This window comes from Acomys russatus, chromosome 5 (assembly GCF_903995435.1).
Source record: "Acomys russatus chromosome 5, mAcoRus1.1, whole genome shotgun sequence".
In the NCBI taxonomy this organism is placed as follows: domain Eukaryota; kingdom Metazoa; phylum Chordata; class Mammalia; order Rodentia; family Muridae; genus Acomys; species Acomys russatus.
In genome coordinates, this window is record NC_067141.1 from 57549944 (window position 1) to 57622032 (window position 72089).

Sequence of the window (72089 nt, forward strand, 5' to 3'; positions counted from 1 at the left end):
CTATTTAAAAGAAAAAAAAAAAAAAAAAAAAAAGGCTGCTTAAAATGACACTGGTTTGCTTGCCCGGTGTTTGCAGAAGGAGGCGGGGCCAGCTTGATTCTTTAAGGTCCCAAATGATTTGTTTACTGCAGTTAATGTGGGGTTTCCTAGGCCACGCCAGGCTGAGGGGGAAAATTGGGCTCATATTCATGGCACAGGCTGTTCCTCCTCTTTCTTCTGCTCTCCTCCACCCTTCCTGGGACCCACTTCTGCAGCTCTGAGGATAGCCGGAGAATGCTACACCCTTGCTCCCAAACTTTGTGCCCTTCTCTTTGGCTCTGGCTCCCAACTGGGGTTGATTTGCCAGTTCCATCAATGGCTGTGGGGTTTGGGCCACCAAGGTTGAGCAGCTCCTGGAGCAAAGAATCCAGTGACTCTGGTGACACCTCCACCTTGGCCCTTGATAAAGCTGTCAGTTGCCTCACATCTCTGTAACAGCCCATTACCTCCACTCTGTGGAGTTGTTCCTAGCATCCACATGCATCACAGTAGTGTCTCTAACTGGAAGAGAGCCCCTGAGGACAAGAATCTCAGAGCAGAAGCCTCTTACTCTCTTCAGCTCACACATGAGCAGCTCTCCCTGAAACCTCTTCTTTCTCAAGCTCTGGACCATGTCTGGGTCAACCCTAGGTTGACTGGTGGTTCTTTTTGGGGGTTCATTTGGTTCATTTTGGTTCTTTTGTGTGAGTAGAGTATTAACATCGTCAGCACGTGCCATCTTAATAGAAGTGCTGGCTTCCTAGAGTATCCATAGATGTCAACTGACCTCATACTTACGTGAAACTTTGCTTTCCAAGTACTGGGAATCACGTGACTTGAAGCTAAGTCTTATTTTGATGATGATGGCAGTGATGATGATGATGTGATGGGTCTGATGCTGATGATGGGTCTGATGCTGATGATGGTGAGGAGGAGGAGAAATCTTTCATATGTATCAGATTCACGCCAAGCATTTAGATATATGATCTTATTTAGTTCTCTCAGCAACTCTATGTGCTATGTACTATGATTGTCCCCATCAACAAGGAAAGAACTGTGACTTAAGAAGCTAAGTAGGTCCATGGTCACACTGCTGGCAAGGTGAAGAGCCAGCCTTGCATTCTTCTCAGTTGCTGCTCTGCAGCTCAGACTAGGCTCTCAGCCTGTTTCAACTGGCCCTTCCAGCTCCCCGGGGCCTCCTGCCTGCTCGGCTTTCATCTTTTCTAGGACCCTCTCCCAAAGGCTATCACAGTCCACAGATAGCTTGCCAGTCTTATCTGTGGGCTTCCATTCCTTACATCTGCTCTACACTAGCGGGGGAGGGGGACCTGCGGGGGGTCTGGGGGGGCAGCTTCCGAGGAGAGTAGGATGGGAGGCCTCACCAGCAGCATGCCTTCTTGTCTGACCTCAAGTCTCTCAAGACTCCCAAGCCTCTCCTCAGATTCATTTCTAGAGCGTCTTGCCAGAAAGGCTGTCAGCATCCCTGCATGGCATGGTCTAAGCTGTGCCTGATCTTGGTGGGCGTTTTAATTGAATAAGGAATTTTCGAGTCTGGGTTTTAAATGCCATAGAAAAAGAAAAAGTTACTGTCTTTTCAAAATGCCCATTGTGACTTGTCCTTAGTGTCCCCCCACGCCCCCCCCCCCCGGCGTTTCTCTGCTTGAACCGACAAACTTAGCTGAGCAGCTGCAAGTGAATGGTAGGGATATAGTTTCTCCCTCTCATCCATCATCCTCCTGGCTTTATGCGAAGACTGCTTGGCTGTCTGGAAGCCCAAAGCTAAAGGGCTTGTCAGTCTTGATAGCTGGTTGTATTTGGGAGAGAATATTCTGTTTGACCACACTGATTGTTTGAACCACATATTTCCCATTGTTTTGCCCCCATGTTGGGTAGTGGCTCTGTCAATAGGTGTCTGTGCAGTGGCTCAGTAACTGGGTTTCCCCATCAAATGCCTTTTGCTGGGATTGGATCCAAGGTCCCTGAAAATTCCGAGGTCATTGTTTTGCAGTTACACAATTTATTAGAAATCAGGGAGTTAAGAAGGCGACTATTTGAATAAAATGACTCTGCATAAAATTTTCACAGTGTAATCACATCATATGGAGAGAGAGAGATCCCATTATGAACTTGCAGAAGGATTCAATTAAAAAAAAAATTGAACCTGTGGCCAACTTTTAAGTGACACATTACTGTTTAATTGAGGCTTGCCCACAGGTCTGGGTTTCTAAGAATGGTCTCTTTTATCCCTTTCCACACAGTTCTCAGTGGAACAGTAGCGCAGTCCACTTTAAAGTCAGGACTTCTCTGAGATGGTCTTTTTGAAACATGCACCAGAAAAAATTACTGCTTAAAACTGCATATGCATCCTATGGCTGCTCAGAGCACCCTAGGCTTTGCATACCCTGTTCCCTCCTCCTTCGTTCATTGCTTCACCTGAGAACTGTGCCCTGACTGCTTTAACCCAGGCAAGTCCCTTCACTTTAGGACAACCTGAAGTTTATTAGGTGAATACATGATTACTGTAAATAGACCATGCATTATGGTATTGCTCCTTCAGCATGCTGCTTGCCCACCCTGTGCATGGTGAATGCAGGGCCTGGCTTTCAGCAGTTTCTACTTCTAGGGAGCTTTTAACCCTCTAGAATCATCATCATCATCATCAGCAGCAGCAGCAGCAGCATCCGAGACTCCCATCCCATAAGGGGGGTGGCGGTTAGAACCATCACCACCCTCCTCTCACAAAGCCAAAAGAGATAAAGGAGCATGTTTGTTTGTTTGTTTTTAAGCCAACAAACAAAGGAGTAATCGGAGTCAGCCTAAGGTCAGCTAAAAGAAGGGAGAGAGTGGCAGTTCACAGACCCCTGAGAAGGGTGGGTTTGTTTCATCATGGTGCAGGCACTTGGACGATTTGTTTTATACGTTCAGTTTCAGAAGCAAGAAGAGGAGGGCTTGTGCCTGACTTACCAAAGTGGCCGAGCCACCTTGAGGGATGCAAACGGACCTCCTCCTCTGCTGCTCTAAGGCTACCTTCACCCTCTTGGACTGGACAACCCCACACCAAGACCAAGCTCTCTTGGTTTTTGTCATTAGAGAAACTTCCTTTTCCAAGGGAGTGTCTTCTTCCCTAGGATTATGCCAATAAGAGCCTGTGGTTTTTATTGGATTCCCAGAGTCATGACAAGGCCACCTCTCCTAGCATCCCCATTCTACAGGCGGGATACTCCCCTGTATGTAAAAATCAGCTAGTTTCTGGATAAGCTGGGATCTCAAAGCCCGGGTCTCCTGCTTACTCCAGCATTTCCCCCACTTTATCACAGCCTGCTGGGGTGAGCCAGGCCTGGTCTCAAAGCCCCAGGAAGCTGGAGTTGGCTGCCTCCTGCTGGCAGGGAGCTCGGTCCAGCCTTTAGAATGAACTCTGCCAAGGAAGGGAGAGCAAGAAAGGAGGAGAATGGATTGTACACAGAGAACGCTTACAATTCTGTCACCTCCCTCATCGTGCAAGAGAGAGTGGGCCGTGCATGGTGTGTGTGTGGGGAGGGGATTATGAAAATCAATAATTCATAATAGTTGAGTGTCAGAAAAATATTCGCTCACATACATTCCTCTGAAATTGGCAGTCTCCATGTGTTCGCGGGGGTGGGGGGGTGGGGGATTTATCATTCAACGGTGGCATCAGCCAGGTGCAGTCTGCAAGGGATAGCACGGTTTTAGCTTCAGACAGAGTTTTCCCTTAACTTCCTTTTCCCAGCCAAGCCTGGCCCCCAAGCTAGTTTTTCTCATTAGGTTGTTTGCTGCACGAAGAGCAAATTCCCAGAGGTTTCCGAGATTGCCCACATCCTATGCTGTGATGACTGCCTCGCCGCCCGCCCACCCACCCACTAATAAGACATAATGCCGTCCTATTTTTGGTAACAATTAAAGGGCCTCCCGGTGAAAGCAGAAAGCTGTTTATTTTCATTTACATCACTTCGCTTGCCTTCGAAGACTGGTCTCTCTGCTCAGTGTTTTCCGTGATGTGAGTCGGCTCTCTTCCTCCAGCAGTTGGCTCGCTCTCGCTCTTCTCACAGCACCTCACAGGTCTCTTTCCCGGAGCCGTGCACTGCCTGAGCGAGGGGACAGCTCACGAAATCAGCTGGAGGTCCCTGTTTTGAAAAAGCAGAGGCAGAGAAGGGTGGACTCCTATGTGACCTGTTCTTAGAGCGAGACAATCAGCAGCTGAATTCCAGAAGCCCTGTTCATGTGTGGGGATATTTTCTCGACTACATGGAATCACACAGAAGCAGAAGGATGGGAAATGCCTGCATCCCCCTGAAAAGAATTGCCTATTTCCTATGCCTCTTTTCTGTGGTTTTGCTGACTGAGGGGAAGAAGCCAGCGAAGTCAAAATGCCCTGCTGTGTGTACTTGTACCAAAGATAATGCTTTATGTGAGAATGCAAGATCCATTCCACGCACCGTTCCTCCTGATGTTATCTCACTGTAAGGCCCGTAAGCATTTTGATGTCTAATTTACCATTTTAAAAATTCCAGCTGGTGGGTTTGGGGGGGGGGGTCTGTATGTATTCTGAGAGGGGCATGGAGCAAGAGAGAGAGACTCAGATTCCTCTCGCATGCTTGGCCATTTGACAGCACTAACGTTTTGCTGTATTTAAAAATTTGTGATTTTTGGTGAGGTGCTACTGAACATGCTTTAGTGAGCCCAAGCCTGGGTATTTCTTCTGAGGCACCTGGAGCAGGCTCATCTCTCTTGCTTCATCTGACTGGGAAGGGAGAGAATCATACTTTATAAAATAGTGTGGAAACAGCAACTGCTATGGTAAATCGGATTAACATAAGGTCTGTTCTCTCTGTGTGTGTCTCTTTGTGTGTGTGTGTGTGTGTGTCTGTTTATGTATGTGTGTTTTGTTTTCTTTCAGATCCTTTGTGAGATCTGGTTTTACTGAAATCTCCGAGGGGAGTTTTTTATTCACACCATCGCTGCAGCTCTTGTGAGAAATATTTATATCATGACTATTTTTAATATGGCATATATTTGGAAGAGCCTTCTAGTAAAATGAGCTTAATATTATCTCTGTTGCATGTGATGATGTTTCTGGAAAGGGAGAGACGGTCAGTAAAGTGGGAGGTAGATGGGGTTGTTTGTAACTTCACAGCCACAATGCGGGTTCGTTCTTGCGTGGGTAAATTCACTAACCTGTGTTGCTGTCCAGCTTAACGGCTGTTTATGAAGTTGCTGGGATGTCACAACAAGAATACTGATTTTGATAGTCTCACTTTCAATTTTAACTTGGGAACTTGGGTTATTTTGCACTGGAGTTCTTAGATTTGTCAATACAGAGCCCAGTATAACATATGTGCTCAAGATGTTGTCTCTCTGGGATCTGGAGCAGGCTGCTCCTCTGTATGATTTACCATGTGGGGAGAAAGAGAGAGAGAGAAAAAAAAAAAACACCCTTAGTTCTTTCTAGGTAATTTCTTAAAACACCAATTCTCAAGAGACTGCTTTCTAATCTCATCTAATTTATAACTAGTTTCCTCACAGTGAGGGAAAGACGATATTAATATACCACATACTCCTTGCTCTATGTTTTGAGTTGGCCACAAGGGACCCACATATTCAGCCCATGCCTGAAAATATTCAAAAATAGCACTGGACTAGGAAATCAGATCTCTTCACAGGCGTAATGAAATATAATGAAATAATTTGTTCTGATGTCTAATGCTCCACAACTGGACTCTAGTTCTTAATGGAGTATCACATAAGGGTCAAAGGGTCTCCCACGCTCCAGAATCAATCTTGAGTTGGCAGACAGACACTTCCAAGGCAGACACAGTCAACTGTCAATAGACTGGATTTGAGGCATCTTAACTGTGTGATAAAGATTCACATTTTTGTTTTTGTTTTTTAATTTATTTGCTTTCTAGATTTGTTTTTGTTTCCTTGCCTTCTTTGCTTGGCCATTTTCTTGAGACTCTTTATACACAGGCAAACAGTGTGGATTTGATATTGGAGGGGCCTGTGCTCAAATCTCACCACACCACTTGCTGGAACTTTGTCATGTGGTCTTGTGCTTCTCTCAACTTCCTTATCTACAAAATATGACATATTTTAAAGTGTTGTGGTCAGAGAGACTTTTTTTTTTTTTTTTTTTTTTTTAAAGAAAGGGTCTCCTATAGTTCATGTTGACTTTGCCGTACAGCCCAGCTGGGCTGGGCTTCTTATCTTCTCCTTTCCTCCCCACAGCCGGGATCAAAGGCGTGATCCACTGCCTGCAGCTTTAAATCAAGCTCAAGAGGTGGCATATTGGACGTGGCAAAGTCTTACGTGTTTTATAAGTGCTCCAGCTTTAAATGTTTGCATCCAGACCAAAAAGCTAAAAGTTACTTAACATATTGTGTGGTCTACAGGAAATCCCAAAACTGGTTTAACTGTTTCATTGCAAACTTGATCCGGTGTTTTGACATTATATAACAAGCTTCGCCAACATCCTTCCCCTGCCTAATGCCTTTGAGTGACCGGCAGTTAAGTATAGAATTCCTAAGGGTTTACCTGTTTGGTTAAAAGAAATGTTAACATGTCAAAGAAAAAAAAAAAACATAGAACAGGTTCTTTTTAATACCGAGAGGGACGATGTCTCTAAACCTGGGATTCTTCCATAGAATGTGCTGATCCTGAGAAAGCAATCAGTTATGCTTATGCTGTTTCTTGGCCATATAAATAAACGACTTGTTTAAAATGCCTTTTTTTTTATGTGCTAAGGTACCTTGTATAATCCAATAGATCAGTCCTTAAATTTCAAGACTTCTCAGTCACCCAGTGCTCTCTCTCAGCCTGACTCTGAGTGGGCATAAGCTGGGCGCTGAAAGGCTGGTCTGCACTCCACTTTGTTTTTGTTGGTTGACGCAGCCACGCTGAGCACGGATGCCAGGCAATGTCATAGAAATAGTTACCGGGTGCTGCGGGGTAATGTGATTTCATGTATTTAGACTCACAGAAGGAAGCCAAGGGACTGGTTTTAAATAGCCCACACTGAGTGTGTGCATGCCACTCTGTCCCATGCATGCTCTGAGTTCCTATGGAACATTCCAACCCTTATTTCTAAAAGCAGTTCAGGTTTCAGAAATAACAAAGGAGCCAGTAGTGCTGTCCTGTGTGTCCTTGGTTACCTCATATTAGCTGACCTCAAGAAGGTGGATTTGGCCACACAGAGCTCATGCAAAACCATCAGATAGCAAAGTTTGTCCATAAGTCCTAGGACCCTGTTTCTAAGGACTTTGTTTCCCATGCAACCTGCCCATTGTTCCCTGCATCTTTATATTCGCAAGAAAAAGCCAAATGAAATCCTTTTCACTGAGTAAGAAAACAAATGGCTCTGTCATGCCACAATTGTAGACAGAAAGTGTCCTGTGGACAGTGTGGCCTTGTACTCCAACAACCCTACCTGTCACCAACCTGCCTTTGGAACAGGAAGACCAAGGGGCCACCAGCATGGTGTGGGATTGGCAGTGAATTCTAGACCATAGATCCATCCTATGTCTGTGAAAAGAAGAACTTTAGGATCAGTTCTCTTTGATCTTTGTTGAAGGCAATTGGTTCCTTGGTTTAAATGGACTAAGACATGTCTGGTTCCAGCTAGGTGTGGCGTGCACCCCTGCAACCCTAGTAGTACTTGAGAGGGCTGAGACAGAAGGATCTAGAGTTTGAGGCCAGCCTGGATAGAAACAAGGAGGGGGCCTGTGATGGGCCATTATTATGATCTGATATTGTGGTCATGGTCCACAAAGCTTCTTCAGTCCTTCCATAAGAGGGATGGTGAGGGCTGCGGCTGGCTGTGTTGGAGAACAGAAAATAAAATAAAACCCACACCGTGCTAGAGAAGGGAGAAAAATTAAACGGATCCAATAAAAGTTTATCAGATCAGTTCTATAAAACATTCTTTTTAAATATCCTTCATAGAAAAAAAAAAGCAGTTCCCAAGCAAATGTCATTTTCATGTTTTTCACAGGGCCAACTTGAAACACAACCAATGAGCATGATTATGCATTCCTGTTTGCTCTCGGTGCTGGAGCGGTACTTTTAGTAAGTGCAATTTGGAGAAATGTGTTTCACACATTATGGCCCTGTTCCTTCCCAACCACAGACTGACTAAAGTCCCCAGTGGTACAGCCTTACGATAGGAGACTCAGATTGAAGAGAATAAAATGTGGCCGTGTGCCATTTTTTATGACATTTTAATGAATTAAGGCCCTTCAACTCCTAAGACACTCCTATTTGCTGGCAGTGACTCCCAGGAGTAGTTTTTAGTGTCACTCTCAAATGCAAAACAAAAGAACTGTACAAATTCAATAAGACCAGAAGAAATGTCCATTTTTTTAAAATGAGATTTAGTCTTGAGTAAAACATAGAACTTACTTTGATATGGAGAAAATAGCATCTAACAAAATTAATCTCCAGTTGACACTGGATATACTCCATAAGAAGTCAAAAACTCAAAACAAATAGAAAAGCGAAAAGCAGGAACAAGAAAGAAGCCTATTCTTACCAAGGCGCCCCATTAGGACCTTTGCTGTCCTACTTGTTCAGAGGCAGATATCCACAGCAGAGCTCACCCTTTAAAGCGACTGGGCTCTCTACAATAGGAAATAGGAGTAAAATGTGGCAAGGCTCAGTGGCTGTTCAAGGTAGACCAGTCAGCTTCAAGGGTGTGAGGACTCTTTCCTAGCTGGTCATATGTATGTGAATATGTCTTGATTTGTGCCCAGTGGATGCCACTGAGGCCCATTTGTCTACGAAGGTCTGCCCCCAAATTTCCCATTTCCCCTAAAATGTATAGGTCTGCAGGGTCTGATTTTTTTTTTCCTTTTTTGAGACAGTTCTTCAGTCTAGTGGGGATGATCTTTAACTTCTAATCCTTCTGCCTTCACTTCCCAAGTGCTGGGCTTAAAGATGTGCACCGCCACACCCAGCCACCATACCCTGCTATGTGAAGCTGGGGACCTCGCGCATGCTTTGAAAGCATTCTGCTCACTACATTGCATCCTTAGGCCAGTTAGCCGAGTCTTACATCTGTGTAAACTACTTTGGTGTGAGAAGTGCTTTCACTGAGCACCTGCTTATTCTTCCAGTTGTTCAGGCCAGAAGCCTGATGGTGACCTGCCTCTCCTCCCAGCACCCTGAGGATCTGTCTCTTCCTCTTCACCCAGACCTGCTCCTGCCTAAGGGACTTTCAGGCTTCTGAGGCCCACCCCCTGCCCCCAGCTTTCCTTCACACTCCTCTCCATTAGAGTTACCTTCTTTGAAACAATAGCTCTCTTTGTGCCACCCAAGTGCTTGGAAGGTTTTAATGGTTCCTTGGAAGGGAGAAAAGTCAGAGCACCAGAGCTGGTGTTAAAAGCACTTAGCTCTTTCCTGTATGTCCCAGACTATCAATCAGAACACCAGACCCTAGCTAGCCTCTCCCACCCCATATACATCAGGGAGATCTGTGGGAGAATGAGGGAGTCTCGGTTTTAACCTGATTTTCATATTCTATATGCCCCATAGCCACAGACTTCTAGCAAAGCCTTTTGTTTTAGTACCTTGCTCATGTTTTCAGCCTTCTAAAGTTTGATAGACCCCAATTTCACATAAATTAATAGGGTAGAGTGCTGGCAAGTGGTTGGTCACCTAAAAGTGACCTAACACTCCCTAACACTAACACACACACACACACACACACACACACACACACACACACACACACACTACAAATGCAATGCAATATGAAAAGCTCTTTGAAAGAGATTGCCAACACTTAGAAGCTGAGCAGCTAACCCAGTCTGAGACCCATTTTATCTTTAGCACCCCCTTTCCCACCCTCACTTCATGTTTAGCTTCCTGGGTTCTTAGTTTGACTGCAGGTGCCAACATGCCTCTCCTCTGTGAAGGGTAAACAGTCCATTTACCCTGTCCAGAGGGACACCCAAATGAAGCAGTCGAAAAGCATTACGATGAGAAAATCATGAACGCATAATTTCCTTGCTTATTTGTATCTGCTTCGTTAAATCAGTGTTTATTGGGGACCAAGGGAAAAAAAGCAGATAAGTATTTATTGTGGAGTTGCAAGCGGTGGCAAAACTAAAGCAAGAGGTTTTCACTGCAGAAAATGAGTTCAGAGAGTTTACTGTGCAGCAGGTACAAAGCTGGACTTTATGAGGGACACAAAGGGGATTGGTGTGCTGTGACTTTTCACCCCAATATGGCAGCTCCAGGTAGGTGGTGATTAATGGCAGGTGAATTTTGTTTGGATAGACCCTGGATCTATTGTAAGGTCACCCTGATGACCTGTGATCAGAGTGCTGTGCAGCTTGTCAGTGGTGATGTTAATGCCAGCTGGGGGTGATGCTATGGCTAACATCGGCAGCAGAGTTGTCGCAGGGGCTTTTCTGTATGAGCTGCGAAGACACCTCTGTTTCCTGGCGAGCTGCTAATGTGGCAGATGTTAATAGCTTTGTGGTCAGATGCTATTGAGTATCAGCCCCTCTCTGATGCTTACTAGTCTCATGATGTGGGGTAAATTGAGCCAAGACTTTATATCTATGTGCATAAAATGGAAAATACGCAATAGGACCTATTTGCATTGCAGTAGCAGGAATGATTAAAATGCATGAATGACATTGTTCCTTTAAATGAGTGAACACTGGATTTATAACAGTGGTTGATTTTTTTTTTTTTTTTATTGAACCTATTACAGTGTCATCCTAGTGTCTGCTTGTAACTTCTGAGCTCGTCTATAAGGTGCTGTGGTCCTACACACAGGTCTATTTCAGGCCCTGCTGAGAAATCTTGCCTTCAAGTGTTTTTTAAATAGGAGATGTGTGTCATGTACCTTTAAAACAAATTTTAGTCCTTTCACTTCTTCCTCATGAATAAATAACCACAACCATAATTTGTAAAACACATTAGATTTTGCTTAAAATAATTAATCTGGTAGGCTACAATCTAAACTAGGATTTAGATCCAAGAGTCTAAAATCCAGTTTGGCTATAAATGGACTGTTTAACATTGGGTAGGGCACAAAATATTTCTGGGCCTTAGCGTTTATAAGCACAAAACACAAAAGGAAGAATGGGTTATATCTTTAAAACTCAAGTGCTAGTGGGTGGTGAGATCAATAAAGGAAGCAGTTGGGTATGACACAACAGGAACCCAAAGAAGACACAATTTACCTGAGTGACATCCTTGTCTCCCGCTGATTATTGCTGATGGGAGTGTGGTACACGTGCATGTGGCCATTATCCTCCTGACTTCTGGGGGGAACTCAGAGATCTGGAAGCAGATTTTAAACAGGATAAAGACAGAATAAAACATGCGTTGGCATTTGGGGACCTTCACACTACTACTTGAGGCTTCCTCCAATCTTAAAATTCTACTATGGTCTATGGGGTTGGAGAGACGGCTCAGTGGTTAAGGGAACTTGCTCTTGCAGAGGACCCAGGTTCAGTTCCTGGCATCCACATGGTTGTTCAGAACCACCCCGTAGCTCCAGTCCCAGGAGATCCAACACCTCCTTCTGACCTGTGTGGACAATGCACACACGTGGTGGACCTACATCCTCATACACATTAAATAAGTACGTCTAAGAAAAATAAAGTTTCAAAAAAAAAAAAAATATATATATATATATGTATGTATGTATATCTCACATCCTAATTGTGAACACTTTATTATAAAATGGAAAATCACTTTGTCAAAGAAACAGATTAAAGGGCTGGAGAGATGGCTCAGAGATTAAGAGCACTGGCTGCTCTTCCAGAGGTCCCGAGTTCAATTCCCAGCAACGACATCAGGTGGCTCCTAACCATCTGTAATGAGATCTGGTGCTCTCTTCTGGAGTGCAAGAAGAGCACTGTAGACATAATAAATTAATAAATCTTTTTTAAAAAGGAAGAAACAGATTAAAATTTATTATATCAATTCTCACAAACCATAAAATTAGATTGGTAATTGAAAAAGCCCATGATATAGAATTGGCTTCATAGTTATTGTTAAAAATATGAATGTATTGCTTTTATGACACCCTGGCTTTGATCCTCGGCATCTCTATAAAAAACAAACCAAAACAAAAAATGAAGTTCCCAGTCCTCTAAATAGTGCAAAGGTGCCTAACTAGGCCTTCTGTTTGGTAGCTGAAAAGAAACAGTATTTTTGTATCACTCTCATAGGTGTAAGATCAAAAAGGAACTGTTAGACCCACTTACATAGCAAGATGGTGGGTGTTTGCCTATGCAAAGGGCAATTAAAAAGCAATGAACTGGGGCTGAGAAGATGGCTCAGTCTATAAATTGCTTGTCATACAAGCATGACGCCCTGAGTTCAAGCTCCAGGACTTAATAAAATTTCCAGGCATGGTGGCTCATATTTGTTCTGGAAACAAAGAGACAGGAAATTTGGAATTTGCTGACCAGCTAATCTGTGAGCCCTAGACTCAGTGAGAGTCCCTGTCTCAAAATAATAATAATAATAATAATAATAATAATAATAATAATAATAATAATAATAATAATAATAATAATAATAATAGAGGACAATAAAGACACTCATAGCCTGGTGTGGTAGTGCACGCCTGTAATCCCAGAACTTGGGCAGAGGCAGTGTGAGTTCAAGGCCAGCCTGGTCTACAAAGTGAGTCCAGGACAGTCAGGGTTACACAGAGAAACCTTGTCTTGAAAAACCAAAAAAGAAAGAAAGAAAGAAAACATTCAGTATCAACCTCTGGCCTCTACATGCATACAACACACACACACACACACACACACACACACACACACACACACACGAACGCACTTTAAAAAAAAATCAAATGAATCTCTAAAAAACTGAAGCTAAAATGTATAATTACAAATAAATCTTAGAGAATTCCTCATGAAGGGCCACAGATTCATCCCATGCTTCCATGGCTAAATATCTCTGCTCTTCTTTCAGAACCCTCGCTGAAGCCAGGCAGTGGTGGTGCAGTCATTTAATCCCAGCACTTGGGAGGCAGAGACAGGTGAATTGCTATGAGTTTGAGGCCAGCTTGGTCTACAAAGCAAGTCCAGGATAGTCAAGGCTACACAGAGAAACCCTGTCTCAAAAAAAAAAAAAAAAAAAGAAAAAGAAAAAGAAAGAAAGAAAAAAGAAAAGAAAAACAAACAAATAAACAACAACAACAACCCAGAACCCTGGCTGAAGCTTTACCAGCAACACAATAAAACCACTCAAGCTTTGCCTGGAGGCACTGGTTACTTTTATATCGTCAGATGCTGCTTACTGTGTATATATATATTTCCCTTTTTGTCTCATCATCATGACCTTCCACTGTGCATGTAATTTTCTCCAGAGGAAGGACTAAGCACAGAGGGAGTACTAAGCCCTAGGAGAGCCAGGTAGCCCCCTCAATGTCTGTTGAATGCCTATTAAGCCGCAAAAGTAGAGCTGAAACCTTTCCATTACTGTTAAGCACTTCTGTCTACTTCCTTCTGATGTGAATAATCTTGGGGAGTTTGACTTTGCGTAGCTTTTGTTCCCCAAATCAAATCCCCTCCTCAAAGGGTCAACCTTTGCCATTAACAAGGTTATGCAGGGGAAATGTGCCCTGATTCCTGGGGACAATGACTGAAAAGGAGTTTCAGACGCTCTCTGAAAAAGTGGTGGCATCGCTGGCAAGGACTTCCTAGTTTCCCTAGGTTCCAGCCTCATTTGTATGGGCAAGCTCTGCCCTACTTGCTTGAAAAGAGAGACAGACAAGTTGACAGAAAGAGAAATAAAATAGTAAAAGAAAAAGGGCCTTCTTCGGAGTTACGTCATAGAGCAGTGTTCTCTAACCCTGTGTCCAGGGGAATGACTATCCCTCAAGAATAGAGCTGTGTGCTTGAATGAGAACAGTGGCAGGCTCCATCCTCGCTTGGCTGCTCGTGGCGCACCTTGGCATGCAAGACTCTGTAACTAAAGCTGTCTTAGTCTCCTTAGCCTCCCCTAGTGTATGGGTTCTATGGAACATCTTTTGGAAGTGCCCACACACAAAACTCAGTTATTCGCTTATTTAATTATACTTTACTTTATTCTAATGCAGTGGTTCTCAACCTTCCTAATGCTGCAACCCTTTAACACAGTTCTTCGTGTTGTCTTGACCCCTCCCCCCAAGCATAAAATTATTTTCATTGCTACTTCATAGCTGTAATTTTGCTGGTTATGAATCATAATTTAAACATCTGTGTTTTCTGATGGTCTTAGGTGACTCCTGTGGAAGGGTCATTCAACCTTTCAAGGGGTTGCAACCTACAAGTTGGGAACCATTGTTCTAAAGAGACCACCTGGTGGCAAAGCATGGACAGGTTACATCTACTATTCTGAAGGAGAAATGAATCCATCTTCTCCATAAAAGGATGACTCAAAATGGTTTCGTTAGAGTCATGCCTCACCAGCAGTCTATCCACCATGTCAGGCAGCTTGGCACATGTCTGCCTTTTTCTGAGGAACCTCCAAGTAGATGCTCCCAGCACAAGAGCATCTGCTCAGTCCTCAGGCCTCCGAACATGAATGTACCCTCAATTTTTTTTTAACTAGGGCGACTTTTCTCATTATTGTTTACTTTGTGGCTGAACTGGCGCTGCCCCAGAAACATTCCATGAGATACTCTGTGTAGATAGATCTCAGTGGCTGGCAGGTGCTGCTACCAATTACATTGGGGGAACCTGCATGTTTAATTCCCCTTTTTTAAACATATTTAATTTAATTTTAATTTATGTCCGTTGGTACAGGAGCATCAGATCTTGGAGTTACAGACAGTTGTGAGCTGCCATGTGGGTGCTGGGAATTGAACCTGGGTCCTTTGGAAGAGCAGGCAGTGCTCTTAAAAACTGAGCCATCTCTCCAGCCCCTTAATTCCCCTTTGAATAGTCACTATCTAAGGGAAAAAAGGACTTGCAGAGCTGAAAAAGCCTGATTAATTTCTTCAGCCCACTCTTCCTAAACTTAGTTGCTGTTTCTTCTGTCTGTGACCCTCTCGTTCTGTGGAAGGTCTTGGGTCAGAACACCAGGGGATACCTCCCAGGGAGTGCTGGTTTGTGGGTAACTGGGCAGAGCTGGTCGGACCAAGGTGAAGAAGCTGGTGGCTGTGCTCATAGACATTAACCAGTCCCAGTGGGACAGTCATGCTGACGCCTGGAATTCCAGCTGTATCACTTACATGTCTCACATTATTTTTTACCCCTTCTCACCTTAGTCTTCTTTATGTTTTAGGTGGAGACTATAAAATGCACATTGGACCATGCCTTTGAGCGTTAAAAAGATGTCAAGCTCTGAAAATGAGGCCTGGTACAGATCAGACCTAAGATAAAATTTAAATCACCCTTGGTTTCCAGGGAGATAGAAGAGGATGCCACATAGGCATGCAGAGAGGGAGCTGGGGCTAGCTGCATCAGTTTCTAGAAAGAAAGCATATTTGATCATCCTGAGGTGATGGTATATAATAAAGGGGCAGACCTGTGCCCAGAGAACTCTCACAGATCTGAAATCTATATTCTAATTGTGGCCCATCAATGACAAAAAGAAAAAAAAAAAAGAAAGGAAGAAAAGAAAGAAAGACACATGCCAGCCTCAGTTTCCTCATCTGTCAAAAATGGAATAGATTTCAAGTCCCCAGACTCCCCCACCCCAACCCCCGCTTGGTTACATAGAACCACATTAAGGTTCTTTGTACCCAGTCCTTATTGAAAAAGTGGCAGACTAATTAAGGATCAGCTGGATTACATTGAAAATATTTTTCAAGGGAGAGAGCCAAAAATAACTGTCAGATAATATGCTCTTCAGCAATGCTTCCCGTTTTAGTGCTTCTCTGTCTTAAGAGCATATTTAAAAATATTCAAATGTAAATTATTCATGTGGCACATGCACTCAGAACATTGGAGCTTAGCTGACATGAATCACCAGCCTATCGTTAATTATTCTTCAGCCAGCCCTATTCTTTTGGATAGTGAACGTTACTAACAACCGGAGAGTCTGGATTGGTTAAGTGAGGCTCTGAGCACATTGACAAGTTCCTCCAGCTGTGCAGCCACATCTTGCAACAGCTGTAATGTGTGAGGTGTGTTCTCCTTAATGTACGTATAGTACACATACACCCAGACCCATAAGGACCTGGGTATGTGCTGCGAGTTTTCACACACTGCTCATGGATGCCTAATAGCCTGGACCATACGCATCAGTCTTAGCTTAGCTGCCTTCTCTGGACCCCAGTTTCTCCCATCTCCAGTGTATCTTTGTGTAGATAATCCCTAACAGAAGCACCCAAGACATGCTCATCTCACAGGATTCTGGAGGCTCATCCAGGGAGTTCTTTTTGTTATTATAATCCCTATTTTAACAGAGAATGAGCATATTCACCTGCTTATTATGTTAACATACAGTCATAAGCGGCGGATACAAGCTTTGAAGCCTGATTCCCATCAAAGCAGTCTCCAGGTGACAACTAGTGCCACTGCTGGCCCCTTCTTTTCTTCATTCAGAATGGTCTCTACAGGGGATGGATTGTGAGGAAGAAAGAATTTCTTCAAACGTGCCTCCTCTGTTGCCGCGAGAACCTGCTCCAGGTGAAAGGATGGAGATGGGCCTTTCATGGGCCTGTGACAATTCTGATGGCAGTCAAGATATTCAGGTGGCACAGAGGGTGTGAGTGAATGTCATTGGGGCCAGGGGTCCTGGTACGGGGCCAAGAGAGCAGCCTGACTTGGGACAAGACTTTCTCAGCAGGCATTACACTCTCCCATGTTACGCCATCTGCAGACAGACCTCCATCCCAGTTTACATGCCCACAATGCCATAAACCTAGACTCATATGTCTTTAGAGTTAAAAGTGGCCTCTGAAACTGTCTCATCCAGCCTCTTGCTTTAATAAGGTACAGAGATGTGGCATGCATTAGGACATGTGGAGGATTTATGGCCACCTGGGAATCAAGACCTAAGCTTTCTGATCCTTCTGTGGTGTTTCCTTCATTGGCTTTTGGAGGAAGAAACCAGGGCAAAACCCCACTTCTGGGTTCCACATGCCTGACCTGTCATCTCTCTGAATGGGCCTTGTCTCTGGCTTGTCAGCTGCACCTAGGTCAGCCTTAGCCTTGGCTTCCTATAGCCAGAGCTTTCCTCTTAGGCCCTCTCATTTACTTATCTACTGATGAGCCCAGGCTCTGTTTTAACAAGAGTTCCCCAGCAGCCATGTTGCCTACACTTCTCCTTTTGAAAGTTGATCTTAGCTTTAATCCAACAAGTACCTCTCCCAATCCCCACACGTCCAACAACCTTATGACCATGGAACTACAGTGTTTTATTGATGAAGAGCACTGCCTTACGCCTATAAGCAAGTACACACAGGCAAGTGGGAAAAGATAATGCAGCGTGGGTGGGCATCAGGATATAATACATCAAGTCATATCCTCTGGCCACACTGTACATTGTCAATATACTTATGAAGGATTATTTTTAAAAAGGTGCTTTGAAAAAAATTATTCTAAACTGGGCATGGTAGCGCACACCCACACATTATATTATAATTAAATATGATTATAATTATAAACACAATATTAAGGAAGCAAGGGCACATGGATTTTTGTGAGTTCTAGGATAGCCAGGGTTATATAGTGAGACCTTGTCTTGAGAGAAAGAAAAAAAGAAAGAGAGGAGGAAGGAGAAAAGAAAGGAAAGAGAAAGAAAAAATATTATTCTAAATAATGCTTAAATAAAATATGTAATTCAAAGCTTATTATAAATCAAAATTGGCTTGATATTTTACACAGCAGCGAAGCCATACTTCTAAATACTTTTTATGTTTATACAGAAAGGCTAAAAATATGATTGAGTGTTAAACTCAATAAATACCAGAAGGAACTTAAATAAGGAATAACGAAAAATAAAACTTCATTAAGAAGCAGTGGGTATAATAAATAAATAAAAAATTTCACTATTGGAAGGAAAAAAAATTAGTGAAATGGTAGCCATTTGTTAATTACTGATGAAAAATAGAATACCGTCTGGGGAAGAACCAAGGAAGTGACCTACTTCACAGTACGCATGGGACTAGGTCCCAAGTGAATCAAAGAAGTCATGATTTCATAGGAAAAAGGTGATAAATTAAATGTTAGTGAAGAGGTGATGAAATAGGACTTTCTGTACTCAGAGTTGGACATGTGATTTGCAAAGCTTGCATAAAAGGTAGGCACTTAAAAACATCCTTCATCCCTTAGAAATCTACTGTAAACCCATCCTAGAGAAATAGAGGCAGGAGAGGTATCTGTATACAAAGGTGGTTGTGGTACATAGAACCATAATTTTCATTAGACAGCTACAAATAGTATGGCACAATATAAAACTCAGTATTCCATTAAACTATTTTTCCTTATATATTTATTATTATATATACAGTGCTTTGCCTACACATACACCTGCAGGCCAGAAGAGGGCATCAGATCACATTATAGATAGCTGTGAGTCACCATGTGGTTGTTGAGAATTGAACTCAGGATCTCTGGAGGAACAGTCAGTGCCCTTAACCTCTGAGCCATCTCTCCAGCCCCTGGTTAAGCTATTATTATTAAAACATCGTCATGAGAAAGCGTCCATGATCAAATGAACAAATGGAAAATATACAAATCAAGTTGGGGTGTTGTGCATACCTGTAATCCCAGCACTTGGGAGGCTGGGATGCGAGGATCACAAGTTCAAAGCCAGTCTGGGTACAACGTAAATTCTAGACCAGAGTAAATTGCAAGGTGAGCCTTCCCAACCCACCCCCTTTTCTAAAACAGAAAAGAAAGGGGAAAACAAAGACACAGAACACTTCATAGCTTTTGTCAACTTGATAAACATACACATGTAGACATCACATATGTGATATTGTTATACGCATGCATATCAGTGTGCATATCTGGATAGCATGACAACAGTGTTCTTTACTTTGCAAGTTTCCCTATATTTTCCTAAACTGCTATGAGACATTTATATCATATGCAAACTGCATTCAAAAAAATTTAAATGTTCGACTTTTTAAAAATACAGATTGATATAACATCTTGATGTGACTTTGAAGTTACTTAGGTTGATCACTTAATCATATCTCCTAAGTCTGCGTGAGTTGAGCCATGGGATGGCTACTCACCAGAACAATGCTGTTTCATTGTTATGTCCCCTGGGTCCCATGCTAGGAGGCCTAGGGGACATGAGGAAAAGGTGTTGGACGAAGGCCTTAGGTCTTGTGATTTTTAGCAAAGCCTTGAGTGGTTCTCTGCACTTCACTTTCCTCCTGTCAAACAGAGAGCCATACTGGATCTACCACCTTCACAAACTTGTTCTAAAGCCTACAGGAGATGCTCCGGCAGGAGGCTAAGCAGTGTAGAGTCTTATGAAGGCAATAACTGCCATTTTAAAATGAGCCAGTGCCTGCCTGGGATTGAGAGTTGATCTATGCAGTCTTTCTAAATCTCCCTCCTGGTAAGAAAACATACGCTCCCTTGGTTTCAATAAATAAATAAATAAAATCCTTCCCACTCCTCCCACAGCTTGTTCCGCGACATATTAAAAAAAATGCTTATCCCTTGAGAAGAGTTAGAGAGGTCAAGGCTCATCTGATTCACAAAAACTAGTGGGAAAATACCTAGGTTTTTCCTTCCTTAGAAAGAGAGGGAGTGGCAGAGACTTCAGAGGTCTTATGGGATTGAGGCAGAGGCAAACCCTTCTTGACCTCTACAAATTGGGACATCGCCTGGTGGGTCTGTTGTCCCAGACCTCTGATATTTGCTCAGGATAACAAGGCCACTAATACTATACATTGGTCCCCCACAAATGCCTCCATGACACTGCTATTGTGACGATGTTTGTCCCATCTGGTTCATATTATTTCATACTCTCACTATGTGTATTTTGGGGGGGACAGGGAAGCCCACATTCCTTCCATGTCTCACAGCAACGGCTGCAGGCATCAGAGAATTCTTGGTCACCACAGGTACAGGGGGCAGGGGCAGATATTGTAACTGACCTGGAAGCTTCTGCTTATGTACCCTGAATGTAGGCAGCCATGCAGGCAGCTTTAAAATAGCTTGGGCCACGCTCCAAGTGTAGGATTTAGCCAGTATCCTTGAGAGTGGGAAAGAGCTGTCAGTATTTTTAGGCTCCTTGGGTGATTCCAAGTGCAGCCAAGATTGAAAAGCACTGCTGGGATCTGACACAGCTCCAAGCATCTCCCCACGCAGGCTTTGACACTCTTCCCTTTGTGAGGGCTCCTTATGTGGTCAGTTCACGTGTGGTCCTTGCACACACTTCTTAATGGTCATTGATCCAAGAGCTCTCCTTTAGCTGTGCTGCAGGCTGACTTTGTCTTTCCGTTGTCAGTTCCACAAACCAAAGAAGACTATTATTGTCTTAGCCAATACTACCATCTTGAGCCATGCCACTTGGATCATGGGCTGCTACCCAATCTAGGAATTGGCTACACTGAGGGGAAAAGCTAAGTCCTTCTTGCCCTTAAAGTCCATGGAAAGTGCTAGAGGTAACGTAAAATAAAAGAGCCATTCTGCTCTGCCCCAGGACTGAATGAGCATGCACTAGGATGGACACTATTTCCCTTACTAGAGACTGTAGGACACCTGATATAGCTGATTTAATCATGGATCATAATATTGAAATAAAATGTATTACTAATACTATAAAAATTAAAGATTTGAGTTTTATTTTCTGTATAGAATGTGATTTCTGCATGAGTCCTTTCAAGTTTATATTGAATACTAAAATGAATAACTGCTCAAGCACATTTAGAACACAGGCATCATTTTACAATCCCATGTTCACAGAAACCACTATTAAAAAGCTATGATATTCATTATTATCTCGGCCAGAGGAATTTTTTTAGCTTTTATATGAAAAAAATTTTTTTAAGATTTATTCTTTTTTAAGATGTATTATTTAGTATCTGTCTGCATGTGTGCCTGCGTGCCAGAAGAGGGCACCAGATCTCATTACAGATGGTCGTGAGCCACCATGTGGTTGCTGGGAATTGAACTCAGGACCTTTGGAAGAATGGGCCATCTTAACCTCTGAGCCATCTCTCCATCTCCCCTGCCCCCAATTTTTAAAATTAATTTATTTTATGTGCTTTGGTGTTTTGCCTGCATGGACATCTGTGTGAGGGTGTCGGAGTCCCCAGAACTGGAGTCACAGACAGTTGTGAGCTGCTATGTGAGTGCTGGGAATTGGATTGAACTGGGGTCCTCTGGAAGAACAGCCAATGCTCTTCGCCTCCGAACCATCTCTCCAGCCCTATGAGAAAAAAAAATTAATCGAAGTGTAATTATAAAAAAAGAGAAGGACGCCATCACACGCGTGCTACTTCCCAATGGTGTTTGTTTATTTACAAACGAGCATCCTTTGAGTCCAGCACCCAGGTTAAGAAACCAGCCGTTATTATTGCCCTAGACACCGTCCCTGTGCTCCCTTCAGTTAGAGCCACCCTCCGAGAAAAGCCACAGCGCTGATGGCTACCTGCACAGATGTGTTCAGCTGGTTTTTGTTCTTTCTGTGTTTACCATGTAGGATGCACTCCATCGAGTTCTGACTTCTTTCCTTAGCACGTTTGCCTTGTACTTACAGGTCTAGCCAGAGGGTTTAGTCTTTGAAATTTAGTTCAGCAGATATTTTTTTTTTTCCAAACCAGGAATTGGGATAGAGTTGGGGATACAAAAAACAAAACAAAACAAAAAACAAAACAACAACAACAAAACAAAAAACAAATAAAGGCAAGTCTTTGCTCTAAGATTACATTCAATGTCATGGTCCAGGAGTGACTAGAATGTACTGCAAAGTGATTGCCTCTTTGTTCAACAAATATTTGCTCAATATTTACAATGAAACAGTTACCATCACAAAGTCTAGGAATAAATACTGAACAGGCCAACAAAAAAAATTTCTAGAAGAAATCCTATCTTTCATCTCTGTGGTGTGCATAGGCCTGCTCAAGCCTTTGGGTGTCATCTTACCTAGAAGTAAGGCTGAGCATCATGCTGCTTTCCAAAACCATAAAATGAGAGGAGACAATTACCAGAGCCGTGATGGAAGTCATGAACCTTGGACTTCGTTTTAATAAGTACAGGCTGTAATGTGTGTTTGATTAGTTGCTCTTGGCTTCTCAGGGTCCAGTGAATTGAGTAAAAAGCCAGAACATTAGAGGAAAGAGGGGTTAGAAGTGAATCCAACACCACTCCAGGATTGATAGCTTGGAAAGACACAGACGAGGTCACTTCACTTCACTTGGCTGGCTTGTCCTCTGCCTCCATTTGTTTCTTATGGAAAAAAAAAAAAATCTCAAGTCTCTAGAAAAATAGAGCTGATCATAATAAAATGCATTCCTATGTCCCCTCCTTCAGTGTCACTTGCCAGCACAGGTCTAACCAGCTCTTGATCACTGTATCAAATAAGCTACTCCAAGATACTTCAGAAACTAAAGTCTGGCTTCATCCCCTTAATTAACAGGCTCAAAGGGAAGTTGCTTGGCTGGTTGCTAGCAATTATATTTACCCACCACCCTCCCAAAGTAAAAGTATCACAAGATTCACTAACAGGCTTATCATATCATTGTTATTAAATTGTCTGGTACACAATCATATTATTTAGCCTAAAAAGATACTCTTTTTTAAGGTTTCAGTCAGAAAACTGGCAAGTTCTCCAGAGTTCAACAGGGTGGGGTGACAGATTGGTTGATGTCCTTTTTTCCCCAGTGATTTTGAAGCCAAAGCCCTTTGATTTTGAAAATGCCAATAGATTTGTCCAACTAAAGTGTTTCTTTTAATTATTTAGTTATAAAATGGCCTCAGATGCCTAAGTGTCCTCACTTCCCATCTTCAGCCTGTCCTGTTTTCAAATTATTGAAAAAAATTTTGAACAGGCGAAAAGTTGATGTTTGCTGTTTACGACCACCATCTATACCTGCTATGAGCTATCACACAATAATGAGGCCTGGAGGTACATTTTTTTCCTATAATTCCTGATATTTGACTCGTAGTAGTAATCATGAAATAATGGCTAAAGATCATTATTTTGGCCTGTCAAAATATTCTAGAAGTTTCCAGAGCATGTTTTCACATGAAAATGATCACCAGTGTCTTTGTCATAGGACCATAAAAATGTTGACCTGGCTATATCTGCTGCCTGTGTCTCAAAATGCTTCCTGGGGCATGCAGCATCTCACCTGAAGAGAGGGCTGCAAACACCACTTCAGTGAGCATTTCAGGGGGAGTCAGCCAGGCGTGAGAAAACTGCTGGGGTTTTCTGTATAAACAACGCTACAGAAAATGCAGACTTACCTGTGTCAAGTGTCACCTGTTTCTGTGAGAGATGAAAGCGTCGGAGAGCAACAGCGGACAGTTTAACTGTTTTCATTGTGTCCTTTCTCTGGGCAGGTTATTCACATCGAACTCCTTTGATGTGATCAGCGATGATGCTTTTATTGGTCTTCCCCATCTAGAATATTTGTAAGTAAGATACCCCCCTCCCCAAAAACCCCCAATGCTGATTCAGGACAGGTTCTCTTTGGTTCCTATAGCTAGCTGACAAATAAAATAAATAAATAAATAAAAATAAATGTTGTCACCTCTCTGCAGATTCATAGAAAACAACAATATCAAGTCCATTTCAAGACATACTTTCCGGGGACTCAAGTCTTTAATTCATCTGTAAGTATAAGTGGTGTAACATTGTTTTTCAAGCTTGTTTGTTTGGCTAATTTGGGTTTATTGGTTTCTGCAATCCTGGGATCAAACCTAGAGGCCTGGCACAAGCTAGGCAAGCCCTCTGCCACTGAGCTGTAGTCCCAGCCTTGATTTTTGAGCTCACGAATTTAGGGTGGTATTTAAGGCTAAGGCACCTATTTTCTGAGCGCCCATGAAAATTTAAGAACTGGAGTTCTTTCTCTCTGTGCACACTCGCCGTCTTCCCTGTCATATATCAGCATGTACTCAGGAAATTGATCATGATTACTATTTTTAGCCCAGATGAAACATAATTAGAAAAGCAGTCTATGTAGAGAAATAGCATGACTGAAATATCCCTTATGATCTGCATCGTCACGCACTTCACGGAGAATTGTGGGTTGACTGTATCCTTTGATATTCGCTGCTCTTTTTTCCCTGCTTAAGTCCTGACTTCATATGCACTTAAACCTGATGTAGCCACAGGCAGTCTCTATGTAGTGCTTGAACAGTCGATTTTATAACTGAAATACTTAATTATTCAGCGGGTGATTAGAGATACAGCAGTCATTCTTAACAGGAGACAATTCTGTTTCCCAGGAAATGTGGAGAAATACAAGCTGTGCTTGCTTGTCACAATATGGGCGTGTAACCGGCACCCAGTGGGTGGAGGGAAGGGCGGGCTGCTCCTAGTTAGTCTGTAATGTGAAGGGCAGTCTGTGCAGCCAAGGATGACCCAGCCTGGAATGGCACAGTGAGCAAGAGAAAAAATCCCAACCGTGTGAACCACATGCATTTCTTCTTTCTTCTCCTGCATCTTTAAAACAGGGGTCAGGGAGGTATATTTAAAGAAAATACACATTAGGCATATAGCATTCACTCATGTTAAAGATTAAGAAACAGTTTGTGATACTAGAAAATGAACGTGGAGCCTGGAAACAAGTGTCTAACCACTGAATTGCATCCCTGAAGCATTTTTTATTATTATTATTATTATTATTATTATTATTATTATTATTATTATTATTATTATTATCATTATTAATTTTGACAAAGCATCTTACTAAGTTACTCAGGCTAGCCTTAGACTTGCTCTGTAGTCTAGATAGGTCTTGAACTTATGACCCTCTTGCCTCGAACACCCTAGTAGCCAGGATTACAGGCTGCACAGCCAGGCTCAGACCAGAAGCAGAATCTGGACGGGGAGACATGGTTACTGAACTGATTCCTTACAGAACTCTAAAAACATCAACTCAGTCGTTGGATTGCACTGGCCATTCCATCACTCAATGGCGATTTCTCAAATACCTAACATGAACTCCATCTACGCTGACGATGTAAGAAACCTATGTTTCATAGTCATTTTGTTAACCTTGCCCTAACCCCACAGTTCATCAGCCTTGCTCTGCTTTAAGCCTTGATGAAGCAGAGGAACACTTGCCCTCCGAGCCTACACTCTAGTGTGCCCATGGGGTTACCCGCTCTACCTACTAGGCCCCATTGTCTCTCGCAGTTTGGATTGCAACAAGAAGGAGATGATAGCCAAATGTACTTTATAAAATCTAGTACTGTCTTCCACGCCTTCTACATGGTCATTACAATACAAACACCGCCGGGAGTGGTGGAGCACGCCTTTAATCCCAGTACTCGGGAGGTAGAGGCAGGAGGGTCGTTGTGAGTTCGAGGACAGCCTGGTCTACAAAGCAAGTCCAGCATAGTTAAGGCTACACAGAGAAACCCTGTCTCAAGAAACAAAAAACAGAACAACAACCACAACAACAAAACCAAAAACAAAATTCAAACACCATTAGCAATGCCCTTCCTGTCAGGGGTATATTATGTGACAATGTCTATATAACAGGACGAATGTTCAATTTTTTTATCATGGAGTCTAGTGCCGCAGAATGTCTTCCAGACAAAATTAAATAAAAATAAACACACAAAAGGTGAGGTGGATATTCATTACCTCATGTGGTGGTCTGAAGGAGAATAATTCCCATATGTTCAAATGTTTAAATACTTGGTCCCTAGTTGGTGGAACTGTTTGGGAAGGATTAAGAGGTGTGGCCTTGTTGGAAAAGGTATATTACTGGGGACAGGCTTTGAAGTTTCAAAATGCCCACATTGTTTCCAATTAGCTCCTTCTTCCTCTGTTTGTGGGTCAAAATATAAGTTCTCAACTCCAAAGCCATGCTTGCCTGCATGCGGCCATGTTCCCTACTATTGTCACACTGTCTCAACCCACCAGATTCTGAAAAATGACACAGAGACTTACATTTGTAATCCCCAACAAGGCAAAATTCTCATCATCAAATATTTTTTCCTAAGGTATTTGAATCTGAGTCAACCAGCAAAATAGCATCCATATAATGATAAATTATAGAGTTATTTCTAACTGGTCATGGGATCTCTTTATAGCCATAGAGGAATTGCTAAAACACTTGACTCTGGGATCCCTTTGATGAATATACATAGCATCCCACAGGGCCTCTTCGCATGCTCAGCATCAGCATGCTACTCAGAGGCAGTAAGAGCCATGGTCTCCCTAGGAACCTGCAATACAAGTTGCTGTGCTCAGCTTGCTAGCGTGTGTTTCTGCTCTGATCTAAAGGCCCAGGCCTTCCTCCAGCCCTCTCACATAGAATAAGAGAGAATGTTCTCCCTATCTCCCCAGAAAAGGATTGAAGGAAAGGAGGCAAGGAAAAAAGAAAAGAATGGAGAAGTGGAAAAGGAGGAGAGACATACAAACCAGGAAGGGAGAAAGAAAACAAAAACTGCATAGCATCATGCTGAAAAATACGTACTTTGCTTGACTACTGTCCATTTTACCCACCAAACCCAGTGGGAATTTAAGTTTGAATGGAAACAAAGCCTTGCTTTAGTGGTGTGGGGACTATGAGGACAGGAGACTGCTACAATCTGGGATAACACTGTAGAACTTTTTGAGGTCAAAGGAAACCCAAAGTGAATCTTTCAAGAGAAAACCTTGTCAGTTAAAGCAGACCAGAGCGCTCCTGTCAAGCTGACTTGAGGTAGATATGCAGAAGCTGAGCCAGAAAAGGCTTTTCCATTCAATGGGCGGATTACAACATCAAAGACCAGAGGCCGTGTGGCACAGACCAAGATTGATAGCAGAAACCTTCTTCTAGCGACCCAGTCTGACCGAAGACAAACTTCTGAAAAGAAATATTGGACAACGAGAAAAAAGTCATGCTGCCCATGGCATCCAGGTCAGGATCAGCTACCACTCTGAGAACAAAGCAGATTCCAAGCAGTCTCACCTACTGTAAGAAAGCCAGTCACAGGAGTTGCCAATGGGTCAGTGAAAACGGTTCTGGGTGACCAATGGAAACAGCTCCTCCAAAAGTACAAAGAAAGAAAAAAGAAGCTTCAAAAATTAAAAGAAGAATAAGAGAAAGCTAAACACTGAGTGTTTCAAGAGGGTCTCTTTGTTCACTTTGCTCAGAATTACCTGACAAACAGCAACCAGAAGCAGCAGGAAGGAGCAGCCACCACTGCTGTCTTCTTCAGAGTGTCCTCTGCCACTCTCAGGGCTTTAGCATTTATCCTCTTGCCAGAGTCCACAGAATTAAACTACCTACAGCTGGCAAAGCTGTCCCTGCTAGTGCATGAGGCAAATCATAGTTATCATCTGTGAAGCAGCCTGATATTTCTACACTTAGAATTAAAACAAAAACATATTCATATAATACAACTGGGTTTTTAAGAAACCAAAACTCTCACTATAGATATGGCTAGACAAGAGAGGAATCTTGGGACCAGCAAGATACCTCAATAAGTAAAGGTATTTGCTGTTAAGTCTGATGACCTGAGTTGGATCCTAGTACTCACAGGTGGAAGGAGAGAACCAACCCTTTGTAAATTGTCCTCGAGCATCCACACATGTACTGTTTCTCAGTGTCTCTCTCTCTCTCTCTCTCTCTCTCTCTCTCTCTCTCTCTCACACACACACTCTCTCTCTCTCTCTCACACACACACACACACACACACACACAAACATGCGCATGCACCTCTCTGTACATACACACAAATAAATAAATGTATTAAATATTTGAAAAGAAGAAAGAATGAAAGAGATCCTGAGAAGCCCCATCCTTGTTCCTGTTCTCCAAATGCAGAGAGTCCTGGAGTCGAACGCACACTTTCAGAGCAAACTCATTCCACTCCAGTCTGATATTAGATCTGTTGCAAAGACTAAGTCCATTCCTAAAGAAACAATAAACTTTTATTACTTTTTTACATGTTTGTTTTGCTAGCCTACTTCTTAAAGGGTATTTACAGACAACCTGAAAGTCACTGCAGATAACTCAGTCAGTAAGATGCTTGCCTCATGTGCATAATATCCTGAGTCAGAGCCCCAGAAACTGTATGTGTGTGTGTGTGTGTATGTGTGTGTGTGTGTGTGTGTGTGTGTGTGTGTGTGTGTGTGTGTGTGTGTGTGTGTGTGTTAGCCAGGCATAGTGGTATACTCTTGTAATTCAGCCCCTATAAAAGTACTGAGGCCCTCTCTGAAGCACTTTATTCTGCAGGTATACTTTAATAACTCTAATTAAATACTGGAGGACTCACAGTTTTGGGAGGTTTGAGTGTAGGGCACTGGGATTGGCTCAGTTTTGGTGATTGCTTTTTTTATTGGCAGAATTCTAAGGTAGCAAATGGCATCTTGTGGAAAGGGATCTGTAGTGTGTGTTTCTGTGTACCAAGACACAGAGTTAGGGGGAAAGCACACTGTAAATTTCCATGCCAGGGACCACCACCTCCCCATCCTATGGACCTGCTTTCACACATGCCCTCATTCTCCTCCAGTTTCTCCATAGTGACAGTTCCATGGCCAAGAGGCTCTTAAACGTGTACCATCACCCTAGAGTGTACCTGTTACAACTCGGGGCTCAGAACACCTGGGATATTGCCCCCAATTGGACATCTAGTTGCCTTGAGACTGGGTCAAGCATTCTGGAAGGCAGACAGCCGTTCTTCCCATCATTCCATCCGCCTTGATGTTGAGGTGATTTGCCCGAGAAAACCTTTGATTATGGCAATGGAACCTCCTGGAAAAAAACACTACAGCAGACTAGACTGGCTCAGACAGCACTTTTGTTTCAGTACCACGGGGCTGTGCTGCTAAGAAAGCAACACTCACAGCCATCTGGGGTGCTCTCCCAACCCCCCAACAACCATCCTCAGCTTAGGCTGTGTCTCTCAGGGCCTGTAGCTTCACAGACTGATCTTCTGCTTTGCCATGAGATGCAGAGAAGAGGGCACAAGAACACCGCGTCATTTGCTGTCCTGATGCTTCTCCTTGTGCGCGCATGCTCACCAGGCTCAGTCTAAGCACTTCGCCGCAATCCACTCATTTAATCTCCAAACAAGCTTGAGAGCTAGGTGTTCCCAAGTATCTTGCTACCCTCACTGTCAGTGAAGATGAACTCACTTCTAACAATTATAATTTTCTTTGTGAGCTAAGTTAGCTGGAATTTAGTAGCCCTCATCACTGGACGTTAGTGACTGTTTTCCTCTTGGTTCCTCATACCCAGGAAGCTAATTGACACCTAGTACTTGCTGTAGTGTTGCTCACTGTCTTTTCTACCGGAACAGCTCTGGCCAAGATCAGCACCGGTACTCTGAGATCAGTTAGGTTCCAAGCCTTTATTTTTTGTTTGTCTTTCTTTCCTTTCAGGATAGGGCTTATGTACCCTGAGCTGGGCTTAAATACACTACCTAAACCAAGAATGACCTTGAATTTCCAATCTTCCTTCTTCTACTTCTCAAGTGCTGGTATTACAGGCATATATCGCTCTGCCTAGTTAATGCAGTGCTAGGGTTTGAACCCAGGGATCTATGTATGCTAGCCAAGCATTTCGCCAACTGCTGTAGGCAAGCACTACTCTTTTCAAGCTGCAACCCCAGCCCTCACCATCAGTTTAGAGATTACCAACACCAGCATTTTTACATATCAGTAATCTGGGAACAGGAGGGCTTCGAACCTACGCAGACTGGTGGCAGAAATTCCCCTTTGTCCACTATACTACATCCTCACACATGAGTCAACACTAAGGCTAAAATGAAGACTTCCTAACTGATTTGGAACACAGAGGCATCCTTGCTTGAGAGCTATTGTAGGCCTTCCTACCCCCAGAGAGGGCTCAGAACCCAGCAGCTATTCCACAACAGATAGACTACTGACACTTGCCCTCTGATTCTATGGCATACCTGGCTCCACCACCACACAGCCTTGGTGACAGTTAAGTGTTACTGAAGGGAGAAAGGATCCCTGAATATTACCAGAAATCAGTGAGTGTTTAGCAAATTGTTTATCATTGCCCATAAAAGCTGTTCTTTTATTCCAAATTACAAAAAAAAATATACTTGCTTCTTTGGAAAATTCAAATCTATATGAACTATTCAGGCCTTAAAGTTAAATATGTTGCTGTGGCTTAAGTACGGTTTGCACCTTTAAGCTCAGGAAGGAGTTCAATCCCTCAAAGTCCTTTGTGTAGAGGAATTTTAATCCAGCAATATGGCTGCCCTGGAAAGAGGTCACATCCAAAGACCTTCTAGGTCTGTGTGATCCAGCTGGAATACAGACATGCCTTTAATCCCAGGAGACAGAGACCTGTAGATCTCTGCATTCAAGGCCAGCCTGATATAGAACAAGTTTCAGGTAAAGAAAAGCTTGGGTCCAAGCATGGTGGTATATGACTTTAATCCCAGCACTTGGGAGATAGAGTGCTCCCTCCCTGCCCCTCTCCCTCCCTCCCTCCCTCTCTCCCTTCCCCTCTCCCTCCCTCCCTGCCCCTTTCCCTCAGAGATCATGCAGATCTCTGAATTCTAGTCAGTGCTGTTCAGGCGGTTTCAATTGAGTCAGTAAGTTGAGAGGCAGTGCCAGGGAGCTGAGTTTGTGACAGTTCAGTTCGTGGAATTCAGAGGCAGTTTTACCAAGAGACTTTTATAGAGACACGTCGAAAACAAGCTGAACACAGGTAAAGATGGAATGAGCCAGAGAATGAGAAGGAGCCAGAAGATCAGAACAGATTTCTAGAGTCTAGAGAAACCAGATGAAATCAGTCAGCTTGGAGAGACCTTTCAACCAGGGAAAGAACTAGAAAGGGTGAGCTTATTCAGCAGTAAGTCTCCGAGGCTGAAAACATGCTAGGCCTCAATTAGATTGTACAAAGGCTAGAAGCTTCCAGGACGAGGCCTAGGTTAACAGATGAAGGTAGTAAGCCTCTGAGACAACAATTAAATCAGGTGAATAAAAGTTGCTTTTACACCTTTGCTAATGGTATTAAAAGGGTGGGAAATTAGCTTTGGTTTGGGGTGGTATCTCTGAGAAATGGTTTATCTTAAGTAATATCTTTGAGACAAAGCCCACACCATTGAATCCTGAAGAAGTATCATCTGCTTTTTCCTATGTCTAGATAAGTGGCCTTCCTCTCTCCCTCCCTCCCTCCCCCTCCCTCCCTCCCTCTCTCCCTGCCTGCCTCTCTCCTTCCCTTCCCTGCCCCTCTCCCTCCCTCCCCGCCTCTTTTCCTCTCTCCTTGCCTGCCCCACTCCCCTCCCTCTCTGCTTTTCACATTCTTCATCCATTTGGCAGTATATACAGACTCCACTTTCTTCAAGCTCTCAAAGCAGAACCATCAGAGTGGTTAGCAGGAAGAAAACACTTTCCCCAGCCTCTCACTGCTCAGTCTTCACCCTCTATTAGCCCCACCTGATACTCCCTGTCTCTTGACTTCCTTGAAAAGCCCCTTGTCAGAGGCAATGCCTCTTAATCATGCCGCTTAGAGCGCTGCTTCCAGAATCAGCTGACAGTTGTTAAAGATGAGGCCATAAGCCTTTCACAGAGGAAAGTATGCAGATGTGATTTAAGAGCAAGATTAGAACTTGGAGATCATTCTGACCCAAGAGGAACTGACTTCATAAAAAACTGCCAAGCGTCAAGCCTGCCTCCCATTTCCTGTTCATACCATTGTGCACTGTACTCTGGAGCACTCTGATTTAAGGAGTCTTATCATGAATCTAACTGAGGCTGGCTTGGGTCAAGGCAAGAACCTACATTTCCTAGGCTCATCCCAGCTGAAACTTTGGAGACTTTGAAGCTCCAGACCCATGATGTGTGTCCAGGCAGGCATCACTTGTTCTAGATGGCTATGCTAGTGAAGGGAATAAGGCTTGACTTTAATAATTGATTTTCTCCTTTGTTGTTTTAAAAATATTTTTTGCACTTTCAAAAACATCTTAAGGCCAGGCACAGTGGCACACACCTGCAATCCCAGCACTCAGGGAGGCAGAGGCAGGCAGACCTCTGTCAGTTGAAGGCCAGCCAGGTCTACAGAGTGAGTCTAGGACAGCCAAGGCTACACAGGGAAACCTTGTCTTGAAAAACAAAAACAAAACAAAAAAACTTAATGTGATGAAATAATTAGTGTTTAGGTATACCTGTATTTGGGTATGTGTGTCAGTAAAAGCTAATGATATATCTTTAGGACTACTGAGGCATAGAGTTTTCTTCCTAAGAAAGACAGAAAAGATGGTTGTACCCTCCTAAATTGAGCATTTTAAAGTGCTTGTCCATGGGGCAGAAAAGATGGCTCAGCGGTTAAGAGCATTCGTTGCTCTATCTGGAGGACTGGAATTCAGTTCCCAGCTTACAACCATCAGTAACTCCAGGTCCAAGGGGATTTGACACATTCTTCTGACCTATAAGGGTGGGCACACACACACACACACACACACACACACACACACACACACACACACACACATGAATAAGTGCAAATAAGTAATAGTTTTATGATAAAAAGAAAAGGTTCATTTTGGGACCTTGACACTCATAAGCCTGAACATTCACTCACAGGACAGCAGTTTTTCTAGACTCCATTGCAAAGGAGTGGGAATGTAGGCCTGTGTGTGTTCATTGTCACGGTGAATGAAAGTCACATCCGTAGCTCAGTCTCGCGCCTTTGTGATAACGGACAATTAGTGAGGGTGGGTCTACAGGAGCACACTCCTGATGGTAATGAGGCTTTGGTCCTGAATTAAGTGATACATGGCTCACAGCTACAGCAGGCATTCCAACCAGAGCTTCTACCAAGGAAGAGAACAATACGAAATTGCTCCTTGGTGAAGCCGGTAGGGTGGGCAGGCTGTGGGGGAAGAGGGTGCTGAGAAAATGTGATGCAGGCTGGAAATTTTGATACCCAAGTGGAATCTGAAGGACCCCATAATCCCAACAACCCTGGTGGACATCTGATCTTAAACCAAACAGTTCTGTCTTAGTCTCTACTGCTGTCCCAGCCACTAATAGGCTCCAAGTCCCATTCTCTTCACCCTTTTGGGTAAAAAACAAATGTTGAGTAAGATGCAAAGTGCTTTTTCCCCTTGGTGACCCTGGCCTGGTGCCTTCAGTGTCTCTGTGGAGAGGCTCTCTGAAGCCCTCAGGTGCCTGTGATGGACCCTGGAGGGCCCAGCACTCTTCACTGCTGGCTGTAATGAGGGCCCATGAGTTTCAATCCACAGTTTGTATCTCTCTCCATAGACCTTTCTTTGTACATCTACAGACCTATATCCCCTCTCTGCCTGGAGACTACACTCTGCATACTGTGCTCCCTGTTCATTTTCACTTAGGCATTTTATAATGCATCGGAATCTGCCCCAGTTTTGTAAATCTATGAAACATCCCGTGTTGAGTATGCTTATGTACACAATCCCTTATTAAGGGAGATGTCAGTTGTTTCCAATTCTTCACGGCGACAGACAATGGCAGAGGAAAGAACGTCCCTTGCTTATGCAACGGAATGCTAATATTTCCAATTTCTCTTTATTTAAGAATTGTTAAACACTCTTAGCTGGCCCGTGGGGCCGTTTTCTAACCCACCTCATGTTTACAGTTTTGCCAATCCCCCCCCCCCTTTGCCGGCAATGTATTTGTCCACACCTACCATTCAACCTGCACTAGAGGATGCTCTTTCTCAGAACCTACTCAGTTTTCCGTAGAGTTTTTCCCAGACTCTGCCAGCTTTGTCTCCTTGGTGATTCTCTGCTCACACATCTTCTATTCATAGAAATCGACCCAATGGCTCTGGGGCTTCCCAGGGAACCAGAGAAGCTAGCTGTAACCCAGTCCAAGGCGGAGGGCACAGGAAAGCCCTCTTCATGGCTCAGTCTTATTTCCCCTTAGTCTGTTTCTGAGTCCAGGAACTTTTCTCAGTCTTACTGTTCCTCAAACCCAGGAAGTGCCACCCTGTCTTCTGGGACTAACCTTCACATAGCTTACTAGTGCTGCTATATGTGGACAGCCATTACAGTTCTTTCATGTAGTCCTTTTTCTGAATACTGCTTCCTAGACAATTGCACTCAGGAAGGAGCCTTTAGCCTTTCCCTTCCCATTACCCCCTCCCCCATTTTTTTTAAAAGAGCAATCTCATTATGAAATTTTATCCTAGGCTGTCTTATTTTCTTGCTTTCTCTTTCATTTTCTTTTTCTAGCAATATTCGAGATGAGATGCTGTTACTTTTATTTTTAAATGAAAATTAGAAAATTGAATTGTATTTTAGTCAGTTTTTTCCCCCACTCTAACAAGCACCTGTCATAATCAACTTGTAAGAGGAACGGCTCATGTTGTCTCCACTTACAGAAGTTTCAGGTCGAGATTGGTCTGAGCCTGTGGTAACTTGTCATGGTGAGAATGTGTGGAGTAATTAAAGTCTACAATCAGAAAGCAGACAGAAATAGGAAGTGCATTGGTTATATTTATATTGCTGTGATAAACACCACCACCAGAACAGAGAGGGTGACTGTGCCCAGCCCAGGGCCATGCGAGACACAAGGAAAAACAAAACAAAACAAATCACTACCACCAGAAGCAGCTTTGGGAGGAAATGGTTTATTTGCATGTCCCAGTTGCTGCCCTTTGGTAGACGCCAAAGCAGGAACTTGGAGACGGAGCTGAGGCAGAAGACAGCCATGCTGCATCTTGGCTTGTCCTCCCATGGCCTCCTCGGCTTTCTTACACACCCCAGGACCATCTGCCCAGGATGGCACTGCTCACAGTGGGCGGAACCCTCCCACATCACTCATTCATCAAGACAATCTCCTACAGACCTGCCTGAGGACCATCTAAAAGGGACATTTTTCTCAGTTGAGGTTCCCTCCTCTCTGATGACTCTAGCTTGTGTCAAGTTAACAAAACCTAACCAGCATAGGACAGGACCCGATCACAGTCTCCTTTCAAAGACACACGCCCAGTGATCTCCCACTGCACCCCACTTCTCAGATTTTCCATCTTTTCCCAATAACACAACAGAGGTCTTAGCCTCTAACACAGGAGTCTGCAGCAGACATTCTACTTCAGGGTAGCATGAGTGTTGGAAGAGATGCAGCACAGAAGTCACCCAGCTGCAAAGCGGTAGAGTCCTGATTTCAGACTGACTACAAAGCCATGCCCTTCATGACCAAACCTGTTGTCATGGAGACCTGAACTTTAAATTCTTCTCCCATTCTTAGGTTCCATGGTTCATTGAAAAAAAAAAAAAGTTTTGGCATCTAGTAGTAATTTCTAAAATGAAGAAACAGTATAATTAACTTTAAAATAAGTTCTAAAAATTATGACTGCTTGAAAGTGGAAAATCTCATATTTAAATAGAGGAGGTAAAAGAGAGAGAACCTCAAAGGGTGTTTTAAAAGAACGATGAGAGAATTTTTCAAAGACTTTTGAGGCCAACAAGAGTTTCTTATGCTCTAAAATTAAATGTTGTTGTGAGAAATATATAAAATGTACTTGCAGCCCCCACCCCCAAAGTGTCAGTACCTGGTGCCCTTTCCAGCGCGTGATCATGTCCATTTTTCTGTATTGAGTATACTTGACTCTCATCGTGTTACCATTAGAAGTGTGCTCTGCTGTTCACCTCATTCTAGTCATTTGTGGAGAAGCAACAAGGAAGAGAAAGACAGTAATTCTGTGATAACAGAATAAGACTCAGAAGAAGGGAATACCTTAAAAGGATGGATGAGGAGACATTATTAGTGAGAAAGCTCTTTGCCAAAATGGAAAGCCAGAACAAGGGACTGTCCTTTGGAAAGAAGAAAGGGCAGGAAGACAAAGGGATTGGAAGTTTAGCTGCTCTCTGAAGCAAAGGAGGAGGAAAGGGAAGGAAGGGAGGAAGAAAGAAAGGAAGGAAGAAAGGAAGTCAAAATCCCAGCCAAAAGAGAGAGGGTATTTGTAGGTGGTGGCATACCATTGGTGTAGTGGGGCATCACTTGGGAAGCATCCTCTAGGCTGGACCTCTGAGAGTCTGAGACTCAGGTTCTAAGAGGGATACCCAAGCATCATTCTGCTGATGGTTTGTTGTTGGTGTTGGCTCAAGTCAGATCAAGACTTTTAAGTGTTACATCAGTGTTAAGTGGATATTGGAGTAAAGAGGCTAAAGGTTGAAATTTCAACAACAGAAATTTGAGTAGTGTCTTGGGAAAATAAAAGTACTACATATATTTTAATAGACTGAAATTATTTTTGAAAAGAACTTGTATGTAACTGTTATCCTAAACACACTTAATTGCATTGAAGTTTTCACTACATTTTTGTATCACCTTTTTTTTTTTTTCTAGGAGTCTTGCAAACAACAATCTCCAGACACTCCCAAAAGACATATTCAAAGGCCTGGATTCTTTAACAAATGTGTAAGAGGACCTAAGAAATCACTGACTAATTAATTTTAAATAATTAATGAGATCTGATATTGATGATTATTAATTGACTTTAAAATTAGAATGTTCTACTTGATTTCACTCTGAAGCTACAAGTATTAAATGCTAGACTTCTTTGTGATTTGGCATGGGAAATTCTGAACACACAGTACCCAGGCATTACTTTGACAAAGTGTGTGCCTGTCCTTAAGGGGTGATCATAAGGGTCACTGAGGGAGCCTGGAGAGGAGGGACCTCCACAAAAATGTCAAGATCTCTATTTTTCTCATGAGGTCCAGGAAGTAGGGCTACAAAGAAAAAACATAAAGGAGTCTGGGAAACGGACAGAGTAAGATGAAAGGTTATACCCAAGGGTTGGTCAAACAACAGAAATGGAGCAGGAAGTGGGGGGAGGGGGAGTGCTTGCCTTTTCTCTCATTAGCCTGAACAACAACTCTAGGCTTAATCCCCAGGAATTTGGCTTAAGCCCCAGGAAGGGAATGAACTTAATTATTTTTGACCCCTTTTCAAACAAAAGAGCTTTCAAGCTTTGACTTTTAAGCCCCAGAGTGAAAGATCTTCCGCAAGGAATTTGTATATTTTGCTGTAAGCAAAGCAACTTCTATATGCCCGATCTTCCAAAAGCAATTTAGTCTCCTTAAATGTCTTCTAGAACATTAGCAAGGCATTTACGGGTCATAAAATAGAGTATAGGAACAAATGAAAAGATGTATGAGAATTTTTTTAACTATCATTTACATTGCTGTAGAATATATAAAGAGAGAAAAGTAAACAAATAAAATGTATCATGAACCTTAAATAATATTTTAAGATTTTTATGGAACCAATACAGAAAGTAAATATTATACCACATGTACACACACACACACACAGCGGATATATACCTATATCTATATTTATGTCTATGTCCATAGCTCCAAAAATGCTTTCTCTAATAACAACGAAACAAAAAAGTCTGGGTTAAGAACTTCCTTCTAGCCTGGTCTACAAAGCGAGTCCTGGATAGCCAAGATAATACAGAGAACCCCTGTCTCAGAAAACCAACCAACCAACCAACCAACAAACAAACAAAAAACTTCCTTCTAATCCCAGAATTTAGCTTCAAACCAAGAAGCTAATGAAAACCTTGCTCTGTTCTTTGTCTTCCCGCTCCTCTAGCATGCCTACTTTTCCAATCCCTGAAAACTGGCTTATTTCCAAGCAAGGGCTAGAATCAGGGAACTTCCTTGAGAGACCTGACAAATCAGCCATCTGCTCTAGTCTCCAGTAGCTCAGAAGAGCTAGTACTCTTGGGATGAGATGAGGCCACTTCTGGGAATGTTTTGAAAGTTAGATGATGCCACACGGCTTACATGGAGTGTAGTTCATGGTGGGGCTTCTATCCCATCCAGTGTCTTTTGGCTTAAAGGCTTAAAGTTTGGCTCAGCCAGGTGATGGTGGTGCCCACCTTTGATCTGAGCACTTGAGAGGCAGTCAGGCAGATCTGAGTTCGAGGCTAGCCTTGTCTACAACGCAAGTTCCAGGACAGCCAGGACTACACAGAGAAACCCTGTCTTAAAAAAAAAAGAAAGAGAAAAAAAATATCAAAAATTGGCTCCATCTCACCAGGGAATGAGTTTAACACAAATCAAGAATCGTCTTAGAAATAGAAGGACTCATGAAAGCTTGTCTTTCAGTGGATTTTCTGCTGGTTCTTTTAAATGAACATAGATGTTAATAAACATTTAAATACTCTTGTATTTAAAATTATTCATGTGCTGCATGAAGAATGGGCTGAGTCTATCTTATGAATTCTGTGTGGCCAGAAAAGAAATGGAAAACCTGCACAGAGGCAGAGTAAATACACAGAGAGCTTGGTGATCCAGAGTCATGAGTGGAAATTTGAAGACTGACGAATAGCTTATTACAGGCACAGGCTATTGTCGAAATTATGTCTGCATTAACTCTGCTATGGTAAAGTAATTTCTTATTAAAGTGGGATTTGTAGACCACAGAATAGGGTCAGGATTAACTGTGTCTATGAAGAAGAAAAGCCAGTGGCTCACTGGATTTAATTAAATACCATACAGCAATAAGTACATTCTGTCCTCTAGACCCAGTAAGGTAGCTGCTGGAAACTCAGCCACGGGGCCCCTAGGGTGTGCTGCTAGTACAAATGAGGCACTGCATTCTAAGGTTTACATTTATGTATCTACTTATTTATTTATGTCCTAGGGATTGTCCTTAGGCCATACCTTTTAATAGGGTAAACATACATGGCCACATTCAAAATTATTAATTTTTTAAAAGATTTATATTGCATTTTTTCATTTTAATATATTAAAAAATAATTACATTTGGGACAACTTAGGTATATGAATCTATTTTTTGAACTATAAACTTTGTGAACTCTAAATACAGATTATGTATTTCTAATGAGAATTTATCATCCAAATTGAGATGTAAGAGGACCTCAAAGATAATACAAAAAAGAGAGAGAGAATAGGGAATTGATTAATCAATAACCTATTGATGTAATGTTCATATTGATTACACATCTAGGTGAGGAAATTTTTAGTGTGTTGGAGTAAATAAAATTAAATTTAAGGTAATGATACTTGTTTATTCTTACATTTCTTTAGTGTCCCTATAGAAAAAAATGCAACTTACACATATGACTCATACACTTCTTCCATTGCCTCTATTCTCTAGTCCAAGACACTACTGAATCCAAACAAAATTAGGTCACTAGTTTCTGGACTTTAAGGTGGTCTGTGATCACCTGCTGAGCCCAAAGTGAATAGGCAGTCAAGTTCAACACAAGGGTGGAGCATGTGCAGGTCTGTGCTGCAGTTGAAGTCATGCTTGGGTGGTGACAGGACCCATGGACTGCAAATGTAGCAGAAGTTTCTATTTCAGGGACCTGAGAGGGAACTCATTTAATTGTGACTGTAAGTTGAAGTGGCTGGTGGAATGGCTCGGCCACACCAATGCAACTGTGGAAGACATCTACTGTGAAGGCCCCCCGGAATATAAGAAACGCAAAATCAATAGCCTCTCCCCCAAGGATTTTGACTGTATCATTACAGGTAATGTATTGAAAACCATTTTACAGCAGAAAATTATTAAAAGGGCTATTTTTTTGCAACAATAAAAATTGATTTTTTTAAAAATATGTTAAGAACAATCAGAGCAATTTAATGTATGAACCATTATGAACCTTTAAAACTTCACGTGCTTAGAAACAGCAGAATTGCCATTTTATTGTTTCTCTGAAATAAATATATTTCTTATGGGTGTTTGGGATCCAGCCAAGGAGCGAGGCATTAGTATTAGCTCACGTTTACTCATCTTCTATTCCTATTTTTGCAGAATTTGCAAAATCCCAAGACCTACCTTATCAGTCACTGTCCATAGATACCTTTTCTTATTTGAATGACGAATATGTAGTCATCGCTCAGCCTTTTACTGGAAAATGCATTTTCCTGGAATGGGACCATGTGGAGAAGACCTTCCGGAATTATGACAACATTACAGGTATGAAGAGCCTAGCAATATTGAGTAGAGCATTAAACTGCTTTGACCAAGGAAAACCGAAATGGAGGAGTTTATACAAAGACATGGTTTGGCTAGTCTTAGCAGCTAAGTTAACCCCAATTTTTTTACTAAAGTGCTAAACTGTAGCTGATCCTTAATTCTTTTACTTGTGAATACGAATAGTGCCTAACTCCCAGAGTGATCATGTATTCAAGGCACTTAGCATAGAACTGAATGTACCAAATATACTCTAGAAGGAGGATTATTTTTCTTCAGAGTAAAGTACTGTATCGCAGTGATGAATTCTCATCTACGTTCTGCCACTATTTAGCTGGACAATCCCATCACCTTTACTGTGGCCTCATTGTTCTTAACCCTAAAATAAGAAGATAAAATAAAGTGGGCCTGCGGTGCTCCTGTGAGATCCCAGCTCTTGGAAGACTGAACCAAGCGCATCAGATCAAGTGACTAAGCTCAGCTACATAGTAAGACCCTGTCTCAAACAAACAACAAACAAACCCCACAAAACAAAGGAATATGGCAAGGAGAAGGCTCACTGGGTACAGCACTTGCTGCATGAGTCTGAAGCTCTAACCCCCTTGTAAATAGTCTGACTGAGTGGCAGGAATCCACCTGTGACTTCAGCTTTGCATGGCGCAGGTAGCTCAGGGCTCCACGAGCCAGCCGGTTCAGTGAGAGACCCTGCCTCAAATCAGTGGAGACGCAGTTGAGAAAGACACCCAGCGTTGACCTCTGACATCCACATATGCATGTATGGGTGAGTGCACCCTCAATACACATATCCACAAAACACACACACACACACACACACACACACACACACACACACACACACACAGACACGCTTCTTCAAAAAGAAAAGGAAAGGAAGGAAAGTGGAAGTAATAAGCAGTTTCTTGTTTCTAGCTCTAAGAAAGGACACAACTGTGATCAGACACAAACACATAAATGAATATACATAGTACAAAAATATGGTTAACATTATAATTAAATCTGCTCAAGTTTAAAGTAAGTGAATTAAAATAAGAAGGCTATTTTAGATCAACTCTCAAACTCTGTTGCACATTTTAAAAAAAATAAAATGTTAATGTAGTCCTTGAAACAAAAAGGGTTTGTGGACCAAAAAATCTATAAGCCATATCTGCCTCTTGGAGATTCATAATAAATACACTAGAGATTATTAGAAATTCAGCAGTATATAAACCTATTGCCAACGTTTTTCTTAATTTGTTCATAGAATCCATTTTTTCCCATGAATCGTGCCATTTGAGAGATCTCTCAAGCTTTGTTCCCATTTCAACAGTTTTTAAAATTGTAAAATATCAGTCAAAACAGTGCAGTTATTTTCTAACACCTTGAACCCTGCTCCTAAGAACACCCCAAGCTTCTCATGAAAGGCTGCCATTAGCTGTGGAGGGTGTCCCACCTTTGTAATCCTAGGTCTCTGGAGGCTGAAGCAAAAGGGCTGAAGGCCAGCTTGGGATACACAGTAAGCTTCTGCCTCCAGCAAAGGAGAGCAGGAGACTTAGCACACACAACACACAAAGGGTCACAACTAGTCATTAGAGTTTGTCAGTGGCCATCAAGCCCATTCATTATCAAATGTCCAAAGAGTCCTTGCTCAGTAATGAGGTCCTCTAGGTGAAGGATTTATCCAAACTGAGATCCTTCTAGAACCCTCCCCTCCCTTTTGTTGTTTTTTTTTTTTTTTTTTTTTCAAGGAAGGTCATGCTTCTCTTTCTGCCTGGGTTTTTTAACATGTAGCAAGCAGCCAGGCTCTATGCTGTCTAACCTGAAATTTTCTAATGTGTGCACATTCTGACAGTTACTATTTGACAGGGTCTTGTTGTGTCATCAAGGCTGGCCTGGAGCCCACAGCCCAGGTGTTAGGATTACAGGCATGTGTCACCATGCTCAGCTGACTCTGGATGATACAATAGACTAGAATTTGAAAGGAATGATCATCTGCTTATAGACTTTCAGAGGGTTTGTTTTAGATGATTGTTCCTGGTACTGTAATGAAATACCTCAGGCTGGGTTACTTGTTTTTTTGTTTTGTTTTGTTTTGGTTTGGTTTGGTTTGGTTTGGTTTAGTTTGATTTTTCAAGACAGGGTTTCTCTGTGTAGTCTCGACTATCCTGGACTCACATTGTAGACCAGGTTGGCCTTGAACTCACAGAGATCCACCTGCCTCTGCCTCCTGAGTGCTAGGATTAAAGGTATGCACCACCATGCCTGGCTTAGGCTGGGTTACTTATATACAACAGAAATATATTTCTCACAGATCTAGGAGCTAGGAAGTCCACAGATTCAATGTCTTGGAAGAACTTGCTTTCCACTGCAAAGAAAGCCTCTTTTCTACGGATGTACAGGACAAAAGGAAGGACAAAAACATTAAAAGGACTCTCTCGATCTCTTTTATGAGAATCCCATTGCCATGATTAAACCATCTTCCAGAGGTCTCAGGCCTTCATATCGTTGCACTTAGGGTTACATTTCAACCTGAATTTGGAGATTTGCACATCTTCAAGACACGCAAATAAAACACAATATGATTGCTAGTCTCTCTGTGGAGAGGCATCCCTGCCCACCTTTGATGTTATTTCAGGCAGAATACATATGTAGCCACAAAATTCTTCTCAGCACAAGCTCACCAAGCAGTCACAGTCACTCACTCAATCAATATGGGCACCTAGATGAAAGCTGATGCCATCCCTAACACATTCCAGCCCTTACTTTTGTCAGAAAGAAAACTCACCCCAGAGAAGCTGTCACTCTCTGTAGGCTGCACAATTTAGTTCTGACAGAAGTCTCAAGTAGGGACAGGGAGGCTGGTAATATATTTGTTATTTCAGAATGACAATCTGAGTCTGATCCCCATTAAAAACAAAACAAAACTGAGTGAGGTAGTGTGCACCTGTAATCCCAGCATTGAGGAGGCAGACAGAAGGGTCCCTGTGACTATGGCCCAGTCAACTTAACCTAATCATGGAGTTCCATGTCCCACTGAGAGTCCCTACATCCAAAACCAAGATGGCAATACCTGAAGAATGACAACTGAGGTTGACCTCTGAGCTCCATGTGCATTCATATACACATGTAGCTGTGTACACACATGCACCTGTGCACAAATACATTGACACACACTTTTTTTTTTCAATTAGTAGAAAGATTTTTAATGAGACCACTTCCTTCAAAGCCTTAGAGCTACAGACAGAAAGGCAGAAAGGTATGGGTCTGGGGTACCTTTACTCTGTAGGTCTTTGTATGTCCAAGAGCTAAAGCTCTTCCAGGAGATAACACTGTGTTGTTCTTAACAAAATCTCAAACATTCGATTTTACCAATGAAGACTCGGCAGCCAGATGCTGGGGTGAAAGCCTGTTTGCTCAGAGAGGCAGAGAAAGCATTCAGCTGGCTTTCCTTCCTCCTTAGCTCCTTCCTCACACCATCTCAAAAAAACAGGACAAAAATACCCTCAAACTGAATGTTCCTCCCTTCTACTTCCTGTGCTTCTCTCTATCTGTCCTCCTGACTTCCTCTTACTCTTTCTACTTCCTGTGCTTCTCTCTATCTGTCCTCTTGACTTCCTCTTACTCTTTCCATTTCCTGTGCTTCTCTCTACCTGTCCTCCTGACTTCCTCTCACTCTCTAACATTTTTTCTGTGGTCATCTCCTGTCAACTGGTTGCTTGTTCTGCCTCTTGATCTGTGGTTGACTTTATTTAATACTGTTTACAATATTCAAACAGAAAACTCTTGCATTTAAAGGTGTTTGCTAAGGTGGGGCCACACCACAACCAGAAACAGGGTTTTCCAGTAAGCAACACAATCTTAGGGTTCACAGTGTCATCAAATATCCTGCAACAACACTGTATTCATAATGGCCAAACTCTTGGCTAACAGACACCAACGTAGGCCACTGGCAGACCCTTTATTGTTATTGAAGAAGCACCAGCCCATGGCAATACTCAGTCCTCTTTCACTTTTCACAAGGGTTCCCTGCCTTTTTATTTTTTCCTATAGCCAGTGTCCTAAAGCTCCAGGTCAACTGGTCTACACAGCAAATACTTCCAGGTCAACCAGGGCTACATAGAGAGACCTTGTCTCGATAAATAAACAACACAAAGATGCTGGTAGGCCCATGTTTGAATTGCAGCTCTGTCTTTTGACAGCAGAACTTAGCCCCTCTGAGTCTAGTTGAGTGTGATCATCTAGAAAAAGAAAGATGAGCAGGCATGGTAGTGTATACCTTTGCTCTTCGCATTTGGGGAGAAGAAGGAAGAGATATGAGAGTTTGAGTTTGAGGTGAGCCTGGATACCATATAGCAAAACTGTCTCAAAAACAAACAGATCTCTCTCTCTCTCTCTCTCACACACACACACAGACACACACACACACACACAGAGAGAGAGAGAGAGAGAGAGAGAGAGAGAGAGAGAGAGAGAGAGAGAGAGAGACAGAGAGAGAGACAGAGAAAGAGAGAGACAGAGACAGAGACAGAGAGACAGACAGAGACAGAGAGACAGACAGAGACAGAGAGAAGAAAAGGAAAGAGAACATTTCTCTCAAGGTTATTGGAATAATTTAATATTTTGATAAAGCCTATGTTCAGAAATGCTAGTTTTTAATTACAATGGGACAAGTATATCAGGGAAAAATAAGGCTTTCTGAAAGGAGAGGAAAGAGTTCAGGCCATACATGTATTTCCTAAATGTCTAGAGCAGATTGGATGTGACATGGCAACTTCATTGTTCATAACAAGGCCCCATGGCTATAAAGGCTCAGAACCTGAGAACACTGCTGCTTTAGCCCTGGAGACTAGTTTATTTGCCAAGGGTATCTCTCCTTTTAGGTTGATTTCTGTGAAAATTTCTAGCCCTCATCTGTGTATTTACACCAGTGGTTTTTAACCTTCCTAATGCTGTGATCCTTTAATACAGTTCTTCATACTGTTTTTAAATTATCTGTATTATCTATAGGCCCGGCTAGCAATCAATCAAGACAGTGACACTTGTTATATTTTAAAATAGCCTTAGTTAACTTGGGGCAGGGCAGATACCAATCCTCTAAACTACTTCCCATAATGGGGCAGGCATGGGATCCTTGTCTCAATCCCATGCCATCTGCTTCCAATAACTTCTACCAAGCTACTCCCATCCATAATCCCAAATACTTGCTAATGTTCTTCATCTGGGCTTGATTCTCCATCCACGACACCAGCCATGTGCTTCTCCTCCAACTAACCCATGGCGGCCTTCCTCTCTTCACTCCAGGTCGCTCTCCTTTTTCTATGTGGCAGTCCTTTTTCTTCCCAGGAATCCTCTCTTTCCTAGCCCCACCTATCTCCTTTGCCCTGTCCAGTTGGGATGGCTTTTTATTAAGCAAAAAAGGTAGGTGACACAGACAGCAAACAGTAATTAGCATCAAAATACATCAGACCATCCCCCAACATCTTCATGTTGTGATGACCCCTCCAGCCATAAAATTATTTTTCATTGCTACTTTATAAATGTAATGTTGCTATTGTTATGAATCATAGTGTAAATATCTGTGTTTTCCGATGGTCTGAGGTGACCCCTGTAATAGGGTTGTTTGACTTCCCAAGGGATCTGGATCTATAAGTTGAGTTTACATTGGTTTACGTGTTCCAAAGAGGATGGCCACACCTATAACGGTCTCATTTCTTCTTCTTTAGGCACGTCCACTGTGGTGTGCAAGCCTATAGTCATCGACACTCAGCTCTACGTCATTGTGGCCCAGCTGTTTGGTGGCTCTCACATCTATAAGCGAGATGGCTTTGCAAACAAGTTCATAAAAATCCAAGACATCGAAGTCCTCAAAATCCGCAAACCCAACGACATCGAAACATTCAAGATTGAGAACAACTGGTACTTTGTTGTTGCTGACAGTTCCAAAGCTGGGTTTACTACCATTTACAAGTGGAATGGAAACGGGTTCTACTCCCACCAATCCCTACACGCGTGGTACCGAGATACTGACGTGGAATACCTAGAAATAGCCAGAACACCACTGACCCTCAGAACACCTCATCTAATCCTGTCCAGCAGTTCCCAGCGCCCTGTTATTTACCAGTGGAGCAAAGCGACACAGTTATTCATCAACCAAACTGACATTCCCAATATGGAGGATGTGTACGCGGTGAAGCACTTCTCCGTGAAAGGTGATGTATACATTTGCTTGACCAGGTTCATTGGTGACTCCAAAGTCATGAAGTGGGGCGGCTCCTCCTTCCAGGACATTCAGAGGATGCCGTCGCGAGGCTCCATGGTGTTCCAGCCTCTTCAGATAAATAATTACCAATATGCAATTCTTGGCAGCGATTACTCCTTTACTCAAGTATATAACTGGGATGCAGAAAAAGCCAAATTTGTCAAGTTTCAGGAATTAAATGTCCAGGCACCCAGATCATTCACACACGTGTCCATTAATAAGCGTAATTTCCTTTTTGCTTCCAGTTTTAAGGGAAACACACAGATTTACAAACATGTCATAGTTGACTTAAGCGCATGAGACACCAAATTCCATGGCTGCCATCGGAAACTTTCTGCAGTATGTGACCTGGATGAAGAGCTCAATGCATGATGACTCTTCTCACCACACTTGCAGAGGAATGCCTTTCAACATTGAGACTGCTAAAGCCAATACTACCAGTATCACCATCCTTAACTGTCCAGTCCAGTGGTGTGGGAAGTTACCTTTTATAAGACAAAGTTTCATTATGTAACTGTTCTTTGCAGTGAAGATGTGTAAATAAGCGTTTAATGGTATCTGTTACTCCGAAAAGAAACATTCATATGTACTTTTCCATTTATTTATTCACGTGTTCAGAAACAACTGCCAAATAAAATGTTTACATTTTCTTTCATATCCCAAAGGTAATTATTTACAAGAGCTATTTGATTCTTGTTGATTGTATGTTGAGGAAATAGTTTTATACAATAAGATTATATTTGGATCAAGGATTTATGGTATGAATATTGAGTAAAGATTTAAAAATGAAAATAATTTCCCCTAATTTGTAAACATGTTTATCTGGGTTCTAGCTGTGGATTTTGAACACTCAGAACTCACAACTTTTAGGGACATTTTCAGGTGAAAGGGTAACACATTTAAATGAGAGGGAGAGAGTTTGCCTATTCTGTTAAGACTAACCTGTAATGAGGCAGAGGACCATCCTGTCCCATCTGATAGCCTGGGCAAAAAATACCACTCAGTCATTTTCTAGAAGAAATTTAATGTTTAGGATTGAGTAGCCCCTGATCCAGGACTTTCTAAATATCTAATTCTAGCGTCAGTTGGCAGCTGGTAGATTGTCACTTTATGTAGAGCACTTCCTGTCATGTGCTGGCTCTGGAGGCCTCCCCTAGCTGCCAGAGGACACTTTGCTTCTAGACACTGGTTTGCTATAACTGACCTGCCACACAGTGCCTACAAGGCTCATGCTTGATTTTTCTGGACTCCTGCTTCTGGATCACTTGAGTCATTAGCACCTAGCACAATGCCTGTGATGTACACAGTAGGCTGTCAAAAATTGCTTTACAGAGGCTGCAGATATAGTTTCATGGGAACATACTCGTGTGTGGCATGTGTAAAGCCCCAAGTTCAAACCCCCTCCCCCGGCACCAAACAAACAACAAAAAAACCTTTTGAAAAAAATGTGTCTCATTCCTTCTTTTATAATAACCTCCATGTGCCCTTCTGACCCACCTAGTACTTATTGGATACTTGTTAAGTATGTAGTGAGGTTGAGGGCAGAAAATACAGGAGGAGGGTGGGATGCTTGCCCACTGTAGCCTTAGAAAAAGAATGGGAGCAGGCTAAAAATGCAAAAACATCTATAGTGTAAAACAATGAATGTGAAGAATTGTCTGAAAAATTCTAGATCTTTAAGTACCGTGGGAATAATAAGTGTGACTTTGGGGGAGCTATGTTCTCTGTTTGACTTAAAGGGAAGATGCAATTTCAAAAGGAGGTCTGTGGGGAAGACATTGCTGGCACAAGCTGGTGTGTGTGCTGCCTTTACAGAGGGCTTCTGCTCTTGCTTGTGTTCCCCTCTGGGTAGAGGGAGGCAGACAGCAGCTCCCTGTGGCCAAATAAGGCTGATAGACTGAGACATCAGGGGTCTCCATCATAATCACACAGTCTTCAAAGAGGCGACACTCTGGATGATCTTGGCCAAGGATGGGATTTTAACACCCATATAGAAGGGATGTTAGGTCTGGCTTCAGGAGGAGAAGAAAGCTTAACTACTGACCCTTCACTGGCCTTGGACTGCCTCTTCCTTCGTTCTGATAAGCCACATCATATGCTGCTGGAGGACACCTGCTTTGTACAGTCTGGGTTAAAATCGAGCTCTGCCCTGCACAGGCTTTGCAAAAGGCAAGGAATTTAGCCCACCCCAGCCCACATCTTCACTTGTAAAGATGGATAATAAAACTACTTCCAAGGAGGAGAGAAGGATTACATGAGAAAGCACAGGAGTGGCAAATGATATTTCCCAAATATAGGCCCTGCCACGCTCACCATGTTCTGTGAGACCGTACCCCAAATTCATTAAGAGATAGTATCTAACTCATCTGTCCTTCATCTGAATAGTTGGTGACTTGTTTGTAACTCATTGAATATGGTGAAAGTAATACAGTTTGGCTCCCATGCTTGTAATTCATTGAATATGGTGAAAGCGATGATAGTTTGGCTTCCGTGCTAGGTCATAAAAATCATGAACTCTTTCTCGCCTTGTAAATTGGGACACTTGCCTGCAGAGCCCCTAACAGCTGCATAAGAAGTCTTACTAACCAGAGGCCATTGTTCTGTGTTGAAAACCAAATCCCACGGAGTAACCACCTCCTGGTGCTTTGGTCAGCAGGCCCAGCTGGTGTCGCCGCCAACAGCCATCATCAACCGCCAGTCCTGCGAAGCCTACAACTCCAGACCCTGCTGTCAAGTTTCTACCAGACATCCGATCTTCTCACCAGAAGGGCAGCCATTAGAAAGCAGCAAGCCATCCTCAATATCCCCGCCCGAATTCGTGACCCGGACTCTATGAGCATAATAAAGTGGTTGTCTTAAATGGATGTGTTTGGGGGTGATTTGTTGAACAACTGCACTCGTCAGAAGGTAGATTCAGCACTTGGAGGAGAAAGGCCTGAGTGAACACTCTCCACACAGTAGTTACTTGGCAGGCTCCACCCCCGGCACATTGCACACTTTTGCATCACACTCTAACTTTTAAAGGACCGCTACCTTTCTCAGTGCAATGTAGGTGTCCTTACCTTGTACTGAGCACTGTTCCAAGATGCAGAGACTCTCTCTCCATCCACAGACTGGTGACCATGTGATGTGAGTAATTTACTTTAAAGCCTGAAACACCGAACAGGGAGGTGAGTTGGTTGAATTGGGACTGTCATCCCAGGCCTGTCTACCTTCTGTCATTAAGGTGTTATCTTTCAAAAATTCCCTCACCAACCTCTGTGTGGGACTGTCAACAGGGCAAGAAAGGAACTGGGAGACAGGGAAAATAAACTTAAGACCCTACTGAGGAACAACTCTAGCCTCCTCTAGCCACAGATGACTAGCCCCGGGTGCACTCTCAGCCCAAGTATGTGGCCCAGCAGTTAGCTTTCTTGGATATTTGGAACTAGGACAGCAGAGGTGAGGACTTTGAGTACAGGCACCAGGTTTGCAAGGGGATAATCTTAAATTGTGGTTTCTAGAAGCAGAGAGGTTTGCCTAGGGGGGTGGGGGGAGCAGTGTAGGGATGGGGAGAGTGTTGGGCAAAGCTAGATGCTCGGCCTCAACATCATTGGAATGAGGACTCATCCCGTGAGGACTCGAGAGCATGAATTGTAACACTGGAGCACCACTTCTCAGATAACTTTAAAAGACATTTCAGATGACTAAGGATAGTCCTCTAGAGAATGGTACACATAAGCTGTCATTGACCATTGACCCCAGTAGCTGTGGGATGAGCATGTGGACTGGGAATGGGAGGCTTGGTGGTGTACCAGGAGCCTATGCCACCATGATAGTGACTAAGGGACTGAAACCACCATTTCTGAGCAGTTGTCATGGCCCATGCCCCAGGATGCTGGCTGAAAGAGTGAGATGAGAAGCAGGGGTGAAAAGCTGAACAGTGTGTGGGAAAGAATAGAGGAAAGGAAGGTGTAGGAGGGACAGAAGGGAGGGGACAATGGAAAGAGAGTCAGGTCTGGAGGGGCAGTGCCAAGGTGGGCTTCCTGACAACCAGACTGTGTAAGTCTTTTGTGGGAGCATTTGTTGGGGGGTTGTATTCATGAAGTCAACATCTGGAAGGAAGGAATGGAGGAAGACTTAGGCAGAGGGACACGGTGCCAGCAAATGTCTCTGACATCTCTGTCTCAAGCTCTGGGACTGATATGTCTCTTTTCAGTTGTCCCAAGCTGGAGCAAGAGAATTCATTTTTACAGATATATAATTTCCTTAGATAGGGAAGAAAGCTATTTCTGGAAAGAAATATGGACTCGGTGACATTGCTGCTTAGCCAAAGCCATTCTCAAAGATACCAACCATTGAGGCTGGAGAGATGGCTCACAGGTTAAGAGCACTGGCTGCTCTCTCAAAGGTCCTGAGTTCAATTCCCAGCAACCACATGCTGGCTCACAACCACCTGTAATGAGATCTGGTGTCATCTTCTGAAATGCAAGTGTACACGCAGCCAGAACACTGTATACATAATAAATAAATAAATCTTTAAAAAAAAAAAAAAAAGATACCAACCATCAAAGCCCATCTTCTCACTGCACTCCTTGAAGCTAGAAAAATAAGTCCTGTATTCCTGAAAGAGCATCATGGCAATTCAACATGTCCACCTCTGAAGGGAGAAAGGGGGAAAGGAATGGGAGAAGGGAGGCAGTTGCCTCATCTCAAGAGATCAGGAGATCTGGTTGTGCTTTCTGACCCCAATTATTATCTGTAATACTTCTATAACCATCCAGTTCTCTCTCTCTCTCTCTCTCTCTCTCTCTCTCTCTCTCTCTCTCTCTCTCTCTCTCTCTCTCTCTCACACACACACACACACACACACACACACACACATACACACTTTTTATTTGGATCACTTTGAGAGATTTATATATTGTTATAAATTATCCTCAACTGGCATGGACCACATGATGACCACTGCTGCTTGGCAAGATGCCAGAAAATTGGCATCGTGGACCATAGTTCTCCAGCATCCTTTTACTTTCATCTTTGATGATTTTCACTATGGGTTATGGGAGTTTCCTTGTGTCTTTTTTCCTTTGGGAAATTTTGTATGGGCTTTGGTAGAGGATGGTAATGTATATAACAGCAACCACTCTAAACAAAACAATTCTTCAGGAAAAAAGCCAACTCTGCCACCATGAGGCCATATAGGATGATAACTCTGCCTACTCCTACATAAGAATCCCCACTGTGTCCCCCATTTGCACCAGGAATAGGAAAGTTAAAGATTTATTAAGTAAAAGATGGTTTCAGGAACTCTTAGGCACTTACACCTGATCCCAAGGGTGAACACACACAATGGAGAGAAAAGATGGGTTCAGACCCAGGCTCTGAGGCCTTGGCAGGTGAGGATGAGTTCAGGTAAGAAGCACAGAACAGTGCCAACAGTTGACTCCCTAGGTACTTGAGTTACAAGGATGAACAGCAAGATCTGGTGTGCCCCACGAGGAGCAGAATCTGTTAAGAAGTTAAACTGGCTTCATCCCCCTCTGCCATGTACAGGAGATACATTTTAAGACTGAAGATGGCATGGCATATTGGGAAAAAATTAAACTATCAGGACCTTCCCTCTGGGGAGTGTATGAGAACAGGCCCACATTGTAAGGCTGAGGCACATAAGAACACAATAAGGAAACAGCTCAATGGTTTTACCAAGGGCAAGGGTCATAACCCAGTGTGCCTTACATGTGGTTACTTGTTGATAGAGCCATCTTTGCTAGAAGACTTCACATCCCCAAGAGTCAAGATTGTGTCCTAGGCTCCAATAGCGCTTCCATGTCATTTTACCTGAACTTTAAGCTCCAAAAACAGTGCTACTTAGTGGAGGGCCCATAAAATGGGCAGAAATGAAATAGCTGAAGCCCAGCTGCTTTGGCCATTCCTATTTGTACAGCCTCATACCTTCCAGTTTGTTCTCAGCCCCACAGACAACTCTTCCTGAGGAGTAGCCATGATTCAAAAGCAAAGTGGGCAAAAAGTTGATAGCAGTGCTTTCAAACATCTATATCTTTTGCTATAGTCATCCCGGAGAGAAATGCAAACCCAAAGCAAGCTAGTCAGAGGTGCCCAAGGAGCTTCCTCCCAAGCTGAGGAGAAATCAATATCACCAAAATTGTGCCTCAGACATTGAAACCCTTTCTCCTTCACTTCTTTTACCCTGTGCATCCATATATATTTAACAGTTATAAATAAAATACCCATATCATAGGATGAATCATTTTGTATTTTAAATATAACAGGTGAGCTTACTGGGTACTGACTATGAGCCCAGCTACTATATTAAGTGCTTTTTCTGGATCATCATCCCTTCCTCTATAATTCTAAGATAGTGGTATTGTTTCACAGATAGGAAAGTGTTTAGAAAGACTAGATAACTGGCTCATGGTCATTTAGTTGGTTAAGAAACAAAGAAAGATTCTCACTTGGATGGAATCTATCATTGGTAACATTTCAGGAACTGCTTGAGGACAAAATCTAAATTAAAAATTCAGAACTCTGAAAACTTCCAAATACGCAAGCATACTTCAGGATCTGAACGTTTCCAGTAACACATTGGTAAGTGTAGTGGAAGTTTTGGTTTCTTTAAAAACTCAGTTATGTTAACATGGTTTTTTGTTGTTGTTGTTTTGCTCCCAAGTGTGGGATATGGGGCTGCATTAGTTTAGCTACAGCTGATACTTGACTCTTGTGGGACATGGTCATTGCCAGCTCATAATAGCCTCATGCAGCTCAGAGAGGAGCATGGTCTTTGCCATTTGGGATAGTTGAACTCTGAGGACTCTGAGAGGGTGTAAATATCAGAGCCCAGAGAGAGGAGGCAGGAAGCTTCAAGGAGATGGATGGAGGAGGAAGAAGGCTGCTGGTTCCTTTGCTGTTTGCTGGTTAGCTGGACTGCTGGATATCTTGACAATTGTGGTTGGTATTGCCCTAGAGAACCCCATGACCCTACTCAGCCAGAAGAAGTAAAGAGGTCTACGCCCCTGTCCCTTCTAACCTTCTTTCTCTTCTACCTAGTGTTGGGGGGTTTGTGGAAGGGAAGTAGAGGTATAGGAAACCAAAATAAATTAGATTAAAAAAGTAGCTCCTACAGGTAAGTTTCATACTTATAGATACAACAAGTTCAAGTTTATTGAGAATGTTTATTAAACACCTATTATGTGAAGTGCACTGTGGTGGGTGATACAAAGAAAACAAATTGAGCGAAAGTTATCTCAATCCTTAAAGGATTTATAAACCTGCTAAGCTTATTTTCAAAACATGGGGAAATAGGTCCTTTAAGAGCCTGACTGGCCAGGCAGTGGTGGTGCACATCTTTAACCCAAGCCCTTGGGAGGCAGAGGCAGGCAGATCAGCCAGCCTGGTCTACAAAAGGGAGTCCAGGACAGTCAAGGCTACACAGAGAAACCCTGTCTTGAACCCTCCACACAAAAAGAGTCTGACAGAGGCTGGGCGTGGTAGCACATGCTTTTAATCCCAATACTCAGGAGGCAGAGGCAGGCAGATAGCTCTGAGTTGGAGGCCAACCTGGTCTACAAAGGCGAGTCCAGGACAGCCAGGGCTGCGCAGAGAAACCCTTTAAAACATAAAAAAGAGTCTGAAAGAGATGGAGATGGTAACCATGTCTTCCAGGGACTCTTTGGTCTATAGGCCAATTCTGTTGCTACCCTTAATATTCCTCTTTCTGGAGCAATAGCCAAGGTGCTGACACATGTTTTACAATTAAGCAAACCTGAGCTTATTTCTCAGTGTAGCTCTTTACTAGTTTTATGATCATAGATTAGTTAATTAATGTTCTATAAAATAAGAATAACGATAATGATAGGGAAATTGGTAGATTAAACCTAAGCTTCTTAACTATCCTACTAAATGGCTACTCTTTTTAAGTATACCTATTTTTTGTGATTAACATTTTACCTCTCTCTCTCTCTCTCTCTCTCTCTCTCTCTCTCTCTCTCTCTCTGTGTGTGTGTGTGTGTGTGTGTGTGTGTGTATGTGTGTGTGTGTGTGTGTGTGTGTGTGTGTGTGTGTGTGTGTGTGTGTGTGTGTGTGTGTGTGTTGCACATGTGGAGGTCAGAAGACAGCCTATAGGAGTCAATCTCCTTTTACCACATAGGTCATAACGATTACATTCAGGCCATCAGGCATGGCAACAGGCACCTTTATCCACTGAGCCATCTCTCTGCCTCTTAACTTTCTGTGTGTGTGTGTGTGTGTGCGTGCTCACGTGTGTGTGTTGTGCATGTTAGTACATGTGTGAGAATGACACTGCACATGTGCAGAGGCCAGAGGAACAATTCCAGGGACCAAACACAAGTCATCAGACTGGCACACAGCACGCTCTTTCACCCACACTGAGCCTTCTCTTGGGCTGAAATGGCATCCTTAAAAGGTCCATGTTCCATACAGCTAACAGTTCTGATTGAGGCATGCATTGGACCATTTCAGTTCTCTCTCAAGTTTGGTATTGGATAACTGTATAGGAAGGTAAGGGGAAGACGTCTACATGTGGTCTCATCCTTCTCCGTGACTACTGAGGATCTATGTGGACTTCTGGAAGAGGGGATGAAATACAAACCCAGGAGGTTCTGCCATTACAGTCAGTTAGACTTACTGAGAGGAGAGGACTGGCATCCAGAGTGAGGAGCCGGCAGCATTCTTGTGTTCCAACACAGAAAACAGCAGGACTGTGATTCCCATGGAGGGACTTTGGCCACTGGGAAATTACTTCTATTTTAATAGAATTGCTTTTGTTTGAATGCGGCCAATGGTGTATCAGTGAAGAGAACACTCTGTGAAAAATAAGCTCTTCAAACTTCTGTCTCCCTTTTGTGCCAATAAAAATCAAATGTGTCTGAACGACAAAATGAAGCAACCCGCCACAGTCTCTGTGAGCAACGTTATGCTCAGAAGTGATGTGTGCTTTACTTCTTAAGAAGACACACTGTGATCAGTATGTAGATGAGGATAGAAATGAGCTCAGGAGAGACTTACTTCGTTCTAGCTTGTACAACTATGGCTGAGTTTCCAAAATGAGCTTATGTTAGTTTCACGCAGAAGTGTTCCAGTGAGGAAAAGTAGACTCCCATCTCCTGGCCTCATATCCCATCCACGCTTTCAGTGGATGTATCAAAATTATTGGGATTTTTTTCCCAAATGCACATGATCGTGTCTCTACCCCAGATTCTGATCTCTGGGCTGTCAAGGCTGTAAAGAGTTCTTTTGGCTACATTACAGAAACTTAACTAAGCTAGTTGAAACGTGACATACACTATCTTAGAGTTATTATAACTATGAAGAGACACCATGACCAAAGCAACTTCTAGAAGAAACAGTTTATGTTTTCAGAAGTGTGCTCACGACCATTTGGTTGGGAGCATGGCAACAGGCAAGCAGGTTTGGTGCTAGAGACGTAACTGCGACCTTACATCTTGAGACAGCAACCACAACACAGAAAAAGAGAAAGCTAACCTGGAACACCCTGGACTTTTGAAACCTTAAAGCCCACCCCTAGTGGCATATCCCTTCCAACAATGCCACACCTCCTAATCCTTCCCAAGCAGTTCTACCAACTGGGGACCAAGCATCACACCTATAAGCCTATGGGGGCTATTCTCATTCAGAACCATGCAACCATGTGATATTTTCATAACGCTGCCATTCCTTGCCTCTTGAGTCTGCTTATTTCTGTATCTTATTTCTTTCTCCTAAGTCTTCTCTCCTCCATAGTGGAGAGACATTCACAAGCAGCCCCAGCCACTGGTCCTGCCAGGTTAGCAACACTTAGAAACCACTTTTTTCGTCTGTAGTTAAAGCAAGATCCCAGAACTGATGCACATTGGTCCAGTGCTAGACCTGACAATCATTGTGGCTAATGAGTAGAATTCTCCCGTTGTCCACTTTGGGCCATAATGCTTTTTCCTAAAATCTGTGGATGAGGACTAGATAGGCTATAGGGGACTTTAAAATGATTTCCAGGAGTTTTTATAAATAGACAGGGAATGCTGGAACAAACAAGACCAGATGATGTCACTGGTAGGAGATCTGACCTCAGCTTTCAGAGCTGGATGCCCAGGCCATGTCTTGTAAAGTGTCTAAAATCTCTTCACTGGGAGGTTTCAAAGCCTGTGCTTAAGTGGCCTGTCAGTCCTGGGAGAGGAGCCAGTGTTCTTATATCATGTTCTGGTCTGCTGCTGCTGAGCTCTTGTTTCAGATGACTCTCCCTGGCAAGGGCAACACGGCAGCCTTGTCTCTGTGCCCTGAGATTAAAACCTTCAGTCCAAGCAGGAGGTGATGGCACACACCTTTAATCCTAGCACTTGGGAGGCAGAGGCAGGTGGATCTTTGTGACTTCGAGGCCAGGCTGGTCTAAAAAGCGAGTCCAGGACAGCCAAGGCTACACAGAGAAACCCTGTCTCAAAAAAACAAACACAGACAAAACAAAACAAAACCGCTAAAACCTTCAGACCTGCCTCATAGCCCAGACTTGACCTTCTCAACCTAGCCTTCCTGAGGACATCTAGTCATAGTCTGGAACTATCTTAAGCCAAAGCTCAGAAAGAAGAGTGCAACATCAGTCATTGCCTTCACTTAATGTCCTGATCTTGGCATCCACAGAATCATATACGTCTTATGTCATAAAAGCTAACAGAACATGGACCAAAGAGATGGCTCGGTGGGTACAGATGCTTGCTGTCAAGCCAGATGGGCTGAGTTTGATCCCCAGGACCCACATGGTAGAAGGCGAGCACTGATTTCACAAGTCCTCATCTCACCTCTACACACACACGTACCTCCTCCCATATGCATATAGATAGATGGTACCAAAAGCTAACTAAGTATATCAGCCTATACACACTGGGCCTGTAACTTCAAAGAATGAGACAAAGGGATTTTTCATTTTTCTTTGGAAATGTCTCCTGGTGGATTTGGAAGTTGACACTCTGGGTTTAGGAACCTCCGGAATAAATAGTCACATCCCAAGGAGCAGTAGGGTGCCAAGAGTGCCAAGTCTATGGTTGGGAAAGGTTCCTCCAAAGCTCTAGGCACACTGAAGTGTCACCTAGAATAGGATGCTTAAGTGTTTTTTAACTCAATTATTTAAATAAAATATTTGAACTGGATCGGACTGCCCTAAAGCCCTTTCCAATTCCAAAACAGTCTGTAGCTCTCTGTTGTAGAGGGTTGGCAGGGTGGAAAGGGGGAGGACAAAAGAAACTTAGATGTTTGGACAACCGTGAGGACTGAGCTGATTCTGCAGAACAGCTTGTTGAGGTGCCTGGGATAAGGCTACATACAGAACATGCCCATTTCCTGCTCGCTTGGTTCTGCCTGGTTAGGGATCTGCAAGCAGCATTTGGTAAGTTGGTGTTTGACAGGTGTGACATTTAACTCGCCAAATGGGAGGTATTTTTAGCACAGAATCACCAAGGTTTTGAGAGGAGAAAAAAAAAAGACTAGTATTTGGAATAGAGTATGAACAGGCAGACATACAATATTAAAAGAGCAAATAGAAAAATCTCTTTCACAAGATGCTCATGTTTGCCTTCATTTTTTACCACAGAGACTGAGTTCTTGACTATTTCCTAAAAGGAGGTACATATGTGTGTAGAGATGAGACGAGGGCTTGTGAAGTCCTGGGGATCGAACTCAGTGCATCAAGCTTGGCAGCAGGTGTCCATACCCACCAAGCCATCTCTTTGGTCCATGTTCTGTTAGCTCTTATGACATAAGACGTATATGATTCTGTAGATGCCAAGACCGGGAAGCCAACATTAATTGAAGTCAATGACTGATGTGCAGAGAAGGCAGCTCATGCTGCCCTTACCATAGAGAGTCATCTGAAATAGGAGCTCAGCCAGGAGCAGAACAGAATGTGACACAGGAACGCCAGCTCCTTTCCCATATCAGCATCACTCTCCTCTATAGTTCCTAAAATGCAGTCTTCCACTTAACGCAGTAACTAACCTCCGGCTTGTGTACATTTCAGATGGTCTAAATGGACCTGTGGTCAGTGGGCTGAGAATGCTGATGATTGAGGTAAATTCTGAGAATTACTTCTGCCTGAGCATTTACCATATATAGGATATGTGCCAAATATTTTCCACACATTTAGTCATTTAATTATTGCAGTAATGTGATTGCTCCTGCAGTCCAGAGAAGAAAATGAAGGTTCCAGATCTAGGGACACAAAACATAGCAGAGACCATCGTGAAGCAGCGTTCTTTGTTTTGGGGTTTTTTTAAAATTAATTTATTCAGATTACGTCTCAGTTGTTATCCCATCATTTGTATCCTCCCATTCCTCCCTCCCTCCCACTTTCACCCTATTCCCCTCCCCTATGTCAGTCACCGAGGGGCACCTCCTCCCCCACTATATGATCATAGGCTATCAAGTCTCATCTTGGTAGCCTTTCTATCCTTTCTCTGAATGCCTCCAGGCTTCTCCACCAAGGAGAAGTTGTCAAATATGGGGCACCAGAGTTTGTGTCAGAAAGCAGGGTTCTTTGAACAAGTGAAATGCCTTAAAGCCTGCACACCTGCATAGAGGACTCCCATGACCCAGTCTGCTCTCCTAACCTTGCTGCTAGACAGTAAATGGAGGTATTGGGCTCACACAGTGCCATAACTTTTACTTCCTGTGAGTCTTTCCCTAGAAGATACTACAGGATTTCCTTCCCCAAAATGAGGAACAAACCAAGAAAGAGAGGGACATAGGATCAGAATTTGGAAAGTAGAATTCGAGGAAGATGAAAAGCAGGGGAGTTGTGAAGGTTATATGGAAGATAGTTTTAAGATTTCTATTTTAGGAGCTGGAGAGATGGCTCGGCGATTAAGAGCACTGGCTGCTCTTCCAGAGGTCCTGAGTTCAATTCCCAGCAACCACATGGTGGCGCACAGCCATCTATAATGTGCTCTGATGCCCTCTTCTGGCCTACAGGTGTACATGTAGGCAGAGCACTGTATACATAATAAATAAATAAATCTTTTAAAAAATATTTCCTTTAAAATTAATTTGCTTGTTTGTTTGTTTGTTTGTTTTTGTACATCCACATGCCCATGCGTGGAGGTTAGAGGACAACTTGTAGGAATTGGTTGTCTCCTTCTGCCATGTCGGTCCCAGGATTGAACTCGGGCTGTTAGGTTTGGCGGCAGGCACCTTTACTTACCGAACCAGCCTGCTGAGCCTAGCTCTGAGATTTCCTTGCAGGTGGCAACTGCATAGTAATGACCATGAAGGTAAACATGAATGGAGGCTTCCTGGTGGGGGTAGCTCCCCAGGGCTAAAACGGAAGTGAGAGATGATTCATATCTTGCTGTGGTTGTCCTCTAGGAGGACCTGAGAACCAGTGGATTCACAGAAAACTTAGCAAGTAGCAAAATGAAACAATTATTAACTTTGGCGGAACAAGTCACGAAAGCAGAAAAACTGAGCAATAATTAATAGGGGGCTAATATTTATATATTTGCAGCTCTAAATGCAGAGTCTATGTGTGTGTTCGTGTTTACATATGTGCGTGTGTGCATACCTTCCCATGTATGTATGTGTGCACAAGTGCACGTGTGTGTGTGTGCGCGCGCACGCGTGTAGGCCAGAGGGCAATGTCAGACATCTTCCTCGAGTCTCTGTTATTGTTGAGACAGAGTCTCACTGACTGACCAATAAGCCCAAGGGATTCTCCGGTCTCTGCCTCTCCAGCTCTGGGTCCCTGGGCAGGGCTGTCAAAGCTGGGTTTTCTTCTTTCACAGAGATTCTGAGCATCAAACTCAGGTCCGTGTGCTTGTGCAGCCATTGCTCCAGTCCCTATATATATTTTTTATTTAACACTAACAAAACTTAAGTAGAAGCTAACATTATGGAACAACCACTCCAAGCTACTGGAACTGCTCCTACAGTGTAACCCATTCTGTCATTTCATTTGCCCATGTGCCCTTATTACCAACATTCTGTCAAGCCAGGTAGCTTACACCCATCTCCTGAGGTCACAAAGCTGGAATGCAAACTTAAGCAGCCTGTGCTCAGAGGGCCTGCTGTTCGTGTTGTTATGCCATCTCACACTGGTCCTGCGCAAAGGGAAGAAAGTGAGGCGGGCACTAGGAGATAGTGCTGAGAAAGTGAAATCTTCATAGATTCTAATAATAAATCAACAGATGCATACTCAGAGCAGATAATGCAAGGAATCTGAGCCCGCGCACAGTCCTCCCTTTAGAATACAGAAGTAGGTATCATTAGAAACAGACAAAACAGCTGCAAGTATCTGTCTCCAGAGGAGACTAGAGAGGGGACTCCTGCTATTACTGGAATTGCTTTGTTTGATTTTTTTTTTTCTGAGACTGGGTTTCTCTGTGTAGCTCTGGCTGTCCTAAAACTCACTCTGTAGACCAGGCTAGCCTCAAATTCAGAGATCTGTCTGCCTCTGCCTCCTGAGTGCTGGGGATTAAAAGCCTGTGCCACCACCACCACCCAGCACTTTGTTTAATTCTTAAAGTGGCTATCTTTTCAAAATAATTTAATTTTTGTTACTTTTATCTTTCATGTGGGCTCTTGTGTGTGTGTGTGTGTGTGTGTGTGTGTGTGTGTGTGTGTGTGTACACCTGTCAGGAGTCCATTCTTTCCTTTTACCATGTAGGTCCCTTAGGATTGAACTCAGGTCAGCAGGTTTGGCAGCAAAGTCTAGGAAAAGCCCACTAAGCCATCTTCCTGGCCCTAATGTGACTTTCACATAACATTTGAGTAGCTTTTTAAATGGTAAGTTTTCCTCACAAAGAAAAAGGCACTAAGTCCTCTCCTCATGCAGCCCAGCTATCTTGTGGGGACCAGTGTTGGCCTGATGGTGGTTTTGTTGCCTCCTACATCTGAACTGAGGCCAGAACGGCAGCCTCCTGCCAGTCACTGGTGATGGAGCCAGATATGCACTGTTAACGCTTACACTTGCAGGCAGCATGTGGGCCACTTATAACAGATCTATCTACTAAAAGAGCTCCAATGTCTGCCCAGAAGTACACCTCTGGGTCACACACTTGCTAGCTGCACCAGACCGTCAGTCATTTTAAATGAAATTTGGCATGTATTACTGATCCCCAAAAGCCCAGCCCTTTACATAGTACTGATTCCAAGTAGCCCAGCAGTTTGAGCTCTCTAAATTCAGTCTCTTTTATTTCCAGGATTTCAGATTTCACTCCCTTGGCGTCTTCTGAATCTTCTCTCCTGTGCTCTCAGCTTAAAGGGTCAACCTAAGTGTGGAGAGATGGCTCAGGAGTTAAGGGTACCTGGGTTCAGTTCCCAGCACCCACCGCAGGTGGTTACCTGTAACTCCAGTTCCATCAGTGGACCATCATGATGCCTTATTCTGGCCTTCACAGACACCTACACACACATGGTGCACGTGAGCTCACACTCATACATATCAATTTAAAAGTAAGACATTTTGCAGGCGGTAGTGGCACACACCTTTAATCCCAGCACTTGGGAGGCAGAGGCAGGTGGATCGCTGTGAGTTCGAGGTCTACCTGGTCTACAAAGTGAGTCCAGGACAGCCAAGGCTACACAGAGAAACCTTATCTTGAAAAGCAAACAAACAAACAAAAATAAATAAAATAAAAGTAAGACATTTTAAGGGAGCAGTGACCTAATGCTTATACTCGAGATTTCTACGTTCTCAGCTACTTTGTCACGAGCGCTATGACAAGTGAGTCACAGCAATAACAATTATTACTACACTGTAGCGAGTGGCTTTGTCCTTAAAAGGCCCTTGAGTTGGAACTACCACAACATGTGGGTACAAGATGAAAAGATAACACTGCCTGACAACAAATCGAAGAAGAGCCAGAGCAGAGCTGATGATCCCAGCCATTTTTCTGACTGTACTTTCAGGTCCTTCCCAGAAACAAACCATTAGCTGTTATGATAAATGCCAGAGTCATTCATCCAGGCACGAGAGATAAAGTCTACCTGGAAGCTGCAATATGGCTTCGTGCCATATATCATTATAACAGGGGTGTCTGGGGCTTAGGAAAGGATTCTTCTGAAGAAGGAGAGTTTAATAGCATGACCCATAGCTCTTTGGGGGAGGGGAAATGGCTCAAGAAAGACAGCTCTACCGTGCCCACCAGAGAGCCGCCAGCAGAACTGGCTGGCCCTTGCATGTAGTTTCAGTGACTCTATGTGGTCGCTGTGGACAGCCACACTCCAGGAAACAGAGACTAGGAAAGATTTGCCTAATGTGGACAAGGAAGTTCTAAAAATACAGTGTCTTCCCAGAGAGTAGTCTGAGGATCTCTTCTGGAGGGTTCCAAAACAGAGCCCCAGGCAACCTAGAATGATGATTGGCTTTGCGGAGAGTTTGCCAAGGTCCTTCCTCTGCTGAATGGTAAAGGATGACTGTAGGAGACAGAGGAAAAGCAGGGAAGCTGTGGTAGAGCATCCCAGTGAACGCAGTGTGAGCCTGTGCTGGAGGCTGTTCACATTGCAGCAGGTCAAAAGGCAAAGTGCGGACAGACATCAGATGCTGGAAAGCATCTTCAAAGACCCACCTTTGGTGACCTTCCACCAGCTAGGTCCCATCTCCTAAAGCATGACCACCTAGTGAGCAAGCATTCAAAACATGAGCCTGCGGGAGAACCAGAGCCAGACACAACAACTCCTAAGGACCCAGCTAAGATATAAACAATTAGCCAGGCAGTGGTGGCACACTCCTTTAATCCCAGCACTCAGAAGGCAGAGGCAGATGGATTTGCTGTGAGTTTGAGGCCAGCCTGGTCTACAAAGCGAGAAAAGATATGAACAATTCATTCAATCACCCTGAAACAATCACACAGCTTTTTTCTGTGTGTTTAAATGAAGGCACCAGCAGGATTATCAGTGTCCATGTGCCCTCAACAAGAAGGGATGACATAAACATGGCATTTTCTTCTTCCCCATAGGCCTGCAGCCTCCAATCGTATTGTCAAGAGGGGCAATATGTGTGACCTATGTGATGGGTCACACAATGAGAAAGCTGGCTTCATAGACCAACATAAATTGCCTCTTTCTTCAATGATTAAGAGTGTGGAGACTAAGCCAGGCATGGTGGAACAAGCCTGTAATCCCACCACTCCAGAGGCAGAGGCAGGCAGAGCTCTGTGAGTTCTAGGCCAGCCTGGTCTACAAAGTAAATCCAGGACAGTCATGGCTACACAGAGAAACCCTGTCTGGGAGAAGGGGGGTGTGTAGAGACTATAGGTGATTGAATTTTCAGTAAGGCTAAGTCTTAAGTGTAGGGAGTGAGTGATGCGAGGTCCACCACTACTGGAGATATCTGTCCTGTCCTTAGAGAAATCCTGACTAGCTTTGTTCCTGTCCCTGATGAGGCGTATCGTTGCTTTCATCGCATTCCTGAGTCTCTCAGGAGCCCTCTGAGTTAAATGTTTGGCTTTTACTATTCACTCCCATGCCTTCGCAAAGCTCTCCCGGGAGCTGTCTGGGGACTCCCGTGAAGCGCAATTGAGAAAGACTGATAGAAACTGTGCAGTCTGTCAGCGGATAGGCTGCGAAGAGAGGGTCAGTGGTGTTCTGTGAAAGCCAGGGGTCCAGAGAAGAGCCATGTAAGGAGGGAGAGTGAGTGGAAGCGGAGGACATTTCGAAAAACATATCTCCGGTTCACGTACATCAGACGTGTCTTCTTTGAGACTGGACTCCATGAAACATTGTTTCAACAGCATTACAGACAAGACTAACACAATTCTGCTGCTTCTTTGGAATGAGCATTTGTGTAACTTGAGCAGGTTATCTTATACCTCAAGAGAAGCCTGGGACATTACCCAGCAGCTCACAGGACCCTAAGTCACCAGAAATCCAACAGACAGTTCCAAATGCTCATCAACACACTCCTCTTCCTGCTCTTCTAAGCCACGTTACTGTATCAAGGTCTTCCAGAAGCATCTTTGCTGCTCAAAAATTGATGGAAATATTTCCTCTCTATGTCCCTGGGAGCAGTCCTAGCTCCAGCCTTGACTTTTAACCCCCATCACAGACTACAGACTGTTCCCTAAGAGGACTCTCTGTGGCTTGGACTGACTTGGTTGACATTTTGTGTTGACATCTCCCCCATGTGACAGCCAGCATGGGTCACTACTTCAGTTCATTGTTTTTTGAGAAAGAGACCCTTGAAAGTATTTAAAGAACACAGATAGTCAGTGTTTTCACAGCCACAAAACCAAGAGCTATTTTATAAGTATTATGTGAATTTGGGTTTACAGCAAAGTAGGAGGCAAAGGCTTTCTCTCACCGAAAAAGGAGTCAGTTGGACAAAGTCTGGCACCGTGTGTTTTCTCTCCTCTTCTCTTCTCTTCTCTTCTCTTCTCTTCTCTTCTCTTCTCTTCTCTTCTCTTCTCTTCTCTTCTCTCTCTCTCTCTCACACACACACACACATACTTTTTTCTTTTAATGGAAAAGGAACAGAACAAAGATAGCTGTGTTGGAATTCACTGGGGAAATCACTTCAGAAGCTATGGAACAGGCAGCACAGAAATTGGTCCCCACCGTAACCATAGTGACAGAGCAGCAGGAGGGTGGGAGGTATGGGGAAGAGCAGGCAAGGAGCAGTACAGGCCAAGGACAAAAGAGAAACCAAGAGAAGGGGTCACCAAGTCAAGGGTTAAGGGGCAGGGGCTGTGAATGGCTGGCGCTAAATTCGGGTTTTTAAAGAACGCATTAGTAACTACAGTTACTTAGGAAGGCAGGCTGTGCAGAAAGCTGTGGCATTCCTTTACGCCAGAAAAGAGGTTTACACAGGCGAAGCAGGATCAGGCGGCAAAGTAGAAGCTGCAGTTGGGGGGCGGGGGGAATCGAGAAGTGTCCTTTGAGTTGCGGGAAGGCAGCCAGAACACCCCAGAATTGTTTGTCCGGGTAACCACAGTACAGGGCTGCCCCCTGGTGGCGGTGATCTCCAAATACCAGGAGGAGGTTTCTCTCTCCAGCTGGAGTGGCCAAACCAAACCAACCCTAAATGGCTGGACGGACAGATTAGAGCATAAAACCCCCATGGTCATCTGTTAAGTGTAACTAGGAAGCACCAGACAGGTAATAGATTAATCTGTGCTTCTTTCACGACCTAATAAAGCAGCATGCACTTCTTTTTGCTGCCTCGTCCTCTGTGTGATTTTAAAAGGAGAGGGAAAAAAGGAAGGAGAGAAAGGACAGACTTGAGGCCCCAAAGGTATCTCTCCCTTCCCCTTGCCTTCTCTTTCTCCCTCATTCTCTCCCTCCTGCCCTCCCCTCCTGCGGTGGTTTGAATAGGAATGGCTGCCCATAGACTCCTGTGTGCGAATGCTTGACCATAGAAAGTGGTACTGTTAGGAGGTGCAGCCTTGTTGGAGGAAGTATGTCACTGTGGAGGCAGGCTCTGAAGTCTTCTATGCTCAAGCTGTGCCCAGTGTAGCTTCTGCTGCCTGCCGACCAAGATGTGGAACTCTCACTCAGCTCCTTCTCCAGCGCCATGTCTGCCTGCATGCTGCCAAGCTTCTCACTGTGATGGTAACGGACCAAACCTGTGGAGCTGTAAGGCAACCAAAATATAAGACATACTGTTGAAAAACTAATCTGTAAACACTCTTTACTTTGAAAAGTAAAACAAAACAAAACAAAAAAACTTAAAAAGAGATAAGCAATTGTAGAATTTTGGTGTACTTTCCATCATTCTATCTCTTTTTCTATGCTTTTATTTATTTCTTTTTAGGCACACTTGTACGAAGTAAAAACAAAATAGCAAGGAAGTTGAAGGTAGAGCCCAGGGAACTGAGCCTAGTGCCTTGGTTACTTTTCTACTGCTACGAATACCATGATCAAGGCAACTTAGAGAAGAAACAGTTTATTGGGGGTTTATAGCTACAGAGAGTAAGTCCATTAGTATCATATTAGGAAGAATGGCAGCAGTCAGGTGCTGGAGAAACAGCTGAGAGCTCACATCGGATCTACAAGCACAAGGCAGAGCAAGCACACTGGAAATGGCATGGGTTTTTGAAACCTTAAAGCACACCCCCCAAAGACACACCTCCTCCAATAAGGCCACACCTCTTAGTCCTTGTGAAACAGTTCCAGCAGCTGAGAACTAAGTCTGCAAACATATGAGCCTATGGGAGTTGTTCTCATTCAAACCACCACACCTAACATGTATAATGTCCTGGCTTAATTTCCCAGAATTAACAACAACAACAAAAAAAAAAGTAGTTAAGAACAATACTCTTTCTTTCATTATGCTTTCTTTGAAAATCATGATTTTATAGTTGCTAAATATTTTTCTTTTGTTAGAAATTTATTATAAGCCAATTATGGTGGGTACACCTTTAATCCCAGCACTCGGGAGGCAGAGGCAGGCAGATCCCTGTGAGTCTGAGGCCAGCCTGGTCTACAAAACGAGTCCAGGACAGCCAGGGCTACACAGAGAAACCTTGACTTGAAACACCAAGAAGGGCACGGGGAGGGGGTAGGGGGAAGGAAATGTATTATAGCCAGATCGTTTTAATAAAATGCAAAACTGTCATAAATACCTTTGTCACGAACTTTCTATTTGCACTGCTTGGTTTCTTCAAGTGAGACTTCTGGAAACAGTCTCTGGCCCCCAGGGCATGTTTTCCAGTTCAGATGAATACTGTCATTCTTACGTTTCGAAGGCCCGAAGAACTCACAGCACAACCTCCAGAGCAAATAAATCCATGTTCCTTCTTCTCCGTGCTCCCAGTTCTTCAGAGGGAGAAACAGGATGTTTAGACATTTAGATGCTTCTCACAAAACATAAAAAGAAAGTTTCAATGGCTCAAAACAGTAAAACATAACGTTCGACATGTAAAGCCACAGGCACAGATGGCGGGGTTGGAGCTCAGCAAACCCCCTGGCAGAAGATTGAGCACTCCTCCTGGCAACATGAACCCTCCTCCCCGACACAGTGACACAGTGGACAGACCAAGAGCTCTGCAAACACAGAGAGCCTGCCTGTCTCAGCACCAGGATCCAGAGATGAGGGATGGGAGGGAAAACTCCTTTACACTTCTTGTTTCAGAGGTTAGGGGAGCTGAGAGTGCAGACTGACAAAGGATACATTACCAGGAAGGGGTTTTATTTGAGCATACTCAGAAGCGCTTCCTAGCAGGGCTGATTAGAACTGGGGGTTTATTCACTCAGCATAGAAAAGATTAAGAGGAGGAGTGGGCGTGGTGTGGTACGCCTTTAATCCCAGCACTCAGGAGACAGGCAGGTGGATCGCTGTGAGTTCGAGGCCAGCCTCGTCTACAAAGCAAATCCAAGACAGCCAAGGCTACACAGAGAGGCCTTGTCTCGGAAAAAAAAAAAAGAAAGAAAAGAAAGAAAGAAAAAGAGAGAAGAAGAGGAGGAGGAAAGGCAGTGTTCAGCAACTCCAGCAGCTTTATAGAGAACCAATGGGACACACTGAAGTAAAGTACAAGATAGTGCCTGCATATGTAGAGGTAAGGAGTCTTTCTCTCTTCCCAAGACTATGACTCTGACAAGGAGAGAAGACCAATGGCAACTTAGATTTTCAAAAGTTCCTTTACTTAGAAAAGGAGGAGGAAGAGGAGGAGGAGAAGAAGAAGAAGAAGAAGAAGAAGAAGAAGAAGAAGAAGAAGAAGAAGAAGAAGAAGAAGAAGAAGAAGAAACAACAACAATCACAACAACAACAACCACAAGGGCCGAGTGGTGGTGGCTCACGCCTTTAATCCCAGCACCCAGGCAGAGGGAGGTGCATCTCTGTGAGTTCGAGGCCAGCCTGGTCTACAAAATAAGTCCAGGACAGTCAAGGCTACACAGAGAAACCCTGTCTCAAAAAACCAAAACAAACAAAAACCAAAAACAAAAACAAGAAGAATAAGGAGAAGGAGGGCGTGGAGGAGGACGAGGAGGACAAGGAGCAAGAACAAGAATGACACGAAGCAGCAGCAGCAGGGAGAAGGTGGTGTATCATTGACGCTCAGCTTCAGCTTGTCTTTACCAACTCTGGGACTCCGAGTGGGTTCCCACACTGCCCATATCATGTGGATTTTGGGAAATTGTCACCCTGGAAATGAGGACCTCTGAGTTGAGCTGAGAATTGAGGCAAAGGTTGATTCTAGTAGGCCCATGAGACTGAGCCCGTGAGACAAATGCCGAAGCAGCCACAGTCTGAGAGTGCTTTACAGGCGGGGGATTATGTGGGGAAAGAGTTTATCCCGCTGGGATAAGATCACCACTACAGTTTTGTTTGCTTTGTTTTTTCAACACAGGGTTTCTTCCCTGTGTAGCCCTGGCTGTCCTGGAACTCTCTTTGTAGACTAGGCTGGCCTCAAACTCACCACAATCTGCCTGCCTCTGCCTCCCAAGTGCTGGGATTAAAGGCATGGGCCACCACACCCAGCTACTACAAATTTTGAGCCAAATCTGAAGCAAGCGTTATTAAATACTGGCCAGGGTGATAGACACATCGTCCACACCAGGGACTCCCAGAGCTTGGTCCTGATGATAGACACGTTGTCCACACCAGGGAATCCCAGAGCGTAGTCCTGAATTACAATAGTCAGAAGTTTCTAAAGGCAAGCAAGGCCGTGTATGTCCCACTTTCATCCAATCAGGGGAAAGCATACATCCTGATGCACTTCCGGCCTATGTACCTCCTGCCTACATGTGGTCAAGCACATCCTGTGCAGTTGGGGCAGCCAAGCTTGCTTTCGGAGGCTACATGCGGTTTGTTATCTTACATGAACAACAGCTCCAAGAATTCCAGGAAGCTGTCTGTCCTTGGACACAATAATTTAAACTTAAAACATAACTTTAGCCATCACAGAAATCTATTTAAGAAGGTTAGAAAGGGCAAGCAGGCGTGGTGGTCTGTGATCCTAGTGCTTGGTAGGCCAGTCTGCTCTCAATACCCAATAGTAATTAATAATTAGCATAGCTCAATACATCTACAAACACTGTTCTACTATCTGGAGGCTACAGAAAAACTTGAAATGGCCTCTTGCAGGGAGACAGCCAGCTCGGGAGATTGTACATTTTTAAAGGATGGGAACACAAAGGAAGGGGTAGGCCAGTTGAATCTTGAGACTCGGAATTGCTGCACATAGACAATTAAGTCAATAGAGGCAACACATTTATGACTTGTCTGCTTTAATTTAGATAATAGAACAACAGCAACTGCCCTCCTTACATCCTTTACTGGTTGTTATGTTGGTGTGCAGGCAATTCAACCGGCCTGCCCTCGGGTGCCTTTAGGGTCCTGACAATGTCCTGTGTCATTACTTGTATCCCATGTCATCACCTATGCCAGGCATATAAAAGATAAGGACCCACCTGCCACCTGGCACTCGATCTCTCCCTCCCTTCCCCTGTCTGTCTCCACCCCCTCCCCTGTCTCTGTCTTTCTCTATGCCTTCGTACAATAACACGCTTTGTACCAGATCCTTTGCATGACGTCCTCTCTATATTTGTATGTTACGACACAGGTTAACAGACAAACTTGAAATGTCAGAAGAAGGCAGGATAGGAGTTGAGTTCCAGATCTCAGAACAGGGACTCAGTTTTGACCCTGCCAGCGAGATGGAACTTGTTCCTGAGATGGCTGGACCTAGGAAACTGTCTCTTAACACTTTGAGATTAATCTGTTTAAAATTTTTCAAGAAAACAAAACAAAACAAAGGAAAAAAACTGTAAGATAAAAATCTATAAAAACATGGGCAGGAGATTTTGAGACTGGAACAGATGGATAAATTAAATAAATAAATAAATACACAGAGCAGCCAGCAGGCTTGATGCCAAGCCTGACAACCTGAGTTCTACCCAAGAACTCACTCCAACAAACTGTCTTGTCACCCCCAAACAAGTGTCATGTAACGAGTCTCCCTCCCTTCCCCCCTCCCCCCCCCTCACAAGCTGATTCACTAGTCTGCTCCTAAGTTGCCTAGCAACCTGATGTCATTACCTGCCACCACCAGGTGTGTGCCTTCAGCTGCTTGCCAGATATAAAGGACCAACCGGTCACTGCGCTCTCTCCTCTCTCTCTCTCTCTCTCTCTCTGCCTGTCCCTCTGCCTGTCCCTCTGATTCTCTGTCTGTCTCCCTCCCACTTTGTACACTGGTCTCTCTCATAGCTCACTCAGACTGTATCTTCTCTCCCTCTTTCTCCCTTGCCCTTTTCACAATAAACTTCCTTGTACTACACCTGTTGCACGGCATGTAATTTATCAAAAGATACACACACACACACACACACACACACACACTCATGAAAGTGATCCGCCCTTTAGCATCAATGAAGTAGGGGGAGCCATCTCCTGGGGACTGCACTTCACAACACTGACAGAAGAGGGTGACCTTGAGCTGGGAATGGCACCTGTCTTGGGTCCATGGAGGAGGTTCATTGAAATCAATCTGAATCCATACAAAGCTGTTACAAAGGAGAAGGTGAGAGTGAAGGGGGCTCAGCTGCTGAAATGCTTTCCAGACACGAGTGGGTTCTCTGGAATGTTCCACTGGAGCATTTAAGCCTGTCCTCTAAAGCAGAGATGCACCATGTTCATGTACTGGAGGGCTCAGTCCTGTTCAGATGGTAATTCTCCCCTAAATTAAACTATTGACTCATTTCCTTCCAAAAATCACTAAGACTCACAGTAATTAGTGATCCACTGCCGAAATTTACATGGAAATACGAGGAACTAGAACAGTGGTCCTCAGTCTTCCTAACACTGCAACCCTTTAATACCTCTAATGCACCCTTTAATGCACCACCTCATGTGGTGGTGACCCCCAGCCACAAAGTTATTTCGTTGCTACTTCATAACTGTAATTTTGCAACTGTTGCTAATTGTAACATAACTGTCTGACATGTGGGGTGTCTGACATGCAACCCAGGTTGAGCATCACAGAACGAGAACAACCGAGAGTGTTTTGAAGAACCCTGGAGGAGTTGCATCACTTGGTTTCAAGAGCCACTGTCAGATGAATAATCATCATGACAGAATGGCACTGTGTAAGAACCGGTGGCTGCATAAAGAGCAGGGGCGATGGGCCCACACACATATATCAGTTATTTTTGTAGATCTACAAGGTAGCCAAATAGTCTTTTCAATAAAAGGTGCCAGATCAACCAAATAGTCATATGAAAAGAAAGAGCCACAACCTGCACTTTACAGCATATACCAAAAAAAGTACTTAAATCATAAACCTCAAGAAAGGAAGGGCTGGAAATGACATAAATATGATACTCATTTGTGAAATTTCAAAATTTAAGAGTATCAAATAGCAAGGTACATACTGCTAGCATTTGAGAATCAGAGGCAGAAAAGGTGGTGCAAGTTTGAGGCCAGCATACTCCCCATAGTGAGGTCTTTTTTAAAAAAAGAAAATTTGATAAATTAGATTTCAAATTTATAAACTGCTCTTTCAAATACAATGTTCACAAAAGAATGGGCCATATGATGTAAAAATATTCACATGTGGAAAAATTGAAAAGCTCAAAAATACATTAAAAACACTTGACCTCAATAGCTAAGAAGACACGCTACCCTATGTTAGAAATTGGTGACATGTTTCAACTCTGTGCAAAAGATGGCAAGTGTCCCAATGGGCGCGTGAAAAGTGCTTAGTATTGTTAGGCATTAATTAAATGTAAAATACAATCACAATGAAATTTTATTACACATTACAATGACAAAGATTTGAAAAAATAGGATCTAAAGCTGCCAGGGCCCTCATAACACAGCTGTTGAGAATGTAAAATTTACTTGGGAAAAATAGACCATTTCTTGCAAACTTGCACAAGTACGTATGATACAATACAGGAA

General features: G+C 43.3%; 1 protein-coding gene across 3 annotated transcripts; it reads left to right on the plus strand.

Moving 5' to 3' along the window:
• Nucleotides 1–3913: 3913 nt before the first annotated feature.
• Nucleotides 3914–47654, plus strand: Lgi1 (leucine rich glioma inactivated 1). 3 transcript variants are annotated; one of them, XM_051146416.1, is made up of 8 exons: nt 3915–4496; nt 4934–5005; nt 23475–23546; nt 23676–23747; nt 36391–36462; nt 39388–39557; nt 39841–40005; nt 45723–47654. In XM_051146416.1, the coding sequence occupies exons 1-8, from the start codon at nt 4282–4284 to the stop codon at nt 46556–46558; spliced, it is 1674 nt and encodes a 557-aa protein (XP_051002373.1). In that variant the 5' UTR covers nt 3915–4281; the 3' UTR covers nt 46559–47654. The 3 variants fall into 3 exon arrangements, with proteins under 3 accessions (XP_051002374.1, XP_051002373.1, XP_051002375.1); XM_051146418.1 differs by lacking the exons at nt 3915–4496; nt 4934–5005 and adding an exon at nt 4649–4853; XM_051146417.1 differs by lacking the exons at nt 23475–23546; nt 23676–23747 and having other exon boundaries at nt 3914–4496.
• Nucleotides 47655–72089: the final 24435 nt, after the last annotated feature.

What these genes read in the sequence shown, in the direction of transcription:
- Lgi1 (XM_051146416.1), top strand. Translation starts at nt 4,282, where the DNA reads ATGGAATCACACAGAAGCAGAAGGATGGGAAATGCCTGCATCCCCCTG. An exon ending in ACACCATCGCTGCAGCTCTT is followed by an intron (nt 5,006 to 23,474) that starts GTGAGAAATATT and finishes TTCTCTGGGCAG; the next exon opens with GTTATTCACATCGAACTCCT. An exon ending in TTTTGACTGTATCATTACAG is followed by an intron (nt 39,558 to 39,840) that starts GTAATGTATTGA and finishes CTATTTTTGCAG; the next exon opens with AATTTGCAAAATCCCAAGAC.